The sequence below is a fragment of the Opisthocomus hoazin genome, chromosome 1 (genome assembly GCF_030867145.1).
Source record: "Opisthocomus hoazin isolate bOpiHoa1 chromosome 1, bOpiHoa1.hap1, whole genome shotgun sequence".
Lineage (NCBI taxonomy): Eukaryota > Metazoa > Chordata > Aves > Opisthocomiformes > Opisthocomidae > Opisthocomus > Opisthocomus hoazin.
Window position 1 is genome coordinate 53066470 of NC_134414.1, and position 72089 is coordinate 53138558.

Genomic DNA, 72089 nt, shown 5'->3' on the forward strand with positions numbered 1-72089 from the left:
CTCTTGATAAGGAGAGGGATTCTTGGAATAATGGCCTGAAAGGGAGTGACATAGCAGAAATCTGTTGTTGTGTAATCTGATTCTCCTGCCTGGGGAATTGTTGCTGTGAGCAATTGAATGAAAAACTAGAAACAGTGCCTCACCAACCCAACCACTGATGTGGGCACATGCATTCCAGGAATGATAAGGAGTAGCGAGTAATTTCTTCCTCTTCATACAATGTTAGATTCACAATGATATTTTTATTTGCTTTCCATACTGAGCCAAGTAAACAGGATGGGTGGAGTAAATTGTAAAGATCTTGTAATTTAGCACAGCTCATGTAATGGAGTGTCTTGGTCACAGCTGATCTAAACTGGTAGTGAAGGTCATGGAATAACTTTCTGGAAGACTCACAGGGGAGATGCTGGGTGGGGTTCAGAGAATGACTTAATTCATTTAACTTTAGACATCTATAATGTATATGCCTACACCTGTGCTAGGATCCAAATGAGAGAAATACATAAAATTTGCTTCCTTCTTTTATCTTTAGAGAAGGACACAAGATCACCGCAACATTTGTGGGATGACTGTGGAGGCTGTTGTGAAAATCAGAGTACTCGCAGAAACAGTGTGGTCTTTACTGCCAGATTATTTCCCAAGTAGGCTAGTAAAACAAATTTTGGGAAGTTAAATCACAGGCACTGTGTCTTTTATCTCTTCTGTATTGAGGCAATCAATAAAAGAAAACAAGATAATTTTCGTGTCACTTTTTTTTTTCCCTGGTTGCAGTGGAGAACGTCTGTATTTTTTAGACTGCCCTTAAAGTCATAACATTAAGTCACATCAGGTTTTGGTGCTCTGTCTGAAATGATAAACCTCTTTGGGGCTGTGTTTTTGCTTTAAAAACAGTTTGGTATACTGATAATGTTCAGTAGTTAATAAAAATGGGTAATAGTCACTAGCAAAATACATCATGGTCTGCTTTTCTCTTTCTTCCCCCTCTCTCCCTCCCCTTTCTCTGCTGGAAGCAGTAATCTTAGCCACAACAATTAATCTTGGAGGTCATAAGAGACCTGATACAGACTAACTTGTCCACTTCTTCTGTTTTCCTTTGCCTAAGTTCCTCCATCTCACCTGTGTTTGGCTGGAAATAAAGAGACATTGAGAGAAATATGAGTGCTTTCCATCCCCAAATCTTGTTTATGAAACTATTATTTTAGACCTCTCTTTTTAAACTTTACAGTTTCCTATGTATTCTTCTACCCCAGGTGTGTAGCTGACTTTAGAGAACAGATGAAGCCATTAGTTTCTCCCTTGCAAGTTGCAGATTCCTAGGTGAAGCAAATCGTGAAAACTAATTAATACATATATCCTTTCTCTTTCCTGCCATATGCTTCTAATGCCTTTTCTTCTAAACCTGGGTTTCCTCTCCTGGATTTTTATCTTATTCTCTAAAGAAGTTCCTCCAGCAGCAAACGTCATTACAAATTAAAATTACAGTAGGCTAAAACAGAAGACGAGGGTGCTCATCCAGGCTCTCTGTTAATCCCTAAATCTGCTAAACTTCTTTGCATCTTTTCTCTCAAAGCTCAAATCCTGCTGATACATCACTTGTAGTTTCTGCAGAGTCTGATGTCGGGGGTAACATGCACCACAGGTAGAAATTCTTAAGTCCAAATACAGATAGAGCACACACCCAAAGACTGAATCTGCCAAATACTTTAACATTATGAAAGGCTTAAAAAACCCACAATCAATTGAAACCTTTTAATAAGAACGGTGACACCAGACTTGTATTTATGATAATGTTTTACTTACTTCCTTTAAACATGTTGCAAACATCAACTTTTTTTTTTTTTTTCAAAAAAATCTGTGCAGTAGATTATAATTTTCTCCATTTTTTCAGAAACTCATGAAAATATTGCCAGAGCATAGAGGGAGCTACTGTCAGGACTGGATGAGACAATATTTTATTGCCATGCTTCGATCAGAATTTCCAAGAACTTCATGATCCTGAAAGAAGCTCAGTCTAAATTCAGGATATGCAAAAGGATGTGGTATATTCTAACACACATATACACACACTTCTGTCCCCACACATACAGATATGTCTTGAATATTACAGCAGATCCTCTTAGGACACAGCAGACTTCATTTGAACTCGTCTGGCTTTGGGTCTGATCCTGTCTATGTAATGAATATGTAGATTTCTACTACGGGCCTGTCAGCCTCATCTTGGTACCAGGGAAGATTATGGAGCCATTCATCTTGAGCACGCTCACCAGGCACTTGCAGGACAAACAGGTGACAAGGCCCAATGAGCATGGGTTCATGAAAGGCAGGTCCTGCTTGACCAACCTGATGTACTTCCACAATCAGATGACCCACCTAGTGGTTGAAGGAAAGGCTGTGAATGTCATCTACCTGAACTTTAGGAAGGCCTTTGACACTGTTCCCCACAGCATCCGCGTGGAGAAACTAGATGCCCATGGTTTTGATGGGTGTACTCTTTGCTGGATAAAGAACTGGCTGAATGGCCAAGCCCAGAGAGTGGTAGTGAATGGAGTTAAATCCAGCTGGTGGCCGGTCATGAGTGGTGTTCCCCAGGGCTCAGTTTTGGGGCCAGTCTTTTTTGATGTCTTTATCAATGATCTGGATGAGGGGACTGAGTGCTACCTCAGTAAGTTTGCGGATGACACCAAATTGGGCGTGAGTGTCAATCTGCTTGAGGTTAGGAAGGCTCTGCAGAGGGATCTGGACAGGCTGGATCGATGGGATAAGGCCAATTGTAGCAGGTTCAACAAGGCCAAATGCCAGGTCCTGCACATCAGTCACAACAACCCCATGCAATGCTGCAGGCTTGGGGAAGAGTGGCTGGAAAGTTGCCCAGCAGAAAAGGACCTTGGTGTGTTGGTCGACAGACGGCTGAACATGAGCCAGCAGTGTGCCCAGATGGCCAAGAAGTCCAACGGCATCCTGGCTTGTGTCAGGAATGGTGTGACCAGCAGGAGGAGGGAAGTGGTCATGCCCCTGGTACTCGGCACTGGTGAGTCTGCACCTAGAGTACTGTGTTCAGTTTTGGGCCCCTCACTACAAGAAGGATGTTTAGTTGCCAGACTGTATCCAGAGAAGGGCAATGAAGCTGGGGTAGGGTCTAGAGAACAAGTCTTATGAGGAGTGGCTAAGGGAACTGAGGTTGTTTAGTTTGGAGAAGAGGAGGCTGAGGGGGGACTTTATTGCTCTCAGTAAGTGCCTGAAAGGAGGTTGTAGTGAGGCATGTGTTGGTCTCTTCTGCCAAGTAACTCTCAGTAGGATGAGAGGAAATGGCCTCAAGTTGCATTAGGGAAGGTTTAGACTGGATATTAGGAAAAATTTCTCTACTGAAAGAGTGGTCAGGCATTGGAATAGTCTGCCCAGGGAAATGGTGGAGTCACCATCCTTGGAAGTGTTCAAAACACGTGTAGATGTGTCACTTCGGGGCATGGTTTAGTAGGCGTGGTGGTGCTGAGCTGACAGTTGGATATGATGATCTTAGAGGTCTTTTCCAACCTTAGTGATCGTATGATACCCACAGAAAATAAAGAAAAGAGAAAAATGGAACCTAAATTGTATTTTTACAAACAGCATTTCTTTTCCTCACTTTTTATTTTTTCATATTAGATCCTGAAGAAAGGAGAATTTTACTATTTGAGAATTGATTTGTCGCCCTTCCCCTCTTAAAAGATATTTTACTGGGATGGACAGTTATGCCTAAAGATTTGCAGCATCCACAAATCACAGAGACAAATGCATATATGTTTATTTTTGAACAATTTTTTAAATATACTAATTCATTGTGAAAGAAAACATAAAATAATAACCATTTGTTTGAATAAATACTCAGAGGAGCTCAGCTTCTAGCAGAGTTTCTTCAGTAAAGAAAGCCAACAAGTCCCATTCACAAAATTCTTTACATTTCTTTTGAAAGAATTACCGTTTCTAATTCCTAATGACTTTCGAAAAGCAGGTCATATGCACTATCTCTAGTGCTACTTCTCTAATCTTGCATGTACTAAGCTAATTACCCAACAGAGCTGACAGTATTCAGCATTAGGACCTTTCCCAGGCTCTGGGCTGCACTCTTTCAATGTACGCTGCCAGTCTATCAGCTGTTCACTGGGCCTTGAACAACAGCTGCCAGCAACTGCAAACATCCGGCCTTGACTGAGAGGCATAAAGAGCCAATTGATAGGAACAAACCTCAGGATGCATAGGAATGACTGCAAAATAATAAATTAACTCTTTGAATTTTAGTAGTCTTAATAGAACGAGAGAACAAAAAGGAAAACTAGGAACTCGAAAACTATCTTAACTGATGTTAAGATAAGTGAGAGTGATGTGTATTGATACTACATTCCTGGTTGCCCTGAGATGATTGCAATGATTTTTACTAGAGTTGTCTGGGATTTAATCCTTTCTGACCTTCATTTCCTATGCTTCTACCCTCACAAGCAAGTTTCTGCAATACTCTGATAAGCTGCTTAGCCAAACATCTTTTGGCTCTAACAGTGGGCTGATTTGTTTCCGTGTCAATGAATAGTTAAACCAGTTATTCTGCCTCCAAAGCATCAAGTGATAGAGTAGATGGAGATGTGCATCTTTCATGACTGCGAACTGATACCCCTGCCAAACAGACTCTCTTGTTGCACTGCAGTTAGTAATTTTAAAAACATCTTCATGGTAACTTAGGCATATAAGTGAATGAGCACTGCTTTGTAGGGAGAGGTCTCTCCTGACCGAACAGTGTCAGACAGATAGAATTTAGTAAAATTCTTGCACGAGCAATCCCCTTTTATAAAAGTGAACATGCAAACCCCAGAAAGCAAGGCGTTAGTTTTGTGCTGCTAGATATGATTAAGTAAGTGTTCTGTGGCTCAGGATCAGTTATCGTGACAAACTGGCTCTTCCTACAGCTAATGCAGCACTTCAAAATGGGTCATTGTAAGCCTGGAGTTCATGAAAGAGGTATTTTTAAACAGAGGAAAGCCACATTTAAATGGTTGCATTTGCAAATGCAGTGGACAAACCCTAGACAATTTAGCACATTTGGTTTTCTCCAGTGGCTGTGAGGACTCAGGAACAACAGCATGTGCTTGTAATGAAATGTCATCCTCAACTATGAATTTCCTGGCAGTCATTCATCTGAGTCACAACTTTAACAGTGTTTAGTCTTTGGTGTCCTGTCCGCCCCCCCCCCCCCCCCCCCCCCCCGTGAATCCCCTCACTGTGCTTTTCTTTCTCTTCTCTTTTTGGTGGTTGCTTTAATAACAGTTTTTCTGTATCATATAAACATGTAGAAACATGTTCTACTGGTATTTTAAAAATGCATTTTTTCAGGTTTGAAGCATAGTCTGGTCTTCATTAACAGGCAAGCCCAACCAACGCCTCTTTAGCTACCTATGGTCTCATGGCTGGCAATCTAATGTTTTTTTGCTTTGGATTTGGAGACAAGAAAGAGACGTACACAGGGTTAATACTTCCAGCAAGGAGTAAAGTCCAGACTTACGCAAGCTGCATATATAGGAGCAGAAAGGCATTGGAAAAGCATATGTAGGCCGAGAGTGATGTGGGGCTGGATAATCTGATGATGAAAACATATTTCCACCCTGCGTGTCTGTACTGAGGGATGACAGAATCATAAAAAGGTAACTTCACATGACAGTCTTTGGGGGATTCCTGGGAATAAACTTTATCGTCCCCTTTTCCAGCAGTGCTTCTGACAGCTCCTAGCAATGGATTCACATTAACGCTGTTACATCATCTCTTTTTCAAAGCAGAGGGTATCCACAGATGACTTACTACAGTAAATCAAGCCATCTTTAGTCTAACTGTTGTCTTCCAGTTAACAGGAAAAGATTCCAGAATTGTATCTGTACCTTCAGTCAAGTTTTATTCACTACGAAGACAAAATTCTGAATATGTTCTTAGTGTTCTTTTTACCTTATGAGTAAAAAATAATATTTTGGTCAGAACTTCACTGACTGTTTTGCTGTTTAGCAAACCTCCCACTGAAATAGGAGGCATTACTTCTCACCTGATTTTAGATATCCATATCGTAGATTTTTGCATCTGAACAGCTATTTTGACTACTTTTTATTCAACGGAAGGAAACAGACCCCTTCATGGTTCAAGTTATTGAACTTTGCTTAGTGACCTAACCTTGGGTAAGATGAATTGCTGCTCAAAACCCTCTTCTTTGCCTATAAAAGACCCCTAGGTGAGTAGCTAAGATGGATCAGCTTACTTTGTAGGGGGGGTGACTTTACCCCTGGTGTCAATAAGAGCTTTACCTGTAAATGAGGTCCTGGAAGAGAATGGAGCTGGTAAAATCACATTAGCACACTGATTTCAAAACTTGGACAGAAGTGGGCTGTATTTTTTCCGCAGGATGGGAATTTTATTTTATGAAGCCAGTGAGAACTGCAGGAATTCAGCCTCCCCAGAGACTTAGTGCAAAGAACACAGCAATGTTTATTAGCACTCTGAGGCAGGTCCCTGCTTGTCTGTTTCTCTCTTTTCTCCCTGCATTCTGGTTCTTGCCGTTAAGGTCAGGGCATTTTATCCAATGACTCTTTAATGCAGAAAGTGAACATATCTGAATCAGGAAATGGAACTTTAGACTCCCTTCTCCTGCCACAGGAATGCAACTGTATTAACCACTGGGCAATGCATAGGGTTTCTTTAGTGTTTCTCACTGATCTAGTTTTGCACAGTAGCCCAATATTTAACAGCAGAGTCTTCCCACTGCAGTCCCAGCTTTGCACACAGACTGGTAGGTAGGGACTCTTTTTGAAAGAAGAAATGAACCCCAACAGTCCAGGGCAAACCTGCAACCTCTCCCTGTTAGCTTTTTGAAATGGCGGTCCATGGGATATGTATGTGGTTGTGCTTTATTTGGTGCCGTTTGTGTGCTCTAGGTGTGGTCTCTTCTCTCCTTGCTTCCCCTTTCCCAGAAACACATGCATTTTGGGAGAGTTAGGCACAGGGAAACATCTTTTGCTTGATCCAAACAGCCTGAAGCATGAGATAAGCAACAAGATCCTTGGCTCAGAAGAAATGGCAGCATCTCTAAACAAGTACAGTAGCGGAACTTCAGGAGTATGTAAACATTCTTGCATTGACCCATGTGGTCAATGACTGTTTAGGCAACTAAGCTAATTGGTGCCTTAAGTCAGTCATGATTTCTCTGCATAGCTCACTTGCTTAGCTGTTTTTTTTTGATTTCTTCCTTAGTCATCAAAGCAGTGGAGTTTAGCAACTTTTAGCTAAAAAAAAAAAATCCTTTAATGTTTAGGAAAGAGAGTGCAGTTACTGTTGAGACATGCATAAAGGTATCTCGCCTGAAAGGAGCAACAAATCTTTTATAAATATAAAGGAACAATGCAGCAGATTATTTTAAATATAGCTTGTTACTTTAGTGGAATCCATTAAGTTTTCTAAACCAAGGCTCGTGGTATTTGGCATCCATTCTTCTGTTCTTTTGATAAGTACCTAAACAGGATGTCCTTGCAAATTAAATGAAAAACAGCACTGGAAGATTTACTCCCTCAGGAATAAGTATTAAGACTGGCAGATGGCTTAAGTGGAAATACACAGGAATGCACTTTAGCCAGTACTTGAAAATCGTTCCAGCAGACATTGCTGAGGTAGATTCACGAAGCTCTATCAGACATCCTTCTGCATTCAATGAATTTTTAATGGCCTCAAGTAAGAGTTTTCATTCATTCTATCCTAACTGTTGCAAAGCAGCCTTAATCTAAAAATAAAAATAAATAAATAACCTAAACTAATAACATTTTCAACTGATTTTATACCACAAGAAAGTCCTTACCATTTCTTGGTAAGGAAAGTTGTTGATATACCCTCGCTAGTATTCATTTCTGAAAACTAGGTGCAAGCTCTCTTAAGTCTTCAGGCAACTTGCAGCTGAATTGAAATGCACGTGTGCTTTTGCAGTCATTCATGCAAGCATCTAGTGTAGCATATTGATATGTGTGGAGAAGGTTTGTGTATAATAAACTGCATAAACCAGATCCTTCATATATTTAACTATGCGGTTCTGATCCCCGCACCAAAATTGTGCACTTCAAATCTTTGCTTCATCTGAACACAAATGGTTAGATTCTCTGAGCTGTGTCCAGTGGCAAACAAAAAAAACAAAGCCGGAGTAATATTTGCACTTTACTCGCTCCAGATTCTTCCAGCATTAGCTGTGCAACTGGCAAGTCAAGTAAATCTGGTATCTACTGGCCCTCTAGCGGTAAAACGAGAGCTTTTGGGAAGGAGTGTATTCATATTCCAGCAGAAAATACACCAGGTCTCCTGATCGTGGAAGAAAGAAAAATAAGAGATAAAATAGCACGCTTTTGTATATATGATGTATGTATGTATAGACAGATGGATGGATATCAGCTAGTTTAAATCCTTGTTAGAGACTTCCTGGATTGGATCTTAGCTGGTTTGAGGGTCACCACATTCCATTACACAGTACTAACATGCCTGCAGACAGTGCTGCCATTGTTTTCACAATAAATAAGGCGTGGACTTCCTTGGTTGAACAAAAATGACTGTGCTGAACAAACTAACACTAAGAAAAATTAAAATCTTAACTAATTAATCTTAATTAATTAACTTAAGAAAAGAGATACTTCTCTGTATGTTTCTGACAAAGAGATATGACAACAGGTATGGGAATTTTTGGCCAAGATATTGCAACACTTCTTTTGGCTCGCTGCGATTAACTCACAGGGTAGGCAGAGAGGCAGGAACTTTCTCTTTGCCTCTACATTTCTTTAAAGGAAAGGCACACATTTCATTTGCTAGTCAACTACGGTGCTTCTTGCTGTTGTAAACTTCATATAGTTGCAGCGATTCCTTTATTTTTTTGCAGAGATTTAGCTACAGTGTGATAAGACATGGTGCTATGCATACTGAAGCGTTTCCCTGTTACGAACAAGACTTTCTGTGTTGCTGTATCACCTGTTCCATGCCATCTGGAAAATGTGATGTGAAATAACCCAGCATGCACAGGTGCTACAATTTTCAGTTTAATTGCTACCATACAGCAGAATATGTAAGGGAGAGGACATTGACTGTTAAATGGCTTAAATGTTGCAAAGACAGTTCAAAGGGTAGATTAGATAATAATGTGAATGCCGTTACTTGTGGAAGCACAGATAGTAGGCTTAGTGTTGTGGTAGTGCTAGGATTTTCTGTTTCAAAGAGTGGAAAACAGTTACATTCCTCTTCAGGACTGCTATAGGGGACCTAGATTGGCTTCCATTTTACGCAGAGATAAAACTGTGACTAACTCTTTAAACAGTAAGATAGGAATTGTACTTACTTTATGTACCACTTTTCATCATACATTTCCCATATAATAGATGAAATAATAATCTTACTAAAATTGCATGAAAATATATTAGAAAATATTAAATGGCACAGAATATATTTTGTGCATGTGCACAATAATGTGGTCAAAGGATATAAATTTACATTTTATATTTGAAAAAAACGTAAAAATGTAAGCTTTATGTAACTAACTAGAAGGAGTCCAGATGAGCTCAGGAAAGAGAAAACATCTCTCTTAAATGGCTGTTGTAACCTGTGTTTGCTGTACAACGCTGAAAATGTTCATGTTCTTTTGTTTTAAAATCAGAATTGCCTCAGAGATATACAAGAAAGGAAAATTTTTCTTTGATAAAAGTATGTAGAAAGTTTTTATTCTTGAAAATGTTGAAAAGCCATGGTTATACCCTGTACATTGATATCCTCAAGAGGTGCACAGGTTCAAATGTTTAGATGAAATAGGTAAAAGGCACTAAAAATATGGTGGTGATAGTTCTAAAGTTAAAAATCAGCTGCAAAATAATTATAGTGAGAAAAGAAATCTGCAGTTTGAACGTCAGTGTCTCTTCTGACTGGTTCTGTGACTTTCTAACTATTAAATTTAATGAATATATTCCGTGGTGTCCTTCTTGAAATTTCTAACAACAGAGGGTAACAGAAAAATATGTGTAGATTTTATAATGCAGAGGTATATTTGAAGTTTTTTCTGCCACTGGTCTTTTGCATCCCAGTTTTTAACCTTCTTTGAAACTCACAAGTTTTTATTTCTATCCCATCCTAATTAAAGTTTTCAGAAATATCTTCACAGAATCACAGAATCACAGAATGGTAGGGGTTGGAAGGGACCTCTGTGGGTTATCTAGTCCAACCCTCCTGCCGAAGCAGGGTCACCTACAGTAGGCTGTAGAGGATCTTGTCCAGGCGAATCTTGAATATCTCCAGAGAAGAAGACTCCACAGCCTCCCTGAGCAGCCTGTTCCAGTGCTCCGTCACCCTCAGAGGGAAGAAATTCTTCCTCATGTTCAGACGGAACTTCCTGTGCCTCAGTTTGTGCCCATTGCCCCTTGTCCTGTCGCTGGGCACTACTGAAAAGAGTTTGGCCCTATCCTCCTGACACCCACACTTCAGATATTTGTAAGTATATATTAGGTCCCCTCGCAACCTTCTCTTCTTCAGGCTGAACAAGCCCAGCTCCCTCAGCCTCTCCTCGTAGGAGAGATGTTCCAGTCCCCTCACCATCCTTGTAGTCCTCCGCTGGACTCTCTCCAGTAGCTCTTCATCTTTCTTGAACTGGGGAGCCCAGAACTGGACAGAGTACTCCAGATGAGGCCACACCTCCAGATGAGGCCATTCCCAGACCTGCAATTCATTAAGGAAAGTAAGCTGAGCCTCACTATCATGATAAAGGTAACATGAAGTGGGGTTAAATTTAAAAACCTTTTTCTCAAGAAATAAAAAAAAAAGTGCAAAAAGTATATTTGGAGGACTATATCTCTGTAAAAGGACACCACTTTCACTTGCTGGAGTCCTGAACTGAAAACAGGATGGCTAGCTCTAAGCAGCTGAGTTGTTAAGCATGAAAGTAGTTGTGTGTGTTTTACAAAGGAAGCTCAGGTTTATTTTGACTATAAAACTAATTTCACTGTAAGAAAAGAAGCTCTTAATAGCATTTAATTTTAGTATTTTCCTGGTCAATAATATCCTCACCACTCTGACATCAGGGTGAGCAGCATGTGGGATGGAAAGGAAATTAACTTGTTTTTGCAGGGGGACATTTGTGGGCGTAGACTATAATCCTTAGAGAATGCCAGCTGGTTTACCACCACTGGAAACAATAGATTCTCTCTCCTCAGCCACATCACACCACAGACTCAGGCTTTTTTATTTTTTGTGCTCCACAAGAGACCTTTTACAGTACTATATGTGATTTTTATGGCTGTAATATGCATAATGACATTTCTTTACAGTTCTGTGCTGTCAAAGGAAGACCAAGTAGACATGAATTTATAGTGATCACTATATATGAATGAGACTGTTTTGGAAGGGGTGGAATTGTATAATAACAGTACAGAATTTTACATCCCTGGACATCTTATATGTTTTTTTGGTATGAGTTGTAAGTTCCCATTAGCATTTTCTAACATTAACAGAGTCTTGTTAACAATGCTTAACTTTAATAACATGGCACATGTTTTCTTTGAGATAAGCTGATTACATTTCTCTATTAAATTTGTCTCCAAAAAAGATTTTAAGGTCACAAGTCACAAAATAATTGTATTCCTCATTTAAAGAGAAAATATATTTTATATCACAATTTAAAATGTTTTTGCAAAATTGTATAAATTGCTAACTCTGTCACAATCAGTTCAATAGCAATTAACAGACTTTAAGAACCACAGAGTTTTGATTAGGATAGTTTGATATTTAGTCAGTTATTGCAGTATTAATAATACTTGGCTTAATCAAGAACTGACAGAATTGCAAACCTTGTGACAAGTGGTTAGCTGTGAAAATTTACCGTATACTACCTCCTCTGAAGCCATAAATACCTTACAAATGCATCAGTACTTCTTTTTTCAGTATCTTTCAGAACTGAAATAACAGAAGTCTACTAAACTAATTAAATAGGTTCAGGTGGCATTGCCTATTAAGTTTTAGTGTATAGAGTCCATATAATTTACGACTTTTGACCGAAAGACAGGATGATAAGATGCCTGGTTCCTGTGTGACTAGTATTTAATCCCGACCTTGATTAACTAAATCATTCCATTAAATTTAACTTACAAGTTAGGTTAATGGGTCTGTTTGTATCCTTGTGGTCAAGCACTTGCTCAAAAACCTTACCAGAGCAAGATTAATCAAATGCTCTGTCATGACTACTAATTTGACACTCACTTAAAGAAATCATCAGTATCTTCAAAACTTCTAGATCTCAAAATTTAGAAAATTTCTCCCTTAGTTTAGTCTTGTAGGATTTAAATGTTTCAACCTGAGCTGATCATAATAGTTTTCCTTATAGTTAGTGGAGATAAACAGGCAATAGACCTGAACTGTCTGAGATCTCCAATCTGAAGATAAGAGAAACTGTGCTCCTGAAGTTTTCATTTTCTTCTACTGATGGTACAGTGGGCACAAGGCAGTTGTCATAGATGTGGATGACCAGTTTTAGCCATTTAAAGCCACGTGAGATGACTCCTCCACCAAAGGAGGCCCAACTATTAGTGATTTCACCTATTGGTGAAAAAATTGGTATCCATCTATCTCCATGACTGTTTTCGCAGTAACAGGCTCATACTGCAAAAAAGAATGCTGAGTCATTCGGCCATCTGTAGTAAGGAATTTTATAAAACCTATTATGTCCACCACAGGAAAAAAAAAAATCATTCTACTGCTTCCTTGATGCCTTTTTTCATAGTTAAAAATCATGACTTCATTTATGTACACTTGGCTATATATACATATACACATACACATATATAAAAATGGCACTCATATATTTAATCCTCAATTCAATTAATGAACACTTTTGTGCTATTTTATTTTTGCATGATAAAATGTTATGCCAGCACCTAACTTTAAAGTTGTTGCTTAATTGAACAATAAAAAATACACAATAATTCATATTTTGATTTAGCTTAGTGTTTTATTATCAGTACTACTTTCCAATTAAAACAGCCAATATCCTGAACTCAGCTGAAATTTCTTCCTGTCATTTGGAATTTCATCAGTGTTCGTATCTGCCAACATACAGAAAATAGCGTATCATGGGTAGAATGACTAAACTGCCACAATATAATGTGGCATTTAATGGTAAAGGCCGAGTCCTTGCTGTTAAAACAGTTCCACATAGTAAGAAGCCTGAAGACTTTGTGAAGTCCATGGGTTCCCTCTGGGGTTCAACAAACTGTCCAGTACAAACAAAGGGCAGAGCTGAAGCCTCACCACAAAGAACTGAAATGCAGAGAAAAATTTGTTAAATGAAGCTGTTGACTTCAGTGAGGTCTGGATGAAATTCGTAATAAGGGGCAGACAACTAAAAATGTATGAATTGGTAGGTAGATCTATTTTTTTACTGTGAGACCTGAACTGATGATTGTATAAGCAATTCAAATAACTTTCCACTATCATATCTATGAAATGTGTATATACGTTCTTAAGAACAAAATGCATTTTATGACCTGCACAACAAATCAGGAACCCAGATGAGGGCAGGTGTGCGAAAGGTGCTTCAGTAATAGAATGCAGCTGTCTGCTTTCCAAACTTAAGGCTCTGCAGAAAACTGACTGTCATGAAACTGTGTGCAGAACTGAAAGACTTTGGGTTTGAGATATTTGGCTTTTTACAGATCTGTTAATTCTTCTGCAGCTTGATTCTGATGTTTGCACTTATTTTACAAACCATTCTCTGGGAAGTAACAGAACTGTATCTTTAATTCAATAAAAAGTGTTTAAAAACCGATGTATATTACCCTAGAGACACTGTCTCGCCGAACAGCGGAAGTAGAAAAAGTACACTGAAGATCAACTGACTAATCAGTGGTATGCATTGACTTCCATATAAAGACTCTGTACACAGATGAGGAATCTTCAGCAAGATACATATAAGAGTGGTATGCAACAGAGGTCTTTAAAATCCTAAAGGAACTGACATGATCATCTGCAATTTTCAAACTGAAGAGTAAAACTGGAGTTCAAATTGATCTTGACTTACTAGTGAAATTGGCTGAGAAAGAAATGAGAGAGATATTTAACAAGGGCCATCATAAAGTGAGAACAATTAACTGAAGAAACACACGGTGAGAAAAACTATTCAACAACAATTCTTAAGGAAAGGCTCTGAGATTACAGGGAACCATAATTGCACTATACCATATGGTTGTGAAGAAGACAATCAAATTGAGATGTTTAAATAGGAATTAAGGCTGAAAGACATGTAAATGATCCATTTGCTCCATTGAGCGACATTAAGGTATCAGCTGGAATTCAAGTTTGGGTACCACAAAGTCATAATACGTGGCCTAAATGAAGAGAATCTTAATGAGAGCAACAAAAGCATCCACAAGTATGGAAAATGTGATGTGTGAGAAATGAATGATAGAAATGGTATTGCTTACCTTAAAGAACATAAGATCTATAAAGGTCATGATAACACCCATCAAATGTGTAAAATAAGTTTCCAAAGAGGAAAATAATAATTGGTTTCCCTAACTATGGCAGATAAAAGCAGTAACAAATTACTGTTGTTTGGGTGAGGCTCTTTTTAGCAAATTGATCATGCTAGATATCAGGAAAATTTTGTAAAGGTAAAAGAAGTAAAGAACAGCACATGTTAAACATATATTGTGTGGTCTACATTGCTGTAACACTGTCAGAAATTGATATACATGATTGTGCAAGGGCAAAATTGGGCAAAGATGATGATTTCTGAAGTAACAGCAATGTTATTTTCTTATGATTCTTTTGCATAAGTATCTAGTGACATTCAGTGATGTGCATCCAGTAATGTGTTGATCTTAAAAATTAAAATAATGGAGCTCAGAGCCACAGGATAACATTGAACCTAAAGGCATAAATAGCTAGAAGCAGTTATGTCCCGATCCGATATCGGGGAGGTTTTGATGCGATCCCAGGAGATGAGATTAAGATGCAAACGCAGTCATATGCCGTGCAACCTTGTAAACTTTATTTTCGGTGAACTGGGAATCGGAGGTCTGGCGGGGATGGCAGTGGCGGGGGGGGAGAAGACGAGACAGGAAAAAAAAGGGTAAAGTCGGAAAAACCCCAGCGGGCGAGTAAAAGAAGTGCAGGGGGAGAGGATCAGTTACCACCACCACGGATTCGACGATGTCCAGCGATGTCCAGTCGGCTCAGTCTCTGTGAAGGCGTGGAGGCCCTGGTGAGGGCAGAGCCCAGCAGCGAGGCAGTGAGGAGGAGAGCAACAGGGTGGCAAGGAGGAGAGCAAGAGGGCGGCGAGGAGCATGTGCTGCCCTTTTATAGGGGCATTTGCTCATGCGCAGAGCGTGTCCGCATACGTGCAGTTCCTGCCATGCATGCTGCCCACTTAGATAAGTCCGTTCTTGCCCATCCACGCGCTTCTCTGTGTGCAAGCGCTTTCCTGCAGGTCCTTGTGGTCGTTTCTTTCCAGAGGCCAGCAAGAGATGGCAATGGCAATGTCGAGACAAAACCAGTTTGTAGAGGTCTTCTACAAGCTACTAAACAGATTTGCCTATCATAGTCAGTTAGTAACTAGAACAGGCAGTGGTCTAATGCTGTAATATTTATATAGGATTGATGTGTCGCTCAATACACTGGAAAAATTATTTTGAGGCAAGCTGTTATGTTTACAGATTTCTACATACACTTTTAAAACCTTCCAACCTGAAGATAATTTCAGCAAAAATATCTTATATCCCCTAATGTTCATCCTGGTGTTTTTTTTTTTTTTCACTTCCTTTTATCATTTAATAATTTATTTGCCCATTTAAAAAAAAAAAAAGTGAGCTTTGTGTATGTGTAATACAATAATATGCATAAAGTCCTTTAAAGAAATGTAATCCATCACTCTTTTCGCATAATTTTGTTCATAACCATCAGACTTACTAGGTTTTTAGTAATATTTATAGTTTACTTGGGGCTTTTTTCTCTTGGTAAAATGTGAGATTAGAGAAAGCCTGTAATCAGTGTTTGCAGAAGACTACTTGATGTTTCAGGCATAAATTATTTATGTTAGTTGATGCAGCAAGTCCTGTTCAGTCTCCTCTTCTGGAATGGGCAGAATGTAAAGAATACGGACAAAAATCTGAGAGAAGTAGCTACTCCTTCAGTTTTTGAAGGAGGTAGAGATATTTTATACCTTTAGGGAGGAAAGAGGAAGAAAAAGGAATAAAAGATACAATAGTGCATCTCCTCAGCAGATGATTCAAAGGGATATTGTCCTTCCAAGCAAACTGAAAGAATAATTCTCTGTCAACATGGGAATTTGGAGGTAAAGCAGTTGGAAAGATCTCTCTTTACAGAGGAAGTATAAGCCTGGGAAAGATGGTGAAAAGAAAACACATGTAATATCAGCAAATTGAAATGTAGGGTGTAGTTACTGGGAAAATAAGAAGAAAAACATGTGAGTTTATTAACCAATTTTTCTTGTAAGAAGAACACTTTACACTCATTTTCTTTATTAGACTTCTGAAAAACCTCTATATTCAGAAGCAATAAATATTTTTTGTAAAAGGATCAAAAAAAACCTGATTAAACATAGAAAAATAGTAAATATCAAATTCTCATAAAAAAGAGGTCTGTAGTTTTTAAAAGACTTATATGAGGAAAGTCTGAAACAAGGCACAAAATTTGTTAGATAGAGATGGAATTGAAGAAGTGGATGCTTCTGATAGTAGTTGAGATAAGGTGGATGGAAAAATGTAATGGTAAGAATTTCACAGTTTTCATAAATTTGAGAAAACAATGTTTAGCGTGCTTCCATATGAAGCAACTGAAAATAGGTCTTCTTAGCAAATACGTACTCTGAAAAGCAGGACCAATCCTTTGTTTCCTTCAGTGACTCAGTCCGAATATAATTAAAAGCTGTTGTTTAGGTTAGAGGCACTTTCATTTAAAGTAAATAAATATAAGAGAAGAACACACCTTTGCTGTATTAGTATTTTTGTGCATATTCATTTTTGTGCTCTTATGCCAGAGTAGTACTAGCAGAACAGGAGGCTGAGGGGGGACCTTCTCTCTCTCTACAACTACCTGAAAGGAGGTTATAGTCAGGCAGGTGTTGGTCTCTTCTGCCAAGTAACTATCAATAAGACGAGAGGCAAAGGCCTCAGGTTGCACCAGGGAAGGTTTAGATTTGATATTAGGAAAAATTTCTTTACTGAAAGAGTGGTCAGGCATTGGAATAGTCTGCCCAAGGAGGTGGTGGAGTCACCATCCCTGGAGGTGTTCAAAACACGTGTAGATGTGGCACTTCGGGACATGTTTTAGCAGGCATGGTGATGTTGGACTGACAGTTGGACGTGATGATCTTAGAGGTCTTTTCCAACTTAAGATTCCATGATTCCATGATTCTATTATTCTTCCCAGAGTACTTAAAAACCTGTCAGGAAATGAAAACTCAGGGAATTTCTGTATGGGTGCATGAAGAAGGCCTCCTGCTCCTTGAGGCTGTGTTTGAAATGGCAGGACAGTAGAAATTTGTTCTGGATACCACTCAGCTACTTTAATGTGGCACAACACCACAACGAATCTATGACATGTTACTGCTATCCAGACAGACATAATTGAATTTTGCTAGGAGTCATACTCGTTTAGAAAAAGCACCAAACAAGAATAACTACTCAGTTTGCTGACTGGAGTTGCCTATCTTTAGTCCAGGTTGCAGAACAAGTGAAAGACATCATGACTTTTTGTGTGGATAATACTCTGTGTAGACATTAGACAACACCAATCTACACAGGATTTACATCACAGGTAGTATTAAAGCTGGAGAAGAAACTCATGGGCTAAAGATGACCTCTTGGCTTTGGGCAGCTATTGAACTTTGTAAATTAATGCTGTAATTCTGCAGAGGCTGTCTGTGTTTGCAAACAAGAAAGTCTGGTTTTAAGTGGCTTCCTATTTTCTCTTGTAACATCCTTCATTACTTACTCAAGATTTTTTTGCAGTATCCCACACAATTTACGTGAATAAAACTGTGGAAGGAAATCTAGATCTGGCTTTAATTTGCACTATCTTAACAGATTCTTTAGCCCATATCCCATAAGAGCATATGCACTCACATGCTGAGGGAAAGGCTGTGGATGTTGTCTACCTGGACTTTAGGAAGGCCTTTTACACTCTTCCCCACAGCATCCGCATGGAGAAACTAGATGCTCATGGTTTGGGTGGGTGTACACTTTGCTGGATAAAGAACTGGCTGAATGGCCAAGCCCAGAGAGTGGTAGTGAATGGAGTTAAATCCAGCTGGTGGCCGGTCATGAGTGGTGTTCCCCAGGGCTCAGTTTTGGGGCCAGTCTTGTTTAACATTTTTATCAACGATCTGGATGAGGGGATTGAGTGCTACCTCAGTAAGTTTGCGGATGACACCAAATTGGGCGTGAGTGTCAATCTGCTTGAGGTTAGGAAGGCTCTGCAGAGGGATCTGGACAGGCTGGATCGATGGGATAAGGCCAATTGTAGCAGGTTCAACAAGGCCAAATGCCAAGTCCTGCACATCGGTCACAACAACCCCATGCAACGCTACAGGCTTGGGGAAGAGTGGCTGGAAAGTTGCCCAGCAGAAAAGGACCTTGGGGTGTTGGTCAACAGACGGCTGAACATGAGCCAGCAGAGTGCCCAGGTGGCCAAGAAGGGAAACGGCATTCTGGCTTGTATCAGGAATAGGGTGGCCAGCAGGAGGAGGGAGGTGATCGTGCCCCTGGTACTCGGCACTGGTGAGTCTGCACCTAGAGTACTGTGTTCAGTTTTGGGCCCCTCACTATAAGAAGGATGTTTAGTTGCTAGACTGTATCCAGAGAAGGGCAATGAAGCTGGGGTAGGGTCTAGAGAACAAGTCTTATGAGGAGTGGCTAAGGGAACTGAGGTTGTTTAGTTTGGAGAAGAGGAGGCTGAGGGGAGACATTGTTGCTCTCAGTAAGTGCCTGAAAGGAGGTTGTAGTGAGGCATGTGTTGGTCTCTTCTGCCAAGTAACTCACAATAGGATGAGAGGAAATGGCCTCATGTTGCACCAGGGAAGGTTTGATTAGATATTAGAAGAAATTTCTTTACTAAAAGAGCAGTCAGGCATTGGAATAGTCTGCTCAAGGAGATGGTGGAATCACCGTCCCTGGAGGTGTTTTAAAAAATGTGTAGATGTGGCGCTTCGGGACATGGTTTAGTAGGCATGATGATGTTGGCTTGACAGTTGGACTTGATGATTTTAGAGGTCTTTTCCAATCTTAATGATTCCATGATTCTACAATGCTATGACATCAGGCTGTTCTCCAGCTATACAGATGAGGAGCATTATGATTATTATTCACCTTAGTCAATATATATTAATATGCTATTCATATATCTTTATAAGTGTAGAACATATAATATGTATTTATATCTGTGAAATTGTATGTGTGTGTATATATATGTATTCAGGTATATTCTACCAGTTCTGTTTGAAATTACATTCTCCTGTTGTTTTGTGGAACAGGGAGCTAGTTTGTGATACTCAGTTTCCTTTTTCATATTAACTGACCCGCTTATAAGCAAACTGACACTGCCATATTATCTGTCATTTCAGAGACAGACAAGGGCTAAAAAGACTGGCTAGAGAGAATTGGTCTAAGGAGCACCCGTTGCTCAGCAGATGCTCACACACTATGCCAGCATTAGTAATTCGTGTGGCACTGGGGATCTGCAGAGGGAACTAGCTGGTGCTGAGGATCTGGTATGTCAACACTGTATGAATTTCAGGACATTTCACAAACTCTAGGGTGGTCCCATGGGCTGAACATCCATTAACAGTTCAAAGAAATTAAGTTTGTGCCTTGAGTACATCTTCCATTTTACATTCAGCTAAATCAAATCCATTTAGCACCCTTTCAGACTACATTGTGAGAACAGTGACTCCACAATAATCAGGAGATTTAGTTTCAGAAGTGCATTCCTAATCTGACCTAAAAATCAATTGTAGTTACACCCAGCATATTTTGCACCAACAGGGATAGGTCTCTTGGCATACATATTGTGGAATATGAGTAGTAGACTGTTTAAAAATGGCTAAAATTAAACTCTAGCGAGGTCGAAGCTCTGGCCAATCGGGTGAAAGAGCTGTATTTTTCAGTGGTCTGAGAACTGCTATAAAATTCAATTGAAATGTCAGGCAGACAAACATGAGGATTTATATGACTATTATGCACAGATGCTTCAACTATTTAAGTGCACAAGATGGTATGTCTGTTTATCCCATCACTCTCAGGTCCCAAGAAAATAAAAAAAGAAAAAGAAAGGAAATTAGATTTCATCTTTAGGAGTGAAGATATAAACAGTAGATGACTTGTAGTGCTGCCTCAAACAGCTATTCTTTTTCATTTGTTCAAGTCACTTTTAAACTTTCTTTTAAACTTCACATAAGTAATTACTTGTTGGATTTTTTTTTCTTCTATACTTTTTTGTACAGTAACGCTTGATAGCTGCTTCTGCATGAATACTTTATTTTACTTTTGCATAGGAGGTCCAACAATGACCTTCTATGCCAAAAAGAATTGCTGGACAGGTGGCTGAAGACGTCAGCTTCTTCCTGCAAATATTTTTTCTCTCCAGTCTCTGTGGGGATAGTGGAGGAAGAACAGGAATTAAGGGAGGACTGTTATAAACAAAACTATAGACCTGCTCCATATGGTTGTGAACAGGTTTCCCTAGGCTTGGCCTTGAACAGTCCAACCTCCTGCAGTGCAATTTGACTGAAGTGCAATGGCATGCTATTAAAGGGCTATGTTTTGTAACACCTGGGTGATGAATGGAGTTTCCAGATAGTGATTAGGCACCTTTTCCAGGCAGCAGAAGAGTTCCTTTTCTTACACTGTTTTCAAAGTAGGGGGAGAAAGAAAAAAGCTTCCTGTAGGGTGTTTCATGTTAGCTTGCAATCCGTCAGGAAAAAAAAAGCTGCGATTGAAGTTAGTTTCATATCAAATTTCATAACGGGACATTCCTGCTGGATTCTCAACTGATTTTTTCACTCTCTTAAAACTCCATATCATATTACAGGTATTGAAAATAAATGTTTTGCAAGCTAATGGGTAATGAGGCACTTAAGAGAAAGACCTGGACCCCTACATCTCTCTGGAGCCCAGAGAAGTTAGCATTCTTTGACAGCTCCGAGGGGATTTATTTAAGCCTAAAATAAGTATTTCTTTGGACTTATGTACAGGAAGTGCTTAAGCTGTTGAATTCAAATGCCAAAAGGGATTCGTTTAGGCTGAAGTGAATCTTTTCCTGTTCTGAAATTAAATCTCTCAGAACAGTTTGAAACCAGCAAGAAAAAATGACGAGTGAACATTACCTATTTTTTATTGTACTTATGCCTATTTCTGAGCTCCACTTTATCTCTGTATGCTAAAACACGTCTTCTTTGGAAAGCAGCTCTTGTTCACCTCCCTGATACCTTCTGAAACAGTTACAGCAAGCACTTTTGTTACAACAATAAGCAGCAAACAGCTCAAAGTTCAAAGAATTTAGCCTTTTGAAAAATAGTTTTTTATGGCTTCTGTGGGTTTTCATGTGTATATACTGTCCGTGGCTAACACAGGAATGATTGATTATTGGTTGATAAATTACAGTTCTATTTCAGTCTCTTGTACAACTCTCTTATTAGGACTTGCATGTCAGAAATTCTGACAAAGTGCAGTTTCAGGGGGTGCAGTGAAACTCACTGACAGTAGGTATCTGGCCATCACAGAATCACAGAATCACAGAATGGTAGGGATTTGAAGGGACCTCTGTGGGTCATCTAGTCCAACCCTCCTGCTGAAGCAGGGTCAGCTAGAGTAGTCTGCATAGGACCTTGTCCAGGCAGGTCTTGAATATCTCCAGAGAAGGAGACTCCACAACTTCTCTGGGCAACCTGTTCTAGTGCTCCGTCACCCTCAGAGTGAAGTTCTTTCTCATGTTCAGGTGGAAGTTCCTGTTCTTCAGTTTGTGCCTGTTGCCCCTTGTGCTGTTCCTGGGCACCACTGAGAAGAGCCTGGCCCCGTCCTCTTGACACGTACCCTTATGATATTTGTGGGCATTTATAAGATCCCCTCTCTGTCTTCTCTTCTTCAGGCTAAACAAGCTGAGCTCCCTCAGTCTTTCCTCATAGGAGAGATGCTAATGATCTCTTAGTAGATAAAAAATCCTGATAGACTGTAATAGCCTAAAGATTCAGTGTCACCTCCAAGAACAAAGGATCTACACTAAAAGTCCATGCAACTGTACAGAAGCATGGGTTTGCTTATTTGGGGTAGTTATCACTATTTGGGGTGTGCTTTGTGTTTAGTTGGACCAATGTAACTACATTAAAGTCTTACTGATATTTGCTTACAATTCTCAAAGTATTTTTTACGGAAAGTAGAGACTTGCTCCTGTGCTTTTTTGTTTGCCCTAGCTAAATATGTACTTTTAACTGTTTTCTCCTGGTGAATTAAACAGAGGTAAAAAATACTACATCTCTGAATTATTCTCAGTTTGTACCATTAAGAGTTATCTGTCAGTTTTGCCCAATGTACCCAGAGTTTCCCAATCCTCCTGATCTACACCTCCTATAATTTCTAAGTCACTCTGTCCCAGAGCTTCTTAACAGTGTAACAACTATGAATTTCTACTGATGATAGCATAAGGAACTTCGGATAAGTGCTTTTGTGTGGTAAAATAGGGTTATTTGACAATTTTGTTGTTGTTGTTTTCTTTTGAAAATAAAATCTGCGCTGTCCTCAGGTCCATCCCTGCTGTAGGCACTGATGTGGCTTGTCTGAAACCACTTCTAATGTGCTGCTCTGAAGGCTTTACTAACCTTAGCCAGGTAGAAAAGAATGTCTCCTCCATGGCGTCAGTTAACTGAGCTATTCTGTGCCTTTAGTTCCTCATGATGTCTCAGACCATTGGTCTTTCTGCACTTGAATTTCTCTGAAGCTCTGCCATTGCAAGGCATGGGTGCAGAGAAGAGAGGATAAGAGAAAAAATGGGAAATTTTGCCCTTTAGCTAAACCCCAGCTCCTTCTGTCCAGCTATAATACTGACATAGTCACCTTGGAGAGGAGGTGAGGACTGTGTCCCAGATAAAGGAAAAGGCACTCTTCACATGTTTTGCGCTACTTCTGTGTCCCAGGCTGTTAGTATCTAGTTTAACAAAAGCATATATAGTATCTAGTTTAGCAAAAGCGTATATATATTTTGTTCACTTGACTGGAAATCAAAGGGTTGTGCTGTAGTTGCAACAAGCGTATGAAAGAACATCTGACACAAGGAAGAGATGCTCCCTTTTCATACTAATATTTATATCTGCTTCATTAGAGCAGAAAACACTTGCTGAACAGGCACACGAAAACTCAGAACTACTGAAGGGACAGGAAAAATCCTCAAACAAATCAAGCTGCAATAAAATGTATGAGAGCAATGATATAGTTGGTCCATAATTTTATTGTTAAAAATGATAAGAAGAACATCCTTCTGCCTGAAGCATTTCTGAGTCACTTTGGACAGCAAAAAACCCCAACCAATTAAGATGACTTCATGATTCACGTGATTTTAATATGATGTAAAAACATTAATGAATCTGTCCTGTAGTGTTGCATTTACATAATTGCCAGTTCTTTATACTGCATTTATAAAGTTAGCATGCCTTTGCATAGCAGCTGAGTTATTTTTACCGCAGGTTCTGTTTAGCCATATAGCTTTAAATCCTGTCGACCTCTTTCTTTCAGGCTTGTGATTTGTTTCTTTTCTTCTTTGTTTTTAACCTTGGTGTTCTAATGACACATTGCTATTATGCCTCCACATTTTCAGTCAGACACATATGTATGCATGCATGAAATGTGAATATATATAGAGTATAGGTGTGTGTGTTAAATAAAATGTACAGGTATTTATTCCATATATTTTATGTAATTCCACAGGTTCTGCTGTAGATAAACCAAGCTTCAGTCTAGAAGCCAGGATTTAAACTGGTAGAAGCTGAAGAAGTACTGCTGTGGTCAGTGGCGTGAGTTCTTAAGAGAAGAAACGTATCCATTGAATATCGCCACTGTTTACATTTGTAACATTAAATATTGTATTTAGTATCATAAATATATTTACACTTATTAACATTATATATTAACTATATAGTAATCATATATTAATTATTTATTACTTTATTTAATTAATACTATATATAATATTATTTTTATAAGGTGAAGAAAAATACTTGGGCAATAGTTTTTCAAATTCAATCTAATTCATTGTTTATAGCTTTATTGTTCTTTCTGTTGCTAGTATTACCTTAGCCTAAGTTACAGCTTATGTTTCTACTGTATGCCTAAAAAAAGGACAACATTTCTTAAATTTATTGTTTGCATACCTGTCTTTAGTACTGATACAGCTTCATGCAAGTATTAAGGATTTCAGAGACCAAAAGAAGGAAAAAAGCACACAAAGCTAGATGGAAGTAATCATTGGAGTGCATGTTTGAAAAGATTGCTGTTCTGTTTTGAACTTCAGAAGAGTTATGTTGTTTTGAGTTGTGAAGTACTTTGCTCTGCATGTTTCTAATATACCAGAAAGATAAACTGTGTCAAATAGCATATATCCGAGTTTGGTTTTGCTTTCTTGTGACAAATCAAAGTGTTAGAACTTACTCAGGAAGAATAAAAGTAAGTAGAAATCTATGACTTTCAAGATTTTGTTGCCTTGGTTTCCCAGACACTGAACTGCTGATGTTAGTCCCAGACATTCCTGCTCTCCTACTTAAGAACCGGTATTTAATAATGATAAAATCTGGAATTAGCAATGGAATAATTTCAGCTTGCAACACTGGGAGAAGCAGAGGTACAAATAAGGGGAACACCTTGGAAGAATACCACAGCAGCTGCACACTGTGTGAATGCATTAGTACAATACATAAGAGAAGGCTTGGCTGATCTTTGGTGTTCTTTGTAAAATACAGTATGTCCTCTTTCAGCAACAGGGGCCAGATGTACATCATAAGCAGAATTTGGCCCTGTTAGTTCAAGGAAGCTGGAACAAAGCCATCACAGAACTCAAGTTTAAAAATCAGAGTAGCATGCAGATTCTAATGTAGGCAGATGGCTATTTACAAATCTACAGTTTTAATTCAGTGATCTCAGCTGGATCAAAAAAACAGGTATTCTAATAGTATTCTAAGCAAATATTTTGAAGGAAAAAATAACAAAAATTTTCAAATAATTCAATTTGTTACAGGGGCCACAAAAATATACAGCTGTCAGTATTCTTAAAATAAAATCAGAAGTAGAATCTCTACTTTCATTTCCTTATATTAAGAGCAAGGTTTGTCTAATTCTTTGAAATATAATTAATTTTTTAATGCCAATATCTTGAAATTTATCCACAGATTTAACTTCTGTAAACATGCTGCTTTGCAAAGGATAAACATCTAGATTCTGCTTGCAGAGAGATATGTGGTGATTTTGTCAGCGAATGTGCCAGCAAAACAGAAAGTCATGGTATTACTTTCAGTAACATACAAAGAATCACTCCCTTCATGAGAGTAGAAAAACAGGTTAGGATCCAGTACTGAAACACAATGTAATAAATGACCAAAGTAATCTCTTGCTTGTGGATACGGACAAATCTTGTCAAGCTCTTCCAACTGACTTCATTTCAGAGTTACCTAAATCAAGTGGCTGATATTCAACCTTCCCTCTTCAGTGCTCAATTTAATTCACATTTTGATTATATATACTTTAATGTTTTATGAAGGAAGTACTGTTAAACAGCATGGCGTATATAGAAACTTACTTAGCATGTCAGTTACTATTATATGTCAGAAAACAATAAAGGTTCTCAGCACATTTTATCTACACTGAAATCAATAACAAAATTGCCCACTGTCTTTAACATTGGTATTTCATACTATATTACTTGTGTCTGATAGCTTTACACTTATTTTGAACAGGATTGATTGCACTGTGGAATCTGTTTGCATCTTATAAAAATCCTGAGTTGCAAAAAGGTAAATTATCCACGTAATGAGTCATAAAGCTAACTGTAATGAGTACATATGCTTCCAGGTCAAATTCTTCAGAGAAATCTGCATATTCAGATCTGCTTTTCCTCAACTCACAGTGAAATCTCTGGCCAGTGTCTTCAGTCTTGTTTCTTTTCAGTCCTTAAGTGGGTTTCCACGGAAAAATGGTTTTAACCCTATAATTAAAGATCACAGTGTCAAAGACAGTTACTTGGGGAAAGCTATAAAATAGTTTTTCAAACCAGTTTTGCCCACCATTCCAAAGTCAATTTTTTAATACTTCCACATTAACATTTGCTGATCAGAAATTACATCCTTAGTGCCTTCTGATGCTTAATAATACATAAATTTTAAATTAAAGCTGTATGAAACTTTAACCTTGCTTAATAGTTCCATTATATAAATTTGCAACAAGTTATTCAAGTCTATGTTCAATATGGCAGAAACGTGTTTTATCCAGTCCTGACTCATCTTCACTAATTCTTCAAATAAAAAGATACAAATGTACGTACAAAGACTTCTTAACATGTATTTGGAGAAAAATATGAAAAACTGTGGTCAATATTTTAAACCGTGTTTTATCTAGCTGTGATCACATGGCATGTGTATATTCTACACAATTTAATCAGGGTTAGGTTTGGGATTTTTTCCTTAATTGCTTTGGAGTTCTTACATTTATTTTTTCTTATCTGGAATAATGGCTTCAGGATTTCCCATAAGAAGACTGAGACACGAAAGATGATATATCAGGAAATGAAATCTTAAATGTCCCCAAGGAAAACACATTTCATTTGGGGATTTAGGGCAGATGTTTACATTTTTGCCGATTTTGAGGAATAACATATGTCTGTTGCATTGATTTGTTTATCGAATACTGATATAGAATAAGATTGTTCCTGTAGTTTGCAATGAGAAACAAAAATGGGTTTTAGATACCAGAAAGAAGAAATAACAAAATACATTAAAAACTTCAGAATAAAGAAAACTAGCTTCTTCAATTTATACATCTCTTTTTTTGAGAATAGTCTCTACTTTGTAAAAAATCCCTTTATATGTAAAGCCTAGAAAAGGAGAAAATCTTCATAAACTTTGCAGTTGTATCATCAGGAATGGAGATTTGCCTCCTTATTGAGCAGACAATTGTGTATCCCTAAAGAGTTTCATGGCCAGCTATCAGGTGAGCAAGAGGCCTGAGCATATACATAGACTGTCTCTGTGTCAGACTCTATTGGTTCAAGTCTCTGTTTTGCTGAAATTCTTGTTAAAAAACCTAGTGCAGCTCAAGCTTATACTATTTTTGATGAACACTTCCATGTCCTTTGTGAGAACCATCATTGAACCCAGTGACATAGGTGCCATACAGTTTCATCTTTGTCTCTTTTGTTACTTATGAATCTCCAGCCAGAGACTGCTCTGAAAAGGTCAAGGTACTATATGTTGTACAGGTGTCTAACCCTTCCCTCCCTTCCCCAGAGGAAACTGAGATTTATGTGTTGGGAGTACCCAGATTCTCCGATGAGTTTGTTGGGTTTGGGTTTTGTTTTGTTTTTTCTCCCCCTGCTACAGGCAAGAAGAGCATAGTGGCTCTTGAAAAGTAAACACATGATGTTTTTGTAGTTTTATCCTAAGCATTTATCCCATTTTTCTGTCATTCATAAGTAGAGGACCACCAGTACGATTAGTGCAACCTCTTGCCCTTCATTAACCACTTTGTAGGTTATCCTTCCTGAAAAGTCTTTCCTTCTTGTCTTATTCTGTGTCACTTCATGGGTTAAGTACCTTAGAAAAAGGGGAATTTTAAAGAAGTAGATTATCCATGTATGGCTGCTTGCGTGCTTTTCTCCCCCTCTTGTGTTCCTTTCTTTGCCTTTTCAATGTAAGATAGAAAAGAACAAAGACATTTGAAGGAAAGTCAAGCTAATCAGGCTGAATCCCATTCACCTCAGATATGCAGGAGTTAAATTCTGCAGTTCAGGCTCTGAAGCTGTTCAGTAAATTAGGAAGTGTATGTTGAGGGAGGAAAATGGGGGGAAGCCAAGGAGAACATTCTTTTATGGCATTTTGTAGCCCTGGGAAAGGAAAGCAATGCTGTTTCAGAAGAGTCAGATTAGTGCTCTCCTTCAGGCACCTCATCTGGAGAAACTTTTCCATGGCTGACTATAATCACTGTCATCTGGAAAAGAAGGGAAATGCTGTTTTTGTAATGAACTATATGATTAATTTGGAGCTGTCCAGCAGGGGGTGGGCTCATTCACAGTTTTTCATATTGATGCAGACGCTCTTCCTTCAGTAATAAACATATTGAAAGGCAATTGTTAGTGCTGTGTGGTTTATCTGAAACATGAATATGATATCAAGGAGAAGATTGTCTGAACAGTTAAAACTGAGAAAAGTACATGGGCATTTGTTTCTAAGAGTTTGCACATCATCATGCTTGTGTTCTTTATGCATGGACGGAGATCCATTGAATTAATCATGACTATTCATTTGTTGTAAAGATAAAGTGCTGTTTTTGTTATTGTGGTTATTATTGTTACTCAGCTATCATTTTTATGAACAACACAGAGGGCATTATTGCCTTAGATTTCCACACATCTCTAATGCTTTACACCCAGCTAATTCCACTCTTCATCACCACCTAGTGAGAGTGAGGAACAGTACAAATAGATTTGTTATTTAATCCAGTCACAATCAATTTTTTTTGCCCTTGCACACAGAGAATAATATCTTATTCCACAAATTCCCAAATACAACAGATCATAAATAGTGTAAGTACAATTCAGCCAAGTTTTCTACTGTAAGATTGCTACAGGTTTAATACCTCACTTGTGAAAATAAGCAGGATCTTGTCTTACGTATCCAGGATCACTGCAAATGATCTGGTGTTTCTGTAACAGCAGGAAAGAATTATTCTCTAACAATATCCTGACACATTGACACTATCTGCTAAATACACCATTTTCCAATTTAGTGATTCATATAGTGTTATTAAAAAAGCAACACATGAAATATTCTACAGGTTAGGTGTTTTTGAAAGAGAGGAATAAAGAGTATACTGCTATAATGAAAAAAAAATGTTCTTCATTTTGTAGATGACTGAAGTATCCCAACTTCTGCTAGAACAGTGTATAAGGTTTCTAGACATTTATTTATTAGTCTAAAGCAAACCAGTTATAGAGAAGCAAGTACTTCAAATAAGTGCGATTAATTTTTTAATGAGTTTTTAGAAATTTGGAGTTTAAAAGGCATAAGTTTTTTTGGCAGATTCTAATTTTTATAAAACTTTGTTTTTTTCTCTCCTCAATGCAATAAGAAATTCTGAAATGTAACAGTGTAGTTTGAGTGAAAGCTGTGTTGAGAGGTAGTAAAATGTAGAGTCTGAATATTCAGTGGGCTATGCAGGCACATCCCTTCACCCACTCAGAGCTCTGTCAGAGTTTGTACAAGTGCGCACAGCTGGAGGATGAGAGACTCAAATGGCGACAGGGCTAAATCTTGACATCTTAGTCTCTACTCGATAACATGACTCCACATTTGCTCTTGCAAGATTGGTTCTGAGTGGACATGTAAGACTGCAGAATTGTTTCTAGCTATATGAATGATTTCGATGCACGATGAAAGCAATTTTTTACGTCAACACAGTTTTTCTATATTGATCAAAATTTCCAAAAATATTCAAAAGAAAATTTACGTATTTTAAAATCATTGTCTAGAGATGTGGATTCACTTTGTCTGTAGACTGAAATAATAAAGGAAAATATATTTATTTTTAGAGAAAAAATGAATAGGTACAACTGAAACTATGATCATTTAGTGACAGTTCTGTAAATAATTTTTATTAGCACTCTGCTGAATGTTAGAACGTGTCTGAGCTAACTGACATGAACACAAATGCCAGATTTTTAACTTTTACCGAACTATATGATTCCGTTATTTAGCCCTTATGTTGCCATCCAAAACAGATTAGGCAAAACTATATTCACTACTTTCCTAATACTCATGATGTATCAAAGGCTAAGATTTTCTGGAGAAAAAAAAGAAGAAAGCCTTTATTTTTTGAAGTTAATTAACATGAAGGCAAATCTTCTTGCCTTTTAGTGGAAGACACTGAAGAATGATCTAAACGTGTTTTAAACTATTTCATCTCTCTAAAGTTACGAATTTAGACAGTATCTTCCATTCAATTTAACTTTTCCCTCATTGAGTATCCTAATCATAGGGTTGACTTGTTGTACCATTGCCTCTAGGTACACACAGTGTCACAGAATCACAGAATCACAGAATGGTAGGGGCTGGAAGGGACCTCTGTGGGTCATCTAGTCCAACCCTCCTGCCAAAGCAGGGTCACCTACAGCAGGCTGCACAGGATCTTGTCCAGGGCGGGTCTTGAATATCTCCAGAGAAGGAGACTCCACAACCTCCCTGGGCAGCCTGTTCTAGTGCTCCGTCACCCTCAGAGGGAAGAAATTCTTCCTCATGTTCAGACGGAACTTCCTGTGCTTCAGTTTGTGCCCATTGCCCCTTGTCCTGAACTTAGTTACTGACAGTTACTTGTGTCAGTAACTTAGGCTTCTGATTAGTATTTTCTGGACAATTTAAACCAGTGGTATAAACTCAGGAGGTGATTGTCAGCCAGATGCTTTGTCTCACGTATGTTTTTCTTTAAGTATAGGTAAGTTATTTCATATATGAGGAAAGTTATTCTTGTCAAGACATGCAAGGGGGCTGATGGCAATTAATTCAAAGTCCTATAACAGATGGCTTTACAGTAAAAGTAATTAACAGTTTCTCCCTATCGCTATCATTGACTTCCAGGCTTACCACCCCCTTCAGATGAATAATGACATCTCATTCACAAGAACACAATACAATATCCATAAACAAAGTTTACAGTAATTATTTTGCAGATGTAATTTGAGAAGTGTTGAGAGAGAAATACTTCAGGCATGAAGAAACTGTATTAACTAATGCCTCATGGTTTCTCATAAAACTTATGGGTCTTTAAGATGAGGTTGTAAACATTAATCCAAAACCAGCAAGGCCCATGAATACACGTATTATGTATTATTTTGTTTTCTACCTATCTCCTAGCAGTGCTGACCACTACTTTTCCATAGAATGCTATCCAAACTTCTTAGTGGCTTCATTTCTATGTAGAGGCTGAAGCATTTGGTCTTTAGCTTTATTATGCTCTGAATGTCAGTGAGTCAGGATGGATTTATTTTAAACTGAATTGATGATTTTACAAGATACAGGAAGTTTGGTACTTTATAACAATTATCTTTATAGGAAAGATCAGGACAAAAATTGACATGATGTAATCATGTTCAACACTTAAAACAATGTCGTGCTCATAATAGCTCAAGTACTTATGTGTGGAACTGTACTGTGCAAGTTGGTTGCATCCTGAAAATTACCTAACACCATCCTAGTGACTGTTCTACTACTACACAGCTACAAATATGATTGCAATATCTATCTTTTCATATTTAGTTCTCATTCTTCATGAGAACTAGAACTCCCTCTTTTGTTCTCTTAAGAGAATTTTGCTTAAAAATATGTTTGTAACTCTTTTATCATTACTGAATTGGAAGACATCTGCTGGATTTAATCTAGGACATCCCTTTACTGACCTTGAAGGATTTGGATAATCTGAAACTTCAAAGAATCTAAAATATTTTAATTGCTTCCTTATCTTCCTTCTAATTCATCTGTAATAAAGTTTTCAGTCTAAATCGTATCTGCTCTGTCAACTTAGCCACAGTATCCAAACCTTGGTTTGCTGTAAAATTTTACTTGTAATATTGCTTGTTGTCCTTGTTTCAGCTGGGATAGAGTTAATTTTCTTCCTGGTAGCTGGTATAGTGCTGTGTTTTGGATTTAGAGAATAATGAGAATAATGAGAATAAAGTTGATAACACACTGATGTTTTAATTGTTGTTAAGCAGTGTTTACACAGAGTCAAGGCCTTTTCTGCTTCTTACACCACCCCACCAGTGAATAGGCTGAAGGTGCACAGGAAGTTGGGAGGGGACACAGCTGGGACAGCTGACTCCAACAGACCAAAGGAATATTCCATACCATATGACATCATGCGCAGTACATAAACAAGGGGGAAAGAAGGCTAGAGGCCGCTGCTTGGAAACTGGCGGTGCATCAGTCAGCAGGTAATGAGCACTTGAATTGTGCATTTTCCCTTCCTTATTTTTTCTTGATTCTCTCCCTCATCCCACTGGGGGGACAGGGGGGAGGGGGAGGGCAGGGGGTGAGCAACCAGCCATGTAGTGCTTAGCTGCCTGGCTGCCTAAACCACAACATCTGTGTCAGGTGATACTTTAGCTCTATTTCATATACTCAGAGAGAAGCAGAGAGTTACAGTCTGAAAAAAAAACCAACCCCAAAGTCATCATTATTCTAGCTTAAGAGATTGCCAAAGGAGAGTTGAAGGAATAAGGAATTAAATTCAAGAAAGTATTTAGGTAACTATTAATCATACTGAGATGATATTTGACATTCATGGATCTCTGAACATTTTCAGAACTCTTTTACAACCTCTAGCTAATGAGGGAAACATGCAAAGTCCATAGGATACTACATTTCTCCTAGTGGCACTGTACAGAGCTACTCAGCTCTTGGCATAGTCCTCAAACCCTCTGACTTATGCCTGAGCTTGCAGTGGGATTCTCACATTGTTTATTTAATTAGAATCATAGAATCATAGAAAGTTTTGGGTTGGAAGGGATCCCTAGAGGTCATCTAGTCCAATCCCCCCGCAGCGAGCAGGGACACCACTAACTAGATCAGGTTGCTCAGAGCCCTGTCCAACCTGGTCTTGAATGTTTCCAGGGATGGGGCCTCCACCACCCCTCTGGGGCAACCCATTCCAGTGTTTCACAACCCTCATTGTAAAGAATTTTTTCCTTATATCCAGCCTAAACCTACCCTGTTTTAGTTTAAAACCATTACCCCTCATCCTGTCACTGCTGTCTCTACTAAAAAGATTGTCCCCATCTTTCCTATAGGTTCCATTTAAGTACTGAAAGGCTGCAATCAGGTCTCCCCGCAGCCTTCTCTTTTCCAGGCTGAACAAGCCCAACTCTCTCAGCCTGTCCTCATAGGAGAGGTGCTCCAACCCTTGAATCATTTTTGTAGCCCTCCTTTGGACCCGCTTCAACAGTTCCATGTCCTTCTTGTGCTGAGGGCTTCAGAGTTGAACGCAGTATTCTAGGCGAGGTCTCACCAGAGCAGAGTAGAGGGGCAGAATCTCCTCTCTTGACCTGCTGGCCACCCTTCTCCTGATGCAGCCCAGGACACGGTTGGCCCTCTGGGCTGCCAGCGCACATTGCCGGCTCATGTCCAGCCTTTCGTCTATCAGTACCCCCAAGTCCCCCTCAGCAGAGCTGATATCGATCCTTTCATCCCCCAGCCTGTATTGATACCGGGGATTATCCTGACCCAGGTGTAGGACCTTGCACTTGGCCGTGTTGAACCTCATGAGATTCACACAGACCCACGTCTCCAGCTTGTCCAGGTCCCTCTGGATGGCATCCCGTCCTTCTGGTGTCTCGACCGTACCGCTCAGCTTGGTGTCATCTGCAAACTTGCTGAGGGTACACTCGATGTCGCTGTCCATGTCATTGATAAATATATTGAACAGCACCGGTCCCAGTACGGACCCCTGAGGGACTCCACTCGTCACTGGTCTCCATCTGGACATTGAGCTGTTGACCACTACCCTTTGGCTGTGACCTTCCAACCAATTCCTTATCCACCAAATGGTCCACCCATCAAATCCATGGCTCTCCAATTTAGAGAGAAGGATGTTGTGGGGCACCGTGTCAAAGGCTTTACAAAAATCCAGATAGATGACATCCATAGGTTTTCCCTTGTCCACCCTTGTTGTTACACCATCATAGAAAGCCACTAGGTTGGTGAGGGAGGACTTGCCCTTGGTGAAGCCATGCTGGGTGTCTCGAATCACCTCCCTGGCCTCCATGTGCCTTAGCATATCTTCTAGGAGGATCTGTTCCATGATCTTCCCAGGCACAGAGGTGAGGCTGACAGGTCAGTAGTTCCCAGGGTCTTCCTTTCTACCCTTTTTGAAAAGGGGCACAATGTTTCCCTTTTACCAGTCACTGGGAACTTCCCCTGACTGCCATGACTTTTCAAATATCATGGAGAGTGGCTTGGCACTATGAATAGAGCCAATAGTGTTTTCAAAAGCAGGGCTAGAAAAAAGCAGGGAGATGAAGAAGTTATCTATTCCCTCATGTCTGAAAGTCTATTGCCTGGATGACCCACCCAGGCAGGCGTAAATGATGGTTCAGCTGTCTCCTCTGCCCAAATCAGAGTACTAGTTGGAAGGCATGTTCTCCACCTTATAGGACAAATATTTTGCAGGTGAGTTGTGAAGTCTCTCAGCTTGAAGCCATACCATTTACAAAAAATTTTCAGGACCCTTCTTAGATTAAGCATACCCGGAGTACTACAAAACATTTGTCTTCGGAATGTGTGTTAGTTTTTTGGTGATACATAAAGCTTAATGGTGATATGTAAAGCTTTGGTGATACATAGACTTAAACTGCCTTAAACTCTAGGTCCATCTTTCTAACTTATCATCTTCTGCCTTTCCCAGCTCATTGTTCATTGCTTTTGCTCTGAGACTTTCTTGTCTTATTTTCTTTATTTCATGTATATATTTATCAATTTGCAAAATGACAGTTGTTTCTGATGATGATCGCATCTGTATATTCACTCTTTGTGTATCTTACCTAAAATGTTCTTATCATGACAGTACAAAATCAGCCCTTAAGTAAATGGGTCACGGTGCCATATTGCTATAAATTCTTCAGCCTATATGTAATGAAAACTACGATTAGGATAAAATGGTGGTTTTATGTAGTGTATTATAACTGTGTGATGTGAGGCCATCTTGTAGTTCCTGGATGGATACTCTGTCTCTTGCTTGACACTGGGACAAGAGGTGTCATAGGAGAGGTACCTGGGACCTGAGCTGGGGATGCATGAGCTATGATATAAATAAGTAAGGGACAAGAGAAGCTTTAAGAACATACCAATTGTAATTTAAAACTAATCAAAACAAAATGAACAACTAGCCTCACTTACCTAGTGAGTATGAAGCTGTGTAAATGAAGTTAACAGAAGTGAGTCTGTAGCATTGACCTTACTGCCTTGACACCAAAACTGATGATGCTTTACCTTAAGTAGGATTTAACAGAAGGAGATATCTTGTGTGTATTCATCTGTTGAGGACAATAAATAAAAGAAACCAGCCGCCAATAACATTTCCTACAAATCCGTATATTCAGCAGAGATATTTTGTTTTGTGTTGGTTTATTCTGTCTTGTAAAAAACCAATGAAATCATGACATTCGACCACTTTTTGAAGATTTGTGAACATGCTTTCAATTTTTCTCCAAAACACAAAATCTCATAACATAAAATGCAATCACATACTATACCTGGGCATCAGTTAGTATTTATTACAAGACACAAGCTAAACATTTCAGGATAGAAACACACAGAAATAGATTATACAGCAAAAATACGAATGAAAATATTCATAAGCTGCATGAAGAAAAGATGAATATATTAATGAAAGACACAGAAATAGAATAGAAAATGGTGTATTTTTACAGTCATTTTAAACATAACAATTGTTTTTCCATGAAAAAAAAAAGAAAGTTTGGGCTTTTGAATTGAGGAGTTGATCCTGAGGTGAAGTTCTCTTGTCCTTCCACTACCTAGAAATCAAAACCAAGAACAAGCTGTTGCATGAATATGCAATTTCTTGGTATCCTATGATGTTTCTTGATGGATTGTCTTTTTAATTCACATGCAGGTTTGTTTTGTACATTTTATATCAGCTTTTTGGTTAGCAACTGCTGTAATTTCTTCAATGTTTTCTTGCAACAAATTTACCATTTCGGTAATTTTTTCCATTTTCATTACTTTCTCTATTGCTTCATGTTCTTTGCTATTTTTCCTGCTTTTACATTTTTTGTGTTTCTTATTTTCTTTATTAAGAAGTCACAGAATCACAGAATCACAGAATGGTAGGAGCTGGAATGGACATCTGGAGATCATCTAGTCCAATTCCCTTGCCAAAGCAGATTCACCTAGAGCAGGCTGCACAGGACCCTGTCCAGGTGGGTTTTGATTATCTCCAGAGAGGGAGACTCCACAATCTCTCTGGGCAACCTGTTACAGTGCTTTGTCACTCTCAGAGTAAAGAAGTTCTTCCTCATGTTCAGGTGGAACTTCTTCTGCTTCGGATTGTGCCCATTTCCCCTTGTCCTGTCGCTGGGCACCACTGGGAATAGTGTGGCCCCATCCTTTTGATGCCCACCCTTAAGGTATTTCTAAGCATTTGTAAGATCCTCTCTGTCTTTTCTTCAGGCTAAACAAGCCCAGGTCCCTCAGCCTTTCCTCGTATGAGAGATGCTTCTGTTTCTTTAGGTATGTCTGATTCTCTTTGAAGAAAAGTTTTATAACACCGTGAACTGTATGTGGTATTTATAATAATGCTGTAAACATCGGAGTAAGGCTGGGATTTAAAAATAAAACAACAAAACTTCGACTTATGTATGCTTTTGTTATCAGTATCAAGGTATTGAAAAATTTGGTGCCCCTCAGCTGGAGTTACATTCTTCGAACCGTGTTACAGTAATTTAGTTTATGACTGATGAGCTTTTGTGTAAACAGTAGCCACAAACACTGTGTGCCTTTTGATTTTGTTATTTGCAAGGATAAATTTGTAGGTAACGTTCTTCGGGAAGCAGTTGTTAACTCCTGGTGGTCAGAATAACCCCCGGGAAGTCTGATTCAGATTCCTAATTTCTAGAGAAGTTCAGAATTTCAAGTTTCCTTCTGCCTAGTGGTACAGTTCCTTGGCCAGCACTTGCAAGTTTTCTTGATTTCCTTTCTAATGTGCCTGAACCTAGATTGTGGATTTCCCTGAGACTGCCAAGTGTCCAGAAATTAGAAGTTAAAAGTTTTAACTTTAAGGCATCTGAAGTTTTTCTGTATGTTTGTCTTTTAAACATAGTCTTGAATGGTTTCAGATAAATTAATGTATGTATGCACATATTTACAGATCCAGGGTATTTTTACGTGTATAGCAAATAATAGAAAGTTGTTTTCAGGTACCAGACTAGAGCATTGGAAGCATTTACGTAGGCTGCCTTTACAACAGGAATGATCACAAGGACAACCATACTCCTGTAGTCAGAGACAGCTGTTCATTATATAAATAATGTAACTGTTAAAAAAAAGGGAGGACACAAATTGTAAAGTTATGCCTTTAGGGTTGGAAAAGATTTTCTGGCAAGTTAGGAAATCTGGAAACCTCCACGAAAAGAAGCAAACTGTGCTGAGATCTCAGGGCTCTTCTGTTATTTATTTACATCTGAATCAAATCCCATTGTAGTTCTCCTGAGGGTAACAATTTTCAATGTGCAAATCAGATAATAATAAATCAACCAATACACCATACAGAGGCCCTTAAAATAGCAATTTGGATCACATGAAAATGATTTTATTGAAGCCAGGACCCGATAACAGAGCAAAGACCAGAGTAGATACCACACTTACTTTTAATTAAATAGAACTTTACGTCTTAAATTACCCAAACTACAGAATTTCTCAAAGTAATGAATCATTTATAACTTCCTCTGTCTTGGGTCACTGAACACTCACTGTTCATCAAAATATATAGCTGCTTTTTCCTGTCACTCCCACAACATTTTATCTCACTAATGCCTGGTTTCTAGATAATCACTTCAGGGCAGATTCAGTTTTATCTTGTTGAACTTAATGATAAAGCAATGGATGTACAGAATATTTTAAATAAATAGCAAAGAAATAATACAAAGTTCTTTGCAGATATAAATTTGTAAATTATCTTTTTTTTTCAATCATTTGGTCTTAGGAATGTTGAGCACAAAAAAGAGGTAGAATCCTCATAACAGATGTGTTCTTGGCTCCAGCTAACTATTCACAAAGGAGAAATATATTTTGATTTTAAATGCAGGATATTGAGTTGTTTCTGCTTAAGGTACATTTAGAGTTTAAGTATTTGCAGGATTCTCTTAAGCTGTATTTTGCTTCAGCACTTGTTAGTGACTGTTTTTCTCTGTAGAAGACTGAAATGAAAATTAGTGTATTTTAAAAATATGTAGTGTGAGGTAAAAACTCACTTCAAATTTGGGATTAATTTATGTGTCCGGGGTTTCTCAGTTCATACATAGGGGTGTGTGTTTATTTTTTTTTTCAGATGGTATTTGCAGATAAGACAGACTTGTAGAGTTTGATGCTGGTAAAAACAATTGAATCCTATTGTATTGAATAGATCTCAGATACGAGAGTTTTCAGTACTCTACTTGTTGCAGATCCTTCACACACATAGAAAAATGGTTCTAAATGTGGTGTAGCCAGAAACAGAGAGTTTCCATGCCAGGGAGATCCTGATACTTCATAAAACCAGTGCAACATGCTGTCCAATTTTTGCTTGTGAACATAGGGAATTTTACTGTAAAAAAAGGGATGTGACTGGATGTTCCTTGCATTTTCAGTAAGCACTCAGATGTTGCAAAGTTTAAGGAGACTAAGGACTCCTTTGGTAGTTTTAGCCCAAACACCATACTTTAAGACACACTGTACATTCCTCAGCTGCAGTCAGTCTGCTACTCGACAATGAGTTTCATTAACTTTCTTAACCAAACCGCAAAAGATGTGTGAGTTTCCTCTCTGTGGGCATGAGAGCTCTCTATTAACTTAGTTGATCCTGACAACAGTTATGGAAAGTCATATGGGCAGCTCAACAGTAGCTACAATAGGATCAATATTCCCTCAGTCATCAAGACTTCATTTCCCTTTTGTAACTGTGGGTACTAGCTGGAAGACGGAGGCCCTGAACACTCTGCCTTGCAAAGAAGCTAAAGATTCATATTTCATATACTATGAATATGGCTTTACTTACTTTCAGTTGCAACAAAGTTCTAACATATGGGTTAGCAGTGTTTCATAATGTACTTCTGGAATGTAGAAACTTCGTAAGATTTACATGAGATTTACTCTTTGTAGTCTGCTGATATTGTGCAAATTGCATGTAAGTTTCTTTGAGGATAAGGGAACAGAATGCATGTTAGTGAACAGTAGGGCAGTGATTAATCTTGTCTGGCATTTGACATGAATGTTAATAACCAAAAATTAAAAGTTAATAGCCTAGCTGTAAGACTGAACTATAGCAAGTAACTGAAGTCAAGTGTGTGTGACACAGGAACCAGCACTCATTCAGATAGATCAGATAGAAGGTGATTAATGTTTGATGAAGTACAGAACAGTTGTAGAAAGGACAAAGTAGAAGACCATTGACAACACCACAAATAATTTACAGATTTCTTTGTATGACTACGCTCAGAGTCAAACCTTGAAATTTGTTTGCATCAGAAGGTAAGGGGTAAAGTGTTTGACGATTTTAATCATAGCAGGGGGAATGAGAAGAGTACTTACTGTCACAAAATCTAGAAGACTGTACCTTCCAATAAGATAACTTCACTTTTAGTCTCAAATGGCAGCCTAAATACTTATGCCAGGTATGTAATTTATCAAATTTGACAGTTGTAAAATTATTTTCTGCAGGGTTTGGGTGAGGAACTATGAAATTTAAAAATGTTTATCTTCCTGTAAAGATGTTTTTCACTCACCATGAGTAAAATAATCATCCATGTGTCCTGGGTTTGGCCAGGACAGGGTTAATTTTCACTGGACTCCAGGAAGGGGCACAGCCGGGGGGTGGGGGCTGACCCCACCTGGCCAAACAGAGCCCGGTATTCCATACCATGGGACGTCAGGCTGGGTTCCGGGAGAGGGGGCAGGGCAGCGCGGCGGGGACTCACTTGCGGTTTGGGAGGGCGTAGGGCCGGTCCTGTTCGGGAGAGCGGCTGTCTGGGTCACGCGGTTCGTTGTTGTGTTTTCTCCTTATCTGTATCGTTGTTGTTCCTGTTTCCCTCTGTTTGCTGTTCTGTTAAACTGCCCTTATCCCCGACCCACCGGTTTCTGCCTGTTTCTTTCCATTCTCCTGTGCACGCCGGCGAGGGGAGGGGCGGCCATGTGGCGCTTTTGTTGCCGGCAGCAGTCGAAACCAAAACACCATGATATATAAAATGAATAAGTCTCATATCATCTGACAAAAAACCAGAAGCTAATAAAAATTAAAAAATACAGAATGAGTAAATACAGCTTTTTTTTTGTATTGATTATGTTGACTTTTTTAATATTCTCGTGAAAGTGTTATAAAAGCTAGGGTGCACATACATTCAAAATGTCATCCACCATCTCCCCTTGTGTTTTCCTAACTGTCACTGAGTTCTGGTCTACCTTTTATTACAGTAATAAAGAACTTTGGGACATAGGAGTAAGACATAGTATTGTGTCTAATTCTTCGCTATTATGGTCAAGCCCACTATAGAATCCTGTTAATCAACATATCCTGCTCTATCCAGAAGCAGTTATGTTCCTTGTCTCCACTTATCTTGGTGAAATGCTAGTCCAGAATCTTACTCCTCTCAAGATGGTTAGAATCTTTTCTCTAATTTCCATCCAAAGCATAGTCATGGCTAGTTTATACTGGCCATTATCCCTTTACCATTGATATATCCAAGGAGAATAACAATGTCATCTCTAAGTCAAATTATCCTATTCTCTGTTTTTATCTGTTCCTCAAGGTGAGCCATTGTGCAAAGTAACAACAGCTCATCTTCAAGGTGCAGACTGTGCATTATTTTAACAGTGGCACAGATTCATACAAAGTCAATCAACCTACCTTATTTTTTATGGCAATCAACATAAACTGGGTGGAGATGTAAGTCAAAGTTGTAGTTATAAAATGATTACACAGGAGCAGGTTCACGAACAAGTGATTTAAGCTGAAGCAAACATAGTTTGGGTTTAGGTTCTGTTGAAAATTACATGCATGGAAGCAGCCCGTAGTCTTTGATAGAGAGTGTCATAGAACATAGCAGCGATCTGAACTGAGTTGTGACAGATGACAAACTTACTGGGAAAGATACCGCTTGTACAGGAGTCTTCCGGTGGAGCTTCTACTCTCCTTTGAGTGTTGTCTTCTGGAACAGATGGGTGCTCTTGCAGAATCACTGTTTGTTGCTCTTCAAGCCCTGCAGCTATCTTAAAGGCTTTAGTCTTTATACATGGCAAAAAAATGTATGCTTTCTAACAGCATTTTTTCTGCTTGTGTTGCATACAGTGGTGCTTAATGGAGAAAAGTTATCTTGAAGAGTGTCATACAAAAAACAGCACTGAAGTGAGAACGTTGGAAAAATAAGAGAGTTTGCAAGCTCACAGAATGGATTTGAGGAGTGTGTGGAGCATATCTTGTGGTGGACAGAAATGATGGATACAAAGTTCCTGGAGTCTTGGGATTTAATTTCTGGCTAGTAGGCATAATTCTACTGTCTCCAGTCTCTACTCAGGCAGAGTACCTCCTACAGTGGTCAGTGGAGTATTTCATTCATAACCTACTTTTCTTGCATCAAAATAATGAACAGATTGGTTTAAAATAACCCTTTTTAGAAAATCTACTACCTTGTCATTGTCTGAGACCGGTTGCAAACATGTCAGAAGATCAGGTTAGGCTCTGAAGTATAACATCCATTTATATGCTCCCCATTATGTATTTAAAGAATGAATTTTACTATTCCTTGAATACCCTTGATTCATAAGCATCTCTGATCCTTGTGGAGTCTCCTTCTCTGGAGATATTCAAGACCCGCCTGGACAAGGTCCTGTGCAGCCTGCTGTAGGTGACCCTGCTTCAGCAGGAGGGTTGGACTAGATGACCCACAGAGGTCCCTTCCAACCCCTACTATTCTGTGATTCTGTGATTCTGTGATTCTGTGATCCTTATTTTCAAGTCTTGCTAAGTTCTGGATATCTTGAGGCAATTCTGTACTGTGTGGGAAAGTATCTATAGTTACAGATCTACATATCCTCCCATTTTGTCATTAGTCTGTTTTATAATCAGGAAAAATAATAAACCAGATATCTGCTCTTTTTTTCCTGTACTGCTTATCACATTGTGTTTATAAAGTCTATTATTCATTTGTATTGTGGAAGGGAAAAAAGCAAAACACCAACAATATAGTGATGCTTCCTCAGATATCTCCCAGGCTCGTCTATGATCAAATTTCCTACTGTATTCAGAAATCAGTCTGCGATCTTCAGAAGCAAGGTCTCGTAACAAATAAGATAGCAAAATACCCAGTCGTTAACTGCTTCAAGCAGGCTATGTAAAGCAAAAGCAAAACTGAAAATACCTAGCCAGACAAAGGACCTTGCATCTTTCTGCGTCCAGCTGGCCATCCACTACAGACTTCCAGAATGTTCCAGGTCTCCTCTGTGTATATGGGTGACAACAGCAACAATGTAACAATTCTGTTACATGTGTGACTATGCAAATTAGTACTGGAACCGTCTTTGAATTTCACATATAAACCCTGATTTTCTTGAATAGATCCACTAAACCTCAGTGTCTCTAATTTCATTGCCTTTAGTCAACTTGAAACATTTACACTGGCATTTTGTTTTCCAAGCTAATGCATAATTGCAACTCTTTTCAGGTAGTTTGTGTGCCCATTTCCACAAGATTCTTTCTGGTTTGTAAGCAGAGACTACAATTTAGTTCATGTACCTGCTGAATTTAATTCTGAGTGAATATCTCTGAGGCCTCCTCAAATTTCAGATTATAACTTTGAGTATTTAATCTTGCTACAATTTTTTTATATCTTAAAAGACTGCCATTCAGCATCTTCTTGATTTGTTCACCTAACACTCTGACATTAAGTTCTGAGAAATCACAAGTTTCTACAAGCTGCTAGTATATTTTCAGGAATTTGAACAAAGTATGGATTTAAAAACTTCTCAGGAAATCATAAGTTTTCTCATGTTTTTGTATCATGACAAAGCTGCTTTTAGTTGGCTCTTTTGGAAAATTCTGTAGAAGTGTCCTTAAGAATCTGCACAATGTTTTTGCATCCATGTTTCCAGGAACTATCCAGTATTTCTTAATATCCAGTTTCCGTGATGAAGGCTTCCGTCCATCTTCAGGACAAGCATATCCTTAGAAGGTAATGTGATCCCTCACAAATCGAAATTTTTTTTTCTCATTTAAACCATTACTCCTTAAAAAGCTTTAGAAGCCTTTCCGTTCCTGCCAGATGTTCTTCCAATGTATTATGGAAACAAATGAAGTAATCTAAATATGTGAGGAAGTCTTAAATTCTCAGAATGTGGTTTAGATCATTTAGTGCCTTCTGAAAAGTCTCTCATGCACTTGCACTTCGAAAGGCATTCTAGAGGACTGAAATAATTGACAGGGTGTCATAAATGTGGCTTTTTTTCCCTTTAATCTTCACCTACTGTTTTTCGGGGGGGGGGGTATTTGGTTTTTATTATTTATTTTTCCACTGTTTGATGGTGTCCAGATTCTCAGCCAAAGCCAATAACATATTTTGCTCATGACATGGAGTCTGGCATGGAAGCAAGTCAGTAACTATCCTGCCCTGTCTATGCATTCTGATTTCTTAGGTCAGTACTTCAGATTGTTGGGCTTCTTTATATTTACAGCTAGGTATTTTCAAGGCAACGAAAGTTAGCTAATCAGAACATCCTGCAGCATGTAGTTTAATCTTTATTCACTGCTATCTGATATACCAGAAGACTTAGAATTCCACATCCTGAGTGCAAGTACAGATACATATGCAGCTTTTTGCATTATTTATCTGAAAAGTTACTGATGGGTAACCTTATGTATAAACAATTAATGGTTCTTCTTATGTGACATTGTCCTGTCTGGAGACTTCGTTTTCAGTAGCCTTTGTTCTCATACCAGCTACGAAATTTATCTATCTGATCAGTCGTGAAAGGTGTAATTCATGAATTAGTTTACCTCTTGGGATCTATAAGAAGTCTATCATATAATTAAATATCTTCCAGTTACCCTCTTCACTATCAAACAGCTCCTGATGTGGTAAATCTAATACAACACTACAGCTCACAGGAATTAACAGCTGATATTCTTAAAGTATATGATTTTTCTTCCACAGTGACTTGTAACTGCTTGTCAGGATGGGGAACAACGGTTACGGACTTATCCCACCAGACTTCACATGTGAGGTATTTTCACATGACGAAGTTCATACCTTGCAGCTGAACACTGACACTCATGACTAGGGAAAATTTACAGCACCTACAAAATGTTAGCAGCATATGATTTTATTTTCTTATGAGTCTATACATTCCATAATGCAAAATCAATCAAATGAACACAAAATCTGATTATCTCTGCAAGTCATAGTTTTTAACTCAGGTGAAGGTGCTCTTGCCATCTTGAAGCTGCTTCCATCTGCCAGAACATCCACAAAAACAGTAGGATTTCAGGGCCAGATGCAGATGTAATCTGTACAGTGTTGATCTGGGAAATACATCTCAGCAAGTCTTTTACTGACAAGTAGACTGTTCTATGGCTGGGAAAGTATTAACAGAAAAAGAGAATTGTCTTAATTTCCACTCAGAATTCTATTAAGCTTATTGGAAAACTGAAGATAACATCTAGCCAAACAAAGACAGGACTTAAATTAATTTCAACTTTCTGTCCCTTCCTCCCTACTCTTCCAATCAGAGACAAAAATAATCAAACAAAGCAGCCATTGTGCCACAGACCTGTAATAACAAAGCACAACTTCTTACCAGAGACATTGTATGAACATTATTAAAAAAAAAAAATTATGAAAAGGAGCTAAAAGTGGGTGTTCTTACTTGTTGATCAAGATCATTCTGTATTAATCTTGTTTCAAAAACGATTATAACTACTCCCAAGTTTTTATCAAAGATGTGCTCTTTTATCTGTTGGATAATGTGGTAATAAAAATTTTTCATGACACAGTAGTCTGAAGGGTTACCTCTGGGAGCTTCCTTGATATGTCTTCACAATTTGACTGCTAATAACTATTATTCATGTATTTTTTCAACTAGGTGCAAATTCATCATTGTTTCATCAGATATGGAATCCTAAACAAAATTTTGTTATATATGCCATGTTTACTGTATCACCCATATATAATAAACCTTTTACAGTATCCAGAAATGAAATTACATACACTAGACACATCTGTTGGTTAGTGTCCATGGTGTCTATTTCTGGTCAACTCACTATTACAGAGGTGTTAGCAAAGTGACTGTTCATTAAGTTGTTCCATTTTTTCTCTGGGTTCTTGTATTGACTTGACTTTGCTTATCTTTGATTACGGTTTTCACTTATATTGCTTTCCTTATGTTCTTTTAAAAATCATTATTTCTTCCTTAGTATCTGAAGAAGAACACTAATATTCTGGAGGTTGTGTTTAGTGGTTTCTTTAGTGCCAGAGGATGGATTTAATCAGCTATTACTTACTGACAATGAGCCAAGTTGTTGAAATATTCTATGAGCCATTCTTTCCTTAATAAGTCACTTGTTTGTAACTTACTTTTGGCTTTGGTCCTTTCCTAGTTTCTTCCTTCAGTTCTCCTGCTTTTCCCTTGCGCTCACCCTTAGACACATTAAGACAAGGAAGAACTTCTTCTCTCTGAGGGTGATGGAGCACTGGAACAGGTTGCCCAGAGAGGTTATGGATTCTCCTGCTCTGGAGATATTCAAGACCCGCCTGGACAAGGTCCTGTGCAGCCTGCTGTAGGAGACCCTGCTTCGACAGGGAGATTGGACTAGATGACCCACAGAGGTCCCTTCCAACCCCTACCATTCTGTGATTCTGTGATTCTGTGTCTTGCAAAGCTTTTTGAAATATATAAAACTTGCTAGAGTGCTCAAGTCAGATGATACTGAGTGACTGTGTATTTGCTTAAGTAAAACTTCATGTGACTCACGAAATTTTGGAAAAGAATTAGTTAAATGGAATCTTTGTTATTTAAGATGGGATACTGATAGTAATGTGCTATAGTGCATAACCTTGCAGTTGTATATAAAGTACTTCATAAGCCCAAGGAACTGAGAAAATATTAAGTAAGATAATTGAAAGTAACATAACCTCTTGAACACCTCTTAAACTACCATAGACTTCTGATGGACACAGAAGTATAGGGTGTTTGACTAAAATTTAGGACAAGACATCAATAAGGAAAAGTATTTACCATGATCGGTGAAGGGTTCTTGAGACCAAATGAAGGGCTAATACAATTTATTGTAATAAAACGTATTTCCACACAGTGGGATAAGTCTTCCAGAAATATAAATTAACATAGGCCCATTGAAGTCAATATTTGTTCACTGGCTCCAGTAGAACAATACTGATTTAAACCAGCTGAGAACCTGCATTGCTGTGTTTATAATAGAAACCAATCTTAATGCATGCCAAAAATGTTACAGGTGATTGCCAAATAAAGGATGGGCACACACAGTCAAATGCATGATCATATAACAGCATCACAGGCTAAGTTTATGCACCCTTTTAAGAACTGACTTTTAAAAATGTGTTGTAGGGAGCAGATTGGCTAGCTTTGTTGCTTCTAAGCTGAAGCACTTTTAAAACATGTTAAGTACTCTAATAGTTTTCAGGCACTCTTACTGTAAAATGGTCATGCTCAGAAACCTGACAACTTCCAAATGGATTAATTCAGGGCACTTCAGTCTGCATATCACTAGTGTTGTAAAGTATAAAGTCTTTTACAATTAGAAAATCAGGACATGTTCTTTAGGTAGACCTTTATAAATTTTGGCATACAGAAGATTATATGGTTCAAAACTTTCTTTGCTTTCACACAGGCTAATATTTAAAACACTGAAAAAGTATTCACTGCTCTTAAATATAACAGAGCTCGTAATGAAATGCAACAACATGATTTTATTATTTTCTTCAAATTCTTTCATTCTGTTCAGAGGAGTTTATCTCATCATACAGTGCAAAAAAATTTATTTTCTGTATTTCCTTTAAAAAAATCTTAATGAAATTTGTAAGGAAATCACGCCTGCTGTATAAATATGCAATTTTAATGTAACCTCACTCCTTCAAGTGTTATGTTTTTAGTGGTAGTCTGTTTGGTAAATGTGATTTGGGTGTTAGTTGAATGAGAGAAGGATAATGGTGAAATAAATCCATTAATATAGTGAATTTCATACTCATGGATAGATGAATATATACGTGGATATCAGTGTATTCATTAGCGTTAATGTGCACATGCGCACACGAAGAAATAAATTAACAAATATCTGCTTGCAGTGTGAATGTGGCATGTATGTGGATGCAGGGTTGATGACCTGAATTCTGACTTTTTAGGTAATGCTTGAAATTTGACACCAGCTTGTTTATATCAAAAAATGAGAAGATAAGACATCTTTTACTGTTAGCCATTCTGTTGTCTATCACACCAAATCTGAATCGATGGGCTTTGAGTATTTTTAGACAAAAATTAAAACCTCTCACGAGCTACTTTGTAAGCAGTGCAATATTAAGTATGCAGAAAATCATAGTTTCTAAATCATGTCAGGATCAGTTCATACCTTGTCTTTTCTTTATTTTCACTGTAATGAATTACTTGCGTATGGCGCTCTTTTTTTCAGAAAACATGCTGCGTCATATGACTTACCGCCACTGCTACACAGGATTTCTGAAGGTAGTTTTCTCACTTTTTCTAAATAAAGCATCAAGCAAAACCCACCAGAAAATCTGATGATGTAGATACTTGTTTAAATAGTCTTTTAACTTTATACTGAGACAAAGGAGGAGTACAGACAACATGCATACAACTGGCTGTGCTCTGGTGGTAGTAACCTTCAGAAGAGGGAACAAACATACAGCTGGGGACATTTATTCCACAAACCACACTCCTAAAAATATTTGTGTCCGTGTCTACAGGGTTTCAGAATATGTTCAGACTACTTCAGCTGATCAAGTTACTGCTGCTTACAGAATTATCTGTTGTGAACTAAGCCAAGGTAAGTAACATGTGTGTACCTTCCGTTCTCTAAGCTATCACGCCTCTTTGCAAGTGAAAAGAGATAGGTCTTTTTAAGTGGAGCTAAGCACCTTAATCATTTTGAAAGTTAAAAATTATAGTTAACCTGATCAATTGACAAATGGTAACTTGTTAAATTGTAATAAATGTAGTGACTGCAATCATGTGAATGTACATTTAAAGTAATAATATAGGAGTTAAGATCAAAGAGTTAGGCAGAAACTTAACTAGAAAAGACTTATTTTTAAATGGTAAGGTAGTACTGACAAGCACAAGCATCTGGCACTAGCTTAGCAAATTACTATGTTGGTTTAGCTGGGGAAATTGTAGATGCTAAGGCAAGCTAATCAGACTTAGCAATGATGGAAAGCTACGTTGGGTTACATTGCCAGTTTTTAGTCTATAAATGCAGACATGAACAAGAACTATGCTCAGCTGTATCTATGTGCCTTGATTGTTTAACAAAACTTGTTTTTACTTGAATGTTTTGTGATTTCATTTGTCATATACAAACAATATAAAGAAGCTAAGTTTTATAGTTATGATATCATCAGAATTATTTTGCCTGTGACAACATTACTGTACTCAGGCATGTTAAGACACTCATCGTGATATTTGAAAAGTCACGGCAGTCAGGTGAAGTCCCCGGTGACTGGAAAAAGGAAAACATTGCACCCATTCTTAAAAAACACAGAATGGAGAACCCTGGGAACTACTGACCTGTCAGCCTCACCTCTGTGCCTGGGAAGATCATGGAACAGATCCTCCCAGAAGCTATGCTAAGGCACTTGGAGGACAGGGAGGGTATTCAAGACTGTCGGCATGGCTTCATCAAGGGCAAGTCCCCCCTGACCAACCTAGTTGCCTTCTATGATGGAGTGACTACATCAGAGGACAAGGAAAGAGCTATGGATGTGATCTATCTGGACTTCTGTAAGGCCTTTGACAAGGTCAATCATCCTTCTCTCTAAATTGGAGAGATATGGATTTGATGAGTGGACTGTTCAGTGGCTAAGGAATTGGCTGTAAAGGTCGCATCCAGAGGGTAGCGGTCAACAGCTCAATGTCCAAATGGAGATCGGTGACAAGTGATGTCTTTCAGGGATCCATACTGGGACAAGTACTGTTTAATATCTTCATCAATGACAGAGACAGTAGGATCAAGTACACCCTCAGCAAATTTGCAGATGACACAAAGCTGTGTGGTGCAGTTGACATGCCTGAGGGAAGGGATGCCATCCAGAGGGACCTAGACAAACTCAAGAAGTGGGTCAGTGTCAACATCATGAGGTTCAACAAGGCCAAGTGCAAGGTCCTACACCTGGGTCAGGGTAACCCCCAGTATCAACACAGCCTGGGGGATGAAGGGATTAAGAGTAGCCCTGCTGCTTAGGGGTGCTGGTGGATGGAAAGCTGAACATGAGCCACCAATGTGTACTGACAGCCCAGCAAGCCAGCCGTACCCTGGGCTGCACCAAAAGCAGCATGGCCAGCAAGGCGAGGGAGATAATTCTGCCCTTCTACTCCACTCTGGTGACAGTTCACCTGGAGTATTGAGTCTGCCTCTGGAGCCCTCAGCACAGGAAGGACATGGAGCTGTTGGAGTTGGTCCAGAGGACGAAGTCAAAAATGATCATAGCGCTGGAACACCTCTCCTGTGAGGAAAGGCTGAGAGAGCTGGGGCTATTCAGCCTGAAGAAGAGAAGGCTCCAGGGAAATCTTACTGCAGCTTTCCAGTACCTGAAGGAGGCCTATAGGAAACATGGGGAAAATATTTTTAGCAGGGCCTGTTGTGACAGACAAGGGGTAATGGTTTTAAACTACAAGAGGGTAGATTTCAACTGGATATAAGGAGGAATTTTTTTACAATGTGAGTGGTGAAATGCTGGCACAGGTTGCCTAGAGAGGTGGTAGATGCCCCACTCGTGGAAATATTCAAGATCAGGTTAGAAGGGGCCCAGAGCAGCCTAATATAGTTGAAGAGGTCCCTGTTCACTTCAGTGGGGTTAGACTAGATGACCTTTAAATGTCCCTTCCAACCCAAGCCATTCTATGGTTCTGTTCTTATCAGTTCCCAGGTCCAGAGATAGCACTCCTAAAGCCTTTATTAGGATGAAGACTTTGAGGACAGCAAATGTCTTCCAGTACATCATGGTTTGGGTGCAAAGGGAGTTTTTTGTGTTCTCTGGATGTCAGGATTTATGTATTCCAGCAGAGGGTGGGTGAAAGACTCTCTCACTCTATCACATCACAGTGTGTAAGTCTAGATGCAGATACTCCTTGTTTCAATGAAATAAAATAATTTTCTTTTAGCACTTACAACAAACTTAGGGCTTTACTCAGTTCTTACACTTATTTAGATGCCTCAGTGTAAGGAGTCCAGCTTCCACTTTAGAGGGGCATGGATCTCTTTGTAGGTCCTGTGTCATATCTACAAGGTCTGTGCAGAAGTCCTGGATACCTAGACCTTTGTAAGTGTCACTGGATGTATTATGTGTGAATAATGGAATTAAGCCTATAATATTATTTCCTGTCTGAAATTAGACAGTAAAAGACAATATTTTCTCTTTAAACACCTTCAGAAGACTTCAGATTCTGACCATAGATACATGACTACCTGTGCCTGTGTAGTCTGGGATGTCCAGCTCCCACAATGGTCAAATCGAGAATCTAACTAAAGAAGCCAGTAGAGTCCGGAGAAATATTCAACTCCTCCTAACAAGGACACCTAGATTATGTCAACTGAAATGCTGTCTACATCATCTACTCTGTTAGCTAGGTCTCTACTTAGTTGATAGTTATACATAGATACCTAATATACACCTTCAGTCTGTCATAGAGTCCTACTTAGATTACCCTAGACTTAGGTGTGCAGAAAAAAATGCAGACAGAAACAACTAACAATAGGAGTGGGTTTAATTTTAAGGATTATTACACTAGAACTTATTTTCCTGCTATAATTACTGCCTGAATATTTCAGGATTTTTGATTCAACAGAAGTTTTGAATGGAATTTGCTATTATTATTGGAAGAGTGTAAGATACTTGACAAATGTGGTATGTTTTTAGAGTTTTACCACTTCCCACAGTCCCTCTCAAAAACATTCCTTTTACTGCTAGATTTGTTCTGAATGTAAGACAGAAACTTCTGAGAGGGTAAAGTCAATCAATGAATAGAATTTAGTCCCAATTTTAAAAGACATCTTAGAACCCTGATGACACCATTACCCACACGACTAAATAAACAAAATCTCTGCTGTATTGTATAATAAATGTGAACAAATATAATACTGTAGCACATATATCATGATGGATCAGATATTTTACATTTGAAAAAGAAAATACAATGGCAGACTCTTTTAAAATTTACATTCACATGATTTTAATCCACAGAAATATATTAAAAAATCCAGGAAAAAATTTTATTTGCTCTGTCAGATTTGCTGTCATATTTGTTTATCCCTGTGTATTTTATTTTGTTATAACTTTATTATAACTTTATGATAGTGTCCTTGAGTTTTGGTTTGGGATTTTGTGCAAAAAAAAAAATTAGATCTTAAAATAAGTGTATAAATATATTATTTATTTCACTAAATATCATACACATACAGCTCAAGAATTTTGAAACATTTATATTATGTGTAAATGAACAGATTCAAATTACACAATATTACACATCCTTCTATGAGAAACAACATTATCATTTAAATCCTTCATATAGTGAAAGCTTAATGTGCTGAATAAATTCCTCTACCTAAAATAGCCGCTAATGAAAACTACACTTGACGTTTTTTCTTGCTTACCTAAATATACATCTTAAACTATTTAGGAACTTGTATGTAATTGGAGGGAAAGGGAACCCCCTAGTGCACGAAGTAAGAATTAAACATGGATGTTAACTGAAGCTGTATCCATCAAAGATATACAAGGTAGTATTCAAGATAGATTTTATAAATTAAAAAAATAAAAGCACGTATATGTGTCTCCTACTTATATTGTCACAAGCTCAAAACATCAAGATTAGAAACATTAATGGTGATTAATTCGATCTGTCCTTCTGAACCAATAGTATATATTTGAGTTTTACTATCTACTAGAAATTGTCATCAAGCTTAGAAACGTTAGTTATTGGATCCAGAATGAACTCTAAAATGATAAAAATTGTGTGAAACATGATATATTTTGTTTTCATGAAAATATTTTAAATGAATCATATCTAGAAGGTCACTGTTGTGATATTTTGCCCTGAGTACTCTATTCCACCGAAAAAGGCACCAAAATTATCCCTATGGGGAGTTTAGAATATTGATCAAATGCAGTATGAAAGCTTTAGATGTAAGTTTCTGCTAATGAACATCTCTCTCTGTTTCTCATATTTGTTGATTATAAGAGTCCTGAATGACTGTGAGCCCAGTTGTGAACCCTTATCTTTGCATGTTCACCACGGCATGTTCCTATTATTTCAAATGTTTCCTTCATTCCCTGTGCCTTTTGATCCCTTTAGAAATAGTTATCTGCTTTTCTCTGTTCTTTTTTCTTTCTGATAAACATTCAGCTATAGGATAAATAAAGATGTATCAAAAACTAAACTGAAAGCTATGGTATAAATTAGTCTATATCCCAACAAATGAAAATATTAAAGGAAATGCAATCAGAGATTTTTTTACTTTAGCATATATCAGCTTTTCTTAGATGAGTTCAACTTTATCTTGCTGCTCTTCATCTATAGATTGATAGACACTAAACTGTTTTTCTATGTCTGAGTCCATTTCTTCAGAGATCTCTGTTTTTATTTCATCTCCACCTCCCTCAGACTTCTGCCAGTTATCCTGCTCTCTCCTCAAACTTCTCAAAGTCCAGAAAGACTGAAAGCAAATATTGCTGCTGCCACATTTTATTGTTGGCCCAGATAAGAATAATGCAGCTTTCTCTCAATGTGTTCACTCTGGCCTTTGGCTGCTCCCTGACAAGGGTCATGCTGAGAAGGAGCTGAAATAAATTATTATTACATTTAGTCATCAGTTTGTGAAATAGAACTAGAAGGACATTTTAGAAATAGGTCTCCTATCCACTCAGCAGTTGGAGAAAAGTACATCGTACAGTAGAGAGCAGGGGTGAAACAGAAAAAAAATATTGCAGGCAGACAGCCAAAACAACCCAGTGGTGAACGAGGCCAGCCAGGGAGCTGGAGAACTTAGGGGAAAGCCTGAGCATCCATCCAGGAGCCATGAGTTAACCAATTCTTGTGGGAAAGCTTGACTGTGGGATCTTAGCACTCATCTGGAGCCCAACAAGACGGAAAGACAGACAGGTGTAGAAGACTGAACCTCATAAGTCATTCTGTAACCACAGTCCAAAGAAAATAAAAACCTCATTAGTATTGGAAAGTTTGACTTTTGCTGTGCTCACTTGACCAAATTAAGTACTCGTACCAAAAGTATCAAGCTGTACTGGTCAAATGTATTGCATAACCTCATTCTGTGTCAAATCTCAGTTGGTGTAAAGTTTGAAAACTCCATTAACTCCACCGAAATCATATTTATATAAGCTAGTTGAAATTCTAGCTCTCAAAATGCAAAATGAATTTATTTGTTTTATTACCTTTCAGCTGAGAGCTCATGGGGTAGCAACAGAAAAAAGAAAGTCGTAAGAACTTGCTAATGTAACCACATAATGAGGAAATGTTGCGGTTTTAGCATGCGTGAACAATCACTTACAGAGTGCTTGGTGAATGTACGTTATAGATTACTAAAGCTGATTAATAAGGGTGCAAAGTAATAGCTACTTAATAGCAACAGATTCTCTGGCCCTGACATTGGTTAAACACTTGCAACATTGAGAAGTTTTAGATCCTATTAGCATATATTTCTAAATGAATGTTTAACAACCAGAGAGGGTGGTATTAATATCACATAACTTCAGTGACTTGATTCATTTATCTAGTCATAAGTGTTTAAAGCCATTTAGGACTCCTTTGCAAATGACCCTGGTTTCAAGCTGCCACTTCAGAAAGGCCTGGATCTCCTATGGATCCTATTTTATGTCTGCCATTTTCACACAAATATCTCTAACTGCAACCTCTCAGATTGCAGTAGATGCCTGTGTTTAGCTAACCAAATCAGGCCCTAGATGCCTAGACTGTCAATGCCTACATTTGAGCTAATGATCATCCACCTTCTTCATAGTCTGTAAAGATACATTGGTCAGTAAGAATAAATTGGTGCCTTTACTTCCCAACACCAATGGTGAAATGTAAATGTCCTCTTCAAGATGACTGAATCCAGGAAATGCCAGTTCATTCTCCACTGACAGCTGGAGCCAAAAGTAATCATCTTTGATTATATATCTACATTTTATGTGGATATTGCCATTTGGCACCATAATGTTACTCCTAGAAGAACCTGTCTTCCCACTTTGCTACCGTCTTGTTTGTCCCAGTAAAGATTATGGCACCCATAAAACCACCAGTAACAATACAAGCTACCACAGGCCCACCTAGTGTAAAATGAAGTGCCATTTTCTCCTTCATCTTTGGAATGATTGACCCTGAGACATACCTGTTATCTTTGCTTCCATGGTGCTAAGAAAGCCTTGGGGACTGCAGTTGGTTAGTTCCATGTAGGATATGGCCTTACAGGAAAAGTATTTTCTTTGTTTCTCATTGCACTTGGACAGCGTACTGATTGCAGTAATCTTCTTTTGTGGAAAAATATAATGATTTTTTCATAACAAGTCTTATTCACCTCATTATTTAGTAAATTATCTTTCCGAGGGACAGAGAGTCATAGCAACTTGAGCGGTTTGCCAGAGAATACATCTGCTGGTTTTCTTAATAATGCCTTTAAATGAACAACTGCAAAGCTCCTGAGACTATTGACCGATTGTGTCTTCCAATCTCTTAATATAGAGAAAATAAACAAATAACCCCCCCAATATTTTAAACCTTGTAAGCATCGGCTTCACTTCCTCATTACCTTCAAAAAGAAAATAAAGAAAGGATGAAGCTGAAAGTTCTTATACCTTCCAGTAACTTCTCTGTACACAAAAAACCCTAAAGCAGGGACAGCATCTTGATATTTAACTTAATAATGGGAATACATAAATATATATGTAAGTGTGTGCATATATGCATGTACACCATTTAATTCAGTGGTTAATGGCTAGATGTTGGAGAGCTGTGTAAGGGTGCATGTATATAGACAACTGGATATCCTTTCATAATAGTAAAGCCAGAAGCTTTTTCCACCTCTGCTTCTTTAAAAGAAGTTTAATTTAATTACATGTAAAATAATAAATATAAAACATTACAACAAAAAGAAGATTTGCACTTTTGTGTAGTCTAAATTAGAGAATAAAAAGCTGTCTTTTACATTTTTACTCATGTGCAGTTGAAGGCTTATCAATAGAAGCATTTTCACAAATTAAAATATATTATGATTTTCTAATTTTCTGGTTTTTGCTTAGTATAATATTTGATAAAGTTTGTTGTAATTTTCAAGGTGTGTAATTTTCAAGGTACATAATTTTCATCAGACCATTGTTTCTGATAAAAAGTACTTGTTGCCATATTATAACATTGATCTAAATACTGAGACTGTAAAGAGAGTTAAGACATCTAGGTTTTATTCTTAGCACCACAGTACCAGTGTACTACTGCACCATAGCTATCAAATTGCTTATTCAAAGTACTGAAATCCTGAAGGAGCATTCTCTTCCCTATTATACTGATTTTGGCTGGGATAGAGTTAGATTTCTTCACAGCAGCTTGCGCATGGTGCTGTTTTAGATTTGCGACAAAAACAGTGTTGATAACACAGCGATGTTTTAGTGATTACTGAGCAGTGCTTACACAGTGTTAAGATATTTTCTGCTTCTCACACCATGACACCAGCAAGTAGGCTGGGGGTGCACAAAAAGCTGGGAGGGGACACAGCCATGACAGGACTGACCAAAGGAATATTCCACACTGTATGACGCTGTGCTCAGCAGTAAAACTAGGGGAAGAAGGAGAATGGAAGAGACATTCAGAGTTATGGCATTTGTATTCCTAAGTAACAGTTACATATGATTAAGCCCTGTCTTTCTGGAAAAGGCTAAACGTCTGCCCCCTGATAAGGTGTGAATGAATTCCTTCTTTTGCTCTGTTTGCATGTACAGCTTCTGCTTTACCCATTAAACTGTCTTTACCTCAACACATGAGTTTCCTCATGGAATGCTTCCAATGCTTTCCCATCCAGCTGCGATGGAGTGCGCGAGTGAGTGAGTGGCTCTGTGGGGCTTAGCTGCATAACAGGGTTAAACCACAACACCTATAAAGAACAACCATTATTTGTCTATAAATTAGATTTTCTACACATTATAATTATAATGTTTTCTAGCAAAATTAAGTGTTAAAAATTATTCGATATATTTCTTTTTCTACTGATTTTGCTGCTGGTAAAATCTACGTTAAATATTTAGAAATGGAAATAAAATCCTAACCTGTCTGAGAGCTGACAAAGGACTGAGTTTCTAACAGAGGCATTACAGAATCACAGAATCACACAATCACAGAATAGTAGGGGTTGGAAGGGACCTCTGTGGGTCATCTAGTCCAACCCCCCTGCCGAAGCAGGGTCACCTACAGTAGGCTGCACAGGATCTTGTCCAGGCGGGTCTTGAATATCTCCAGAGAAGGAGACTCCACTACCTCCCTGGGCAGCCTGTTCCAGTGCTCCGTTACCCTCAGAGGGAAGAAGTTCTTCCTCATGTTCAGACGGAACTTCCTGTGCCTCATTTTGTGCCCATTGCCCCTTGTCCTGTCACTGGGCACCACTGAAAAGAGCTTGACCCCATCCTCCTGACACCCACCCTTCAGATATTTGTAGGCATTTATAAGGTCCCCTCGCAGCCTTCTCTTCTTCAGGCTGAACAAGCCCAGTTCCCTCAACCTCTCCTCGTAGTGGAGATGCTCCAGTCCCCTCACCATCCTTGTAGCCCTCCGCTGGACTCTCTCCAGTAGCTCTTCATCCTTCTTGAACTGGGGAGCCCAGAACTGGACACAGTACTCCAGATGAGGCCTCACCAGGGCAGTGTAGAGGGGAAGGAGAACCTCCCTCCTCCTGCTGGCCACACTCTTCTTGATGCACCCCAGGATCCCATTGGCTTTCTTGGCAGCCAGGGCACACTGCTGGCTCATGGTTAACCTGTCGTCCACTAGGACACCCAGGTCCCTCTCCGCAGAGCTGCTCTCCAGCAGATCCACCCCAAGCCTGTACTGGTGCATGAGGTTGTTCCTCCCCACGTGCAGGACCCTGCATTTGCCTTTGTTGAACCTCATCAGGTTCCTCCCTGCCCATCTTTCCAGCCTATCCAGGTCACGCTGAATGGCAGCACAGCCTTCTGGTGTATCTACCACACCTCCCAGTTTGGTGTCGTCAGCAAACTTGCTGAGGGTACATTCTAACTCTTCATCCAGGTCATTGATGAAGAAGTTAAACAAGACTGGGCCCAGTACTGACCCCTGAGGGACACCACTTGTCACCAGCCTCCAACTAGACTCAGCGTCACTGATGACAACCCTCTGAGTTCTGCCATTCAGCCAGTTCTCTGTCCACTTCACCGACCACTCATCCAGCCCACACTTCCTCATCTTCCCTAGGAGGATATCATGGGAGACTGTGTCGAAAGCCTTGCTCAAGTCAAGGTAGATAACATCCACAGCTCTCCCTTCGTCTACCCAGCCAGTCATGTCATTGTAGAAAGCTATCAGATTGGTCAGGCATGATTTCCCCTTGGTGAATCCATGCTGACTACTCCTGATAACCTTCTTTTCTTCCACTTGCTTCATGATGGCCTCCAGGATAAGCTGCTCCATCAGCTTTCCCGGGATGGAGGTGAGGCTGACCGGCCTGTAGTTCCCTGGGTCCTCCTTCTTGCCCTTTTTGAAGATTGGAGTGACATTGGCCTTTCTCCAGTCCATTAAGCCTCATGGGTAGGAGAGTCTGTGAGCAATATAGGTTGGAACGCCTTCAAGTAGTGGAATCTACTGTATTAAAGAAGGCATGACTCAGACGTGCTTTAAAGTATGTAACAAAGACCACAATGCCTCACTGTGCACATCTGAGTCTAGCCAACTTGCCCCTCCAAGAGGACATTCCAGGATGTCAACACTAAGATTCGGAGCCTGAACATAGGCATGTATGTATATGTATACATGTCACATAAAACATACTCTTAATGACCTGCTCTGAACAGCCACATATTTGCACTGTTCTGTTTCAGAAAACTCTGATTTGTCATGCAGTACCACATGAAGACTCCTTGCCTCGAGTCAGACACCAAAATGACAGTCATCACAATAACCTCTAGTGATTTTAATGCTTTGGTCAGATAGCAATGGATAACAATATCTGCCAGCCCACTGTGACTGTAGCATTTGCCAGAAATGAACATGTAAAGTGATTTCAGTTATAAGACCTTATATCAAAACCCTTAATTAAAAAACACCACCAATGTGCTTTTTCTCATTTTAGCAAATTCCAGGAAAATTTTCTATCTCTAAAGTAGAACACCCCCAGCACTTTTCTTGCTGCAAAGGACTAGCTTTTAATTTTTCATAGTCAAAGGATAATAATTCTTATAACTGTGTCTTCACTCAAGCCTCCAGGTTTTGAAGCAAGGACTTGAAATGCTGAAGGGGATGGACTTTTAAAAGGATGTACCTTTTTGTAAATTGTAACAGATGATAAAAAACCCAAACAACAAAATCTTAAATCAGTAAAAAAGCTGCTTCTTCACATTGGAAGCATTAAGTGTAAAGCTAGAATGTTGTGTGTGAATTTGTTTTCCTGTCTGCACGGAAGCTCAGATTTAACTGGGGGAAGTCTGTCAATCACACAACTACGTGGACTAGGGATAAAGGCACTACGCTGGGCTAGGACAGATGTAGTTAAATATGCCTTCAGGCTTCGTAGGGCCTAAAATGTGCCTTATACTAAGCACTCTACCTACTAAGCTATTAAACACAGTGCACTGCCCTAATATTTTCATTTGAGTCACCTATATTTTTAAGTGAGCTCAGTGGAAGTCGATTTAGGTTTAGTCAGTCCTTGCCTTGCTGAACAGCTTCCAGTCTCTTGGTGATGCAGGTGCCATGGCTCTGTCTGCTGGATCTCAAAAAATTTAGCCATTTCAGAGTAAGCCTAGGTGTTTAACTGAGCAAACACAGTGGCCTGACTGGGCACGCAAAGCAGCGAGCTTCACGTGCTCTGGGAAATTTTTGTCTACAATATTATATATTTAGACAAAGTCTGGCAGGTAGACAAGGTAAGCAAAGATTTTCCTGATTGCTCCCCTGGATGTAATCACACACTTTTAATCTAATAGAAATTTAGACTCCTACACCTAATGTTGAGTCAGATCCTCAAGTCTAATCTCATTTACAAGATTGGAATAACTCCATGGTCTTCAGTTTCCATAGCTATTACAAAAGAAATCCGTCAGCTGTGGTAACACAGTCAGATCTTACTGATGTGAAAATTAACAAATGAGAGTTTGATCGGTGTTCATGAAACAGGGAGAAACAAAAATTTTTCCACAAAACTTTCTTTTTCTTTTTCAGATATTTTACTAATCTTGAAACTTTCTCTAGCATAGAAATGAATTTTGAAAGTGAGAGGAGGGGAATCAACACAGCCACGTCGAAAGAGTAGAATAAATGAGAACAACAAAACACTGGTAAAGACCAGAGACAATGTTTGGGGCTGGAAGGAGGAATTCTTCTTCAGGAAATTTTTAAAGGCCTCAGTTTTACTTACAAATAGTATTAAAAACTTAAACGGTGTCTAAGATCAGAAGCTAAACATTGAGAGATGAATATAATGTTGGGTAAATGTTTTCTGAATGAACGTTTTTCATTCTAATGTTTAGATGAAGTAGGGATATTCTGGAATATCATACCCATGAACAACGTTAAAGTCTGGAGCATATAAACATTTAGGGGTGAAAGAGAAAGGGAAGGAGAGATTTTAGTTCCTGGTACAAGAGAAATTTTGGTATTGTCATTTTTTTTTTTTTTAATTCTTAGTTTTGCTAACGTTTTACAGGTAAGTTTTCCTTGTGTATCTGTATGAAATAAAGACCAACACACACCTTATCAACTCTCAGTAAAAAAATGACAACTCAGATAGCTTTGCAATAAAAAAGAGCCCAGATTTTTTTTATATTATATTAGAATAATGATAGCATTCAAGTTCTAAAAGTAGAGATCCTCAAAATTATGAAATTATCCAATGAAGTCCTAAATTTAAACTAAATAAATGTTTATTTCAATTGCCATACAGTGATATTTCCTTTAGAGGGGAAATAATAATGCAGAATGGATCACACATTATACTTTGTTGCCAGCTCAATGAGCTGTAACAAAAATATTTATTGGCACCTTAAAACTGGCAGAGATAACATGACTGTATACACAGCAGTCCATGACTGTAATTATTTAGTTATTTATACATAATTCTATAATGAAATAAAGATGATTTTCATGAAATCTGCAAAGTCAAAGTACGAAGTGAAGACTTTTAGAAGTGGGTCTCTCCAGTTAAATTCACTTATGTTTTAGTGCCCACACACTTGTAATCTGATTTTCTAACACTACGCTGAGTAAAGCTTTTGAAAACCTTGAATTACTCAAGAACTTCAGATTAGACTCCCTGCAAACAAATATTACCTCAATAACTGGATCTTTGAATGGGACCCCAGATGTCTACCTTTACCATCGGAAATGTACTCCTGAAGTCTGAACTTCTTGCCGTTACTATCTCTACAATAACTGGAAGGAGACAGGAACTTACACAGAAAGATTAATCTCATCTGTCTTGAACATTTATCTCCAGAAGATACGAATTCCTCTTGGGAGATGACTATTTTCATTGATAATTGGGGAATCAAGATGACTAACGTAGACTATACCTTTAAGTTTTAGACACTTGACACGAAGTGAAATGCACCCCACTCCAGGTGACTGCCTGGTTAAAACCTGCTGGATTTATGACATATACATATCAAAATACTGACCTTGTAAGACAAGGCTTGTATGCAAGCAATTCGTGTTTCTTCCACTTAGAGAAGAATCAGAAGTAATAATATTGTCATCAAATTGCAATTCTTAAGTCTGAAAATATTTCTCTCTGTACATTTCTGAATTATATAAAAGACTAAAAAAAGGCAACATTTATTAAAATGCTAGTTGTTTAAGTGTTTTAAAAACTAGGATTAAAATAGGTAAAGCATTAAGTTAGATTTCTTGGAAAGCAGGATGAATTATTTCAAGTGATGAGCACCTGTCTTCTTCCATTGTAATTTAACTCTTTGTTCAATACACCTTTACTCATTAATGTATTGTTATAAAGATGAGGTCATTGCATTAGGAACAAATCTGTAGGCTCAGACTGTCAAAGATAACTAAAGGTAAGTTGGCATCTAAGTCCTGTTAACAGAGTTGGTATACAGAAGTTGGGCATCTCTGTGACAGACCAGCCTTTGGAAATCTCTGTTTTAAATTCATGTCTCAATTTTGTACAGCTATTAAAGAAACAGTCAGCAATAGAAATTTGTTGAAATTAGAAAATTATTACCTGTAGATTGAATGCTCTTGTGAAATGCCCTAAGTTTTCTACATTTGCTTAGTTTTGCTGCAGGAAACATCATTACTGTTGCATGGGAGCAAAATGTTGTGAATGAACACTTCTTAGGTAAAATGGAATAAGATGTCAAAAGTATTCTCTTGCCCTTTTTTTTTCCCTACCATTATGCTTTTTCTTCCCTTTCTTATGCTGACATAAGTAAGTGACCAGTCCTTTACAACAAGAAAAGTGAATAGATGAAAAATGGGACAGGTGAATCTAGTCAAAATTAATGTCATGTAATCAAATCATGTTCTCTTTCTCTAAACAAATCTTCAGTCACATGAAGAAACCTGAAGGGAGTCAGAGCATGAGAATGATGATTCACAACAATTATCCAGTTGAAAATTCAGTTTAAGAAACTTTCACCTACCCTTTTCATATAATGAAATTATTTGGTATATAAAATATTTGGATTGAAGTTCTGCTTTGGATTAAAATGGAAATAGTGCGTTTATTTTTTTTATTTGGTACAATTTACTTGATCTTCCTTATTTTCTGTTTGTAGTTTGTTTGTTTTTTTTTTTCTTTTAGGAAAATCTATCTTTTGGTACCATTTGTTCTAGTTTATCATGTAATTCAAGAGTTTTGTTTTAGGGCTAACATGTAAACTATTCTGAGCTGCTTTATTTTTTTTTGTTCCAAACAATGCGGTTGCAAATGCAGAATTAGGACTTGTCCAGCCATAGCTCATTTATTTTCCTGGGACTCTCATAGCCTCCAGGCTAAACATCTGTGGAGACTACACCCTATTCTAAGGAGTTACTTCCTCTTTGGAAGCAGCCATGTAATGTTGATTTGACATTATACTCCACAGCCTTTGAAGCATGCACCATTACCAGAAGTGAAATGAGAACTCCACCCAACAGAGTGTATACTTCATACTGTCTTGCAAGTGTGGTTTATATGACACTGCAGAAGGGTAGTTTCTATAACACATATAAACCTCTCCAAAATGTTGATACGTGGTTATTGCAGTGGAGATTACAACATATTTCTTGATATGCTATTCTAAATCACTGAGACTTTTTAATATCTGTCTATGAATGTAAATGAGATTCTAAATAATGAACACTTCTCAAAAAATCAACATCCTCAGTTCTTTGTGCCTGTCCATTTCTTATCTCTGAAAAACTAAACTTCTTTAAGTTTTTATTTTTATTATCATACAGATTGCATATAAAGCTCTTTTGATTAGTGGAATTAATTTATGGCGTTTAAAGCACCCAGCAAAGTAAGTATTGGTCTCTTCATACACAGCACCACACTGCTATCTCTGAATAAAATAATACAGACTACATCTTCAAACGACCTTCCAAAAACAGAACAAAAGCTGACATGAAAAAGTATTTAATGTATATGATCTCCCATGACTCACAGAAATTTGAGCAATTACTTCTATTGTTGAGGAGTGTGGCGAAGAATACAACAGCACAAAGACTCCTTTGTTATTCAAAATCTATTATCCAGGGACCTCTAAAAACATATTGTCTGTCAAGTAATCACAAAGCAGAACAACTGGTTTAGTGCACAAGTTATGGAACTATGCGAAACTACAAAAGCTGCAAGGTTAAATGCAGGAAAAAATACTGAATAAAGTGGTAGGACAAGACAGCTGTTCAATCACATCTATCTATTCCACATTTTTATCAATCAACTAGCAGTGAGAATCAGAGTTTCTGTGGTACCTTAATCAACCTCAGAAGGTACTAATTAAAGGGTTAGAACAGGGAGCAGCAGGCAGGAAGAGCTAGCAGCAAATTATTGAAGTAGAGTCAAGAGAAGCAGAGTAACTGAGAAAATGATAGGAAACAGGAACAAAGTAAAAGAGATCAGTAATTGGAAAGTGTAATAGTGGGGAGGAAGCTTGATTTGAGTGATATGTGTACACAAAGAGCTGTAAAAGAACTACAGTAACTTTTTTTTTTCTTTTAACACAGACTTTTCCTTACACATAAGTAAAGTAGGTTTAGGGGATTAAGAAATAAATGTCTCAGAGCCTGTGGGAATAGAATTGTTAGATCTAGTGTTTTGGCCACATTCCAGTTTGGCTATTGCCCCAATTTTTTAAAGCTGCATATGGTAATTCTCTGTACTTCCTGTCCTAAACTGCCAAGAAGTCTTGTTTTATGTTGTCAAACAGCTGCTTATTCTTAAGTAGTTTGTGAGTCTTTGGTGTGAAAGATGGTATATCCAAGAGTCTGGGTCAAATAAATTGCTTGGAGTTGCCAAAAGCAAGTTTTACATGGCAAAAGTTGTCTTTACAACCTTCCCAGAGTTCCTGCTGCAATGGGTGTGTGGAGGGCATTTGAATGAGCTTCTGGCAACAGAACTTCTATTTTGGTTCTCATTGGACTTGCTGACCTTCTCTTTGGGACAAGGCAAGGGATTTTGAGTCCTTTTGATGAGTCCAAGAGGTGACATTTGCATATGTTGTGTTGTGAGAGTGGATTTTGATACAGCCACTTTCATCCATTCAACAGCATACGAATTCTGATTTTACACATCTGAACAGAGCCAGAAATAATAATAATAAAATATATATAATTCAACACTGAGGCAGAACAATGGCCTCCTTAAGTCTGTTCCTGGGAAGTGAACTGGGTAATGAAGTGTGATATCATCTTTACAGTTGTCATTAATGAGAAATTAATCTTTCCCTTAGGAAATGAGACCTGCTGGTTGTCATTAGTCAAAGTTGATAGACTCACTTGCCAGGACAAATCTCTTCTAGCTATACTTGCACATGCACAAACAGACATCTTGACTTCTGTGACTGCTTGGTCAGTGCAATAAAATATAGTTATAATCTCAGTAACTAAAAGGGTGAGAGTCATAAAATAATTACTTCCTTTCTGTTTGTGCCTAAGACCCTTTTATAGTTTATTTCCTATCTGTATTTAGCACTGTTTCTACTATGACAGTTTTCAGACTCATTCTTCCTTTTTCAGGCCTTCTTTGCTTTTACTTTTTAAAAGAAGTGATAAAATAATTATCCTACCAAGAATGCTGTTGCAAACTCTTCTTTCATTGAAACTTTTATCCTTGACTAAGAGCTTTGTCTTCTGCTTCATTCCTCCTAAGGTTGATGACTGTTATAAAGGATAGTTTTGAGAGTTACTGGATGAAGGTAAAGTTCAGGCGGTTTGCCTTCTGAATGACCCTCAGTGGCAGTTGTAAATGGGGCAAACATTTCTAACAAGGAGTTCAGCCTTACAATAGTCCACTTCACCATTTTCAGGGCTGAGGAGAGAGGAATGGTCTTTATTAGTTGAAGAGATTGTGCTGCTGAGCAGCTTGCAGTTCACATGCTAATGGTTAATTTTAATGGACAGGTTGTGACATTGTTCTGAAAAAAGTTAAAATAACATTTTCACAGCCTTTGGTAATGTAAGAAGTCTTGCTGTAATAAAACACCCTATCAATACAATATCAGCAGAAAAAGAACTTTTACTTGATAACAATGGATACACAGAAGTGAGAGAATTCATTCCCACGCTTTGCAGTTGTGCTTATTAGCGATATTCTTGATACATCTTTCTATGGACAAAGTTTATTTAATGTTATAGAGGCACTAGTTAGAATACCGTTTTCCCTTGCAAATTCTAACACCCTCTAAGACACTGTAAGCAAATGCTTTCTTTTTGTTACATGAGATGTTTTTCTTGGTTGGAATAAGTGTTTAAGATGAAAGGGATTATTCACACCTGATTTTGTTAAATTGTGTGGAAGAGTGAGATTCACTGAAAACTGCATGAGAATATTGAATCATCAGTGCTGATGGCAGCTCCACCGGGATTTTAGAAATTTCATGTGTGGATTATTTTTAGTGACGAAGGTAAAATATCAGGGCCTATGTAATATGAAAAGATGTGCATTGAAAGCATGGATGGAAATGAGAGTGCAGTATTGTTTAAGATTTTTACTAGAAAGAATCACAAAGGGAAAAATTATGGCTTTTTTTTCAAATGTAATTTAGTCTTTGAAAACAGACACAAATATAATCTTATAACAACATACTTGTTTTATGGCTACATTTTATGGCAGAGGTAAGATTGTTCGGATACCCTAAATGATTATTTTGATGCCTATGCATATGTAACTTTCTTTTAACTGTTTTTCTAAAAGATACAGTGTCATTGTAGTTATTTATTCCTAAAGTTGACTCCAACTTAGTCTAACTTCTGTCTGCAACTATTGTATGGTGATTGTCTTGACAAAGTACACAGTCTGCTTGCAGAGAGAATCGCAAACACGTTCAAAGTATCAGAATTGGGTCAGAATAATAATGTTCAGCATATTTTGCTGTATGAGCTCATGAGTAACATAAGAATGTTTGTGGGAGTCATGTAATTACTGGTTCCATTACTAGAACACTGTACTATTATTACCTGTATTGATGTGGGCTGGAGTGCACAGGAGTTATAGGTAAGAAACACGCTATTTTTGTGATCTAAGTTACTGAGGAGGTGATGCATGCCAGTCATAAAGGAACAATTGCCATGACTTGTTTTCTCAGCCAACTGCGTGCTGTTTGGCAAGTTAACAGGGGAGAATTACACGGGTTATATAGAATGGAATGTCTGAACAGTTGCTGTGGTGAGAGCAGTCGACAGGTTTGTCAGCTTTTAGAGTAATTAACCAGCAGGAAATCCATTCCCGGGTGGCTACTGGAAATAATCGAGTTTGGTGAGGCAATGATGGGTGAGAAAATGAGAGTGGAGATGTTTACAAACAACTCTCTTTTTTTAGAATAACACTTTTTGGAAATTTGTGGAGTTGAAACATAAGAACAGAAATACTGGTTCAGTGCATTCGTCCATCTAGACTCAAAGCCTGTCTCCAGCACTGGTCATAAGCAGGTACTCAGGGAAGAGGATGGACAGGACAGGTATATGGCTTCCTAATATGCTCTCAGATTCCAATGGATTTCAGCTCAGGGGATTTCTGGAGTCCTGTGTGGCTTCTATCCTTAATCACCCCCAGTGCCACCACTCTTCCAAGTGGACATCCAAGATTCTCAGGACCCTTGTCAACTCTTTGCAACTGCAATGTCCTTTGGCAAGGAGTTCCATAGCTCTACTGCCCACTTGCATGTAAAAACACTTCATATTCTTTGCTCTGAATGTACCTCCTACTTGTCTCTGCTGATGGTCCCTTCTTTCACCAGAAGAGATGAAGAACTGTCAGCTCATATCTTTTCTCTTCCTTATACTCATGAGTATGTATACCACTCTTACATCCCCCTTTCCCAAGCTGTGTCTTTCCCTTGCTGAAGTATCCCAACCTTTTTCAATATTGCACCACAAGGAAGCCATTTTATACTTTTTTTCATTTGCTTTGCCATTCTTTGAAGCTAATTAGCAAATGAAATTGCATTTGATTGGATAAGCAGAGTGATCGCTATCTAATCTTTGCTCGCTTTGTGTAAACCAGCTCGTATAAGCTATAACAGATGAACTAAGAGAGAAAGATATGCTGGGTGATCTCTTTGGTGATTAGTTATAAGAAGCTCAAGAAAATAAATAGATCCAAATCCCTAAATGTCATCCCTTGCTATTTGTTCAGTCCAAGTCCATACACTGTACATGACCTGCTTTTTCATAGCACCATAGAGATGCACTAGTAATATTGTAATTATTCACATGGCTAAGTGCTGGTGAGGGACTAAAGAGCATACAGGAACTTATTTTGCAAGGAAGCTATCAAAAGTCAACCAGAATAAGAGGCATTCAGCTGCCAAATCATGAAAAAGCATGGTTACCAAACCAAGAATTTTATATTATTCTTCAAATAAGTGCCTAATCGAGCTATACTACCACCCCATACAGGAAACTGAAAAATGGGAATCCTTAGAGGTGATTCAGGAAGAGAAGCAGCTTACTGCAGGTAGCAACCACAGTGTGGAATACAGGGGAAATATGGATTCAAATGTGCATAAAAATCAGGGACAAATTGAAGGGAATTTCAAAGATTTGTTGTTGCCCAGATTGTTTAATGAACTGTTTAGTAATTTGTCTCAAGACTTTTACCATTTACAACTTTTACTCCCAGTAGAATTTATAAAGCAACCTCTGCATTTCAAACAAAAGAGAATATAATATATTCCACGGTCACACCCATGGAGATGGCAATCATGAAGGGAGAATTACGCATCCAAAGGACTTTGTATAGTGATTTTTGATGGAAGGCAAGGTAAAATACTTTCAGAGCTCTACATAAAAAATTTCTTAATGGAGAAGCAAAAGCTTGACAGATACAGTAACATTGACAGATATAGTAAAATCAGCTACCACATTGTTCATTTTTATACTATGTACATAAATTCTGCTTATATAAATAAAAATACATGTACAAATAATATAATATTGTTAATATGTTATTAATGGATATATTAATACTTCACACAATGTAAAGAATTAGTCACAAGTAACTGTATTATTTTGACTAGCAGGGTATGTTTCCTTTGATCTCTGACTTTTTTCAAAATTTCATTGAAATAAAATCTCTAAAGAGCAGTTTTCTCCCTTATATTTTGAATAGGTTCTTACATATTATATCTAGCCCTATTTGTTACACTAACTAAAACTACATAAATATTTCCACTGGAAGTTTTAAATGAAACAGCTCCCCTGATTTCAATGCCCTTTCATATTTAAATTTAATTTTGGTAAAATGAATATACCTTTGGGCCAAACAGTAAAATGCAACAGTCATGTAAATTCATTTTATAACAGTTATTACATAGCAATTCTTGAGTGGTTAGTATTGGCTCATACACAGAAAGCATCATGAATGAAACAGAAATCCAGGTATGAGAACTAGTAACTTTGTATCTTATGACTTCATATTTAGACCATTGTTTATTCACGGGTTGTTGTTGTTATTGTCATTATTTTTTAATACTTTAAGTTTGTGTGGCTATTCTTAGGTACCTGCAAATGTACTTGCACTATCATACATGCATATATGTTCTTGTTGGGATTATTTAGTCTGGAGAAGAGGAGGTTGAGGGGAGATCTTATCGCTCTCTACAACTACCTGAAAGGTGGTTGTAGTCAGGCAGCTGTTGGTCTCTTCTCCCAAGTAACTAGCAACAGGACAAAAGGAAATGTCCTCAAGTGGAATCAGGGGAGGTTTAGATTGGATATTAGGAAAAATTTCTCTGCTAAAAGAGTGGTCAAGCATTGCAACAGGCTGCCCAGGGAAGTGGTGGAGTCACCATCCCCGGTGTAGGCGCGACACTTTGGGACATGGCTTAGTAGGCATGGTGGTGATGTGTTGACTATTGGACTTCATGATCTTAGAAGTCTTTTCCAACCTTAATGATTCTAAGACTCTATGATTGCAAGAGTAATTTGAGGAAAAACACTGATGTATTTTTACTCCACCTAGAGAACTGAGATTGAAGTACCGTCCACTGTAGAAGATCAGGTTTGAGACTATCTGAGGAACCTTAATGTGCACAAGTCCATGGGACCTGATGAGATGCATCCAAGGGTCCTGGGAGAACTGGCAGCTGAAGTTGCTAGCCACTATCCACCATATTTGAAAAGCCGTGGCAGACTGATGAAGTTCCCAGTGATGAAAAAGGGGAAAAATAACTCCCATTTTTAAAAAAGAGAAAAAAGGAAGACCCGGGAAAGTACAGGCTGGTCAGTCTCTCCTCTTTTCCTGGCAAGATAACAGAGCAGATTATCCTGGAAACTATGCTAAGGCACATGGTAAACAGAGAAGTGCATAGTGACAGACAACATGGCTTCACTAAGGGCAAATTGTGCCTGATAAATGTGGTGGCCTTCTAAAACAAGGTTAAATTATTGGTGGATAAGGGAAGAATTACTAATGTCATCTACCTGGACTTGTACAAAACATTTGATACTGTCCCACACAACAACATTCTCTCTGAAATGGAGAGACGTGGATTTGACAGGTGGACCACTTGATGGATAAGGAATTGGCTGGATAGTCACACTCTGAGTTCTAGTCAACAGCTCAACGTCCAAGCGGAGACCAGTGATGACTGGTGTCCCTCAGGGATCTGTATTGGGACCTGTGCTATTTATTATCTCTGTCGGGGACACGGGCAGTGGGATCGAGTGCACCCTCAACAAATCTGAAGATGACATCAAGCTGTGTGGTGTGGTCTATACTCTAGAGGAAAGGGATGCCATCTAGAGGGACCTTGACAGGCTACAGAGGTAGACACTTGTGAACCTCGTGATGTTCAACAAGGCCAAGTGCAAGGTCCCTCATCTGGATTGGTGCAATCTCAAACATGGATACAGGCTGGGAGACAAGTGGATTGAGAGCAGCCCTGCTGAGAAGGGCTTGCTGGTACTGGTGAACTAAAAATGAATATGAGCTGCCAATGTGTGCTCACAGCCTGGAAAGCCAGTCACATCTTGGACTACATCAAAAGAAGCATGGCTAGGAGGTCAAGGGAGGTGATTCTCCTTCTCTACTCCGCTTTCATGAGGACCCACCTAGAGTACTGTGTTTAGCTTTGGTGCCCCTAGCACAAGAAAGACATGGACCTACTCGAGCGGGTCCAGAGGAGGCCACAAAGATGACCAGGGGGCTGGAGCACATCCCCTGTGAGGACAGACTGAGACAGTTGGGGTTATTTAGCCTGGAGAAGAGAAGGCTCCAGGTAGACCCTATAACAACCTTCCAGTACTTAAAGGGGGTCTACAGGAAAGACAGGGAGGGACTCTTTCTCAGGGAATGTAGTGGTAGGATGAGGCATAATGGTTTTCAACTGAAAGAAGATACATTTAGATTAGATACTAGGAAAAAAAATTATACAGTGAGGGTAGTAAGGCACTGAAACAGGTTGCCCAGAGAAGTTGTTGATGCCTCTGTTTTCGTTTGGCCTGGATAAATGTCAGGTGCCCACCAAAACCACTCCTTCACTCCCCCTTCTCAATGGAACAGGGGAGAGGAAATATGATGAAAGGCTCAAGGCTTGAAACCAGAACAGGGAGAGATCACTCACCAATTACTGTCTTGGACACAACAGACTGAACTTGGGGAGAAAAGGGAGTTTAATTCATCACCAATCAAATCAGAGTAGGATAGTGAGAAATAAAACCAGATCTTAGAACACCTTCCCCCCACCCCTCACTTCTTCCCAGGCTCAGTTTCACTCCCGTTTCTCTCCCTCCTCCCTCTAAGCAGCGCAAGGGGCTGGGGAATGGGGGTTATAGTCAGTTCATCACACATTGTCTCTGTCGCTCCTTCCTCCTCAGGGGGAAGACTCCACACACTCTTCCACTGCTCCAGCATGAAGGTTCCTCTCACGGGAGACAGTTCTCCACAAAGTTCTCCAAAGTGAGTCCTTCCCATGGGCTGCAGCTCTTCACAAACTGTCCCAGCATGGGTCCCTTGCACGAGGTGCAGTCCTTCAGGAACAGGCTGCTCCAGCATGGGTCCCCCATGGGTCACAAGCCCTGCCAGCAAACCTGCTCTGGCATGGGGTCCTCGCTCCACCAGACCGTAAGTCCTGACAGAAGTCTGCTCCAGCGTGGGGTCCCCACAGGGTCCTTCAGGCATCCACCTGCTCTGGCGTGGGGTCCCTTCCAAGGGCTACAGGTGGATATCTGCTCCACCGTGGACCTCCATGGGATGCAGCGGAACAAACTGCCTCACCACAGCCTTTATCACGAGTTGCAAAGGAAGGCTCTCTGCTCTGCTATTTTGGGCACCCCCCCCCTCGGCTTCTTCTTCACTGACCTTGGTGTCTGCAGACTCGTTTCTCTCACATCACCTCACTCCTCTCTCTACCCTACCATTTCAAACCCAAAATTTTTTTCTTCCCATTCTTAAATATGTTATCCCAGAGGTGCTACCGCTGTCACTGATTGGCTTGGCCTTGGCCAGCAGCTGGTCCATCTTCGAGCCAGCTAGCACTGGCTTTATCAGACATGGGGGAAGCTTCCAGCAGCTTCTCACAGAAGCCAACCCTATAGCCCCCCTGCTACAAAAACCTTGCCATACAAACCCATAACAGCCTCCTCCCCGGAAGTGTTCAAGGCCAGTTTGGATGAGGTGTTGAGCAACCTGATCTAGTGGAATGTATCCCTGCCCATGTCACGGGGTTGGAACTAGATGATCTTTAAGGTTTCTTCCAATCTAAACATTTCTATAATTTTATGATTCTATGATTTACCATTCAAAAAATTACTACTTATCATGAAATACTTACATGGTATGACTTTGTCAGACAGTCTAAGGTAAATGTTCCATATGCATTTACCAGCCATTGCTTGTACTGATCTATATGAAATGTTATTTCAC